At 39.4% G+C, this 72,089-nt stretch overlaps 1 long non-coding RNA gene and 1 pseudogene across 3 annotated transcripts; both read left to right on the top strand.

Moving 5' to 3' along the window:
- Nucleotides 1-22,822: 22,822 nt before the first annotated feature.
- Nucleotides 22,823-27,357, top strand: LOC143884402 (uncharacterized). Of its 3 annotated transcripts, none has more exons than XR_013252860.1 (8): nt 22,823-22,948; nt 23,031-23,072; nt 23,219-23,260; nt 24,589-24,788; nt 24,872-24,964; nt 25,380-25,473; nt 26,652-26,817; nt 27,007-27,357. It is a non-coding gene; the product is annotated as an uncharacterized LOC143884402 (long non-coding RNA). The 3 variants fall into 3 exon arrangements; XR_013252861.1 differs by having other exon boundaries at nt 23,219-23,274; XR_013252862.1 differs by lacking the exon at nt 23,219-23,260.
- Nucleotides 27,358-32,023: 4,666 nt separating this feature from the next.
- On the top strand, nt 32,024-69,948 carry LOC143891205 (PTI1-like tyrosine-protein kinase 3; annotated as a pseudogene).
- The last annotated feature ends 2,141 nt before the right edge of the window (nt 69,949-72,089 follow it).

Raw genomic sequence — 72,089 nt, 5'->3', positions numbered from 1 at the left:
TTATGAGATTTTAACTTAAGTTTTCATTTTTCAAGTGCACCAATGTCTGATGTGAAGGGTTTAAGATGATTACAAATTTTTATCACTTCACATACACAAATGAGTTTATTTTCACTTGTTTTTATATTTCAAAATCATCTTACTTTTTATCAAAACAAGTGATGTACATGTCATATATGAGTAATCAGATTGAGCATCATTGACATACTTAGTTTAATGAGAGAGTAAGATAACCCATGTGGGGATTTCTCATATTGAACTAAGTTCATAATCCCTTGAATGATCTAAAGTTTTGAGATAGAAGGGATTATGTCAAAAGCCAAGGATATTCAAGAGTGTCTCATGAATGAAAACAGCATAGGGCTTAACTTATGAATTTATCAAAATACTAACAATCGTTTTGGAAATTCACCAAGTTTTGTGTTTTGACCCAACCTTATTTGTTTAAAGAAATCTAAGGATTGATTTTCAATAATTTTGCTTAGACATCATATTTTGAAATTAATTTTCCTATTTTCTTTCTATTTCTCCTATGCTTGCTAGAATGACATGATTAAAACTTCTAGAATGATAGAACCTAGCAATAGCAAGACAATACTTAGGAATCTAGCTTGAGCTAAGCTAAGCTAATCCTATGGGCCAATGGGGGTACTAAGTGAATGAGCAAATTTCAAGTGTGACACAAAACACTTAGACCAAGGTACATGGTCATACCACAATAAGAGTGTGAAATCAATTGCGCATAATAACATGAGCTTTTAGATATAAATATAATATATCATGTTATCAATGGTATGAACACTTATATATAGATATACATATAAATAAAAGCAAGATAAGTATATTTGTATCTATAGAATATTTTCAAAAAGATGTAATCTGTTAAGCACAAACATTTAGACATGATTTTCAATCATTACAAAATGTCTAGAAAGAATTCAAATGATTTATCATTTTGGCACAAATCAACTAGATACAAGATTTTATATCTAAAATAGAGTGGAAGGTATCTAGAGATCAAACTGAAATAATCCACATTGAAACACAAGTATAAACTATATGCTAACATGAGTCATCTAGAGAACATTTTCCAATAGATATAACAAATGAGACACAAACAACTCAATCCAAAGAGATTTAATCGATCTTAGGAATATGGAATCTAGCATGCATGGTCATAAAAGATATAACTTTTAAGCACAATATGGATACAAGACAATAATCAAGAATGAGCACATGTATCCCATATCTCAATATTCAAATGATATTACAATTTAAGCACAACCCCTAAATCTACTAAGCATAGGAAATGCTTCAAGTAGGGGGTTTTGGAACCCAAACCATCTTGGGCCCAACTAAGTTATTGTAATATAATGAGTTTTTTCTAACCCACCCAAACTTAGAACTACTTACAAGTCTAAATTTGCATTTAGATTTGTAATGTCCAATTCTGCCACAATAATTACATGAAAATGAAGAGCAAGTAGATGGACTAAAAGAATATAAGATGAACTACAAGAGCATTTACAAACATGTTTAGTATTCTTATCTTGTAGTCTTTTATATTCCAGAGAGAGTTTTTTATTTTCTAATATCATCTCTTCTATTTTATTTCCAAGAATTTGATGAGATGAATTAATTCTTAGTTGTTCTTCATTTTCTTTCAAGAAATTAAATTTTTCAATAAGCTTAGTATTTTCATTTTTCAAGTCTTTACATTTTTGAACTAAGTCAACATTTTTATTTGTCAAGATTTTGTTCAATTGACCTAATTTTTCATTTTTGAAAATGGTTTCATCAACTTCCATTTTCAATTCGATTTTGCAAATTCGAAATTGACTTTTGAAACTATTATCATTTGCAAAAGAATTTTGAGAGACTTTGTTTTCTCCACAAATAATATTTTCATCATTAGATGCACTAGGACAAACATTTTTCTCATAGATGTTTTCAAGTGTAGTCCAAATTTCTTTTGCATTAACACATGAAGAGATTTTTTATAAAAATATCTTTTGAAATTTCACAACACAATGCAATCATAGCTTTAGAGTTCAAGGAAACCATTTTCAAAGCAAGCTTATTGCATTTTTTAGGTAAGGTGAATTCTTCTTCAATTATATTCTTTATTTCATAATCTAGGGATTTGAGAAAGAACAACATTTTGACTTTCCACACTCTATAGCTTATTCCATCAAAGAATGGAGGAGCAAGGAAGGATTGGCCTTTCTTAAAATCCATAGGGATTGCCATAGATCTTTTCTCTTGTAGAAATTTGAAAGCTCAAAGATCTATATAAGAGCATGTGCTTTGATACCAAATGAAATACAAGTGTGGCAACCCAAGAGGGGGTGAATTGGTTAATTAAAACTTTTGGCTTAATTAGATTTGGTATTAAAAATTAATTCATCAATTAAGCACTAATTAATCTAACCCTTGTTAACTAAGCAAGATAATGAAATTAGGGTTTAGACATTACCAATCATTTATATTTTCTAACCCTTGTTAATTAGATTAAAGATAAATGCAAGGGAAAGAAGTTACCAATCACCAAAGAAAAAAGGGAGAAGAAGAGGCACACCATAATGAGGACACCAAGATTTATATTGGTTCAGTCTATCAACAAGACCTACTCCACTCTTCCAAGTTTGGCTCCTTGGGTACTCCACTAATGTTGAGATTTTATACGCTTAATCTCCAAGCGTTACAAATGTCTTCTCCGCCTCCGAGGGGACAAACCTTCTTTGCTCCGGATTCACCTTTCTTAACAGGCCGAATCAGAGACCCTCTTACAAACAAGCTTCTCCTTCAAAGGCCGAAGCAAAAACCCCTCTTCACAATGTTGATTTACCTTTCTTATTGGGCCGAATCAGAGATCCTCAATACAATGAAGAACAAAAATGAAAACAACACTCTTCAATCACTTGATAGGCTTGATACAAAGATAATAGCTCTCAAAGCTCTCCAAAAGATAACACAAATGAAAGCCCTATGGAGATCTTCTCCAAAATGAAATATGCAAGTTCAAAGCTCTTTGAAGAAATTAATGGATTTGAAGGTTAAAGCTCAAATGAGACTTTCAATAAGTCCAAAAGTCTTTTAATCCATGATAGAACAACATATTTGTAGCCCACAATTATTCATGACTGTATGGGGTAGTTTGGGCAAGAAAAGACCAAAAACGGGTCAAAAAAGCAACTAGCCGTTATGCCCCAACAGCTAGTTTCTCGCGCCGTGGTGGTCGACCGGGGTAGGGCGGTCGACCTCCGAGGGTCATCTGGAATTAAAAAAAACAGAATTTAACTGCCCCAATTGACCGGAACTCAACGGTAGCCCACCACTGGTCTGCTGTTTCAGCACAGTGCATATTTTCAGCCCGGTTTGTAAAAATCATATCTCCCTCATTTCTCGTCGAATTTTAAAGTTCTTATACTCTACGGATATTAGAAAAATGAGAGCTATCTATTAAGAATATTTTAAAAAATATTTAAAATATTTTTAACCATTTAAATCAGTTTTAAAGTGTTGTTTTCACAATTCAAGTGCTAATGTCACTCTTCTTTATTTGTAAACTTTGGTTGGCACTTGGGCTATGGACTTTTGTTTTACTAATGCTTAGGACATTTGAAAATATTTTTCCATGAAATACAAATAGGTTTCAAGTTTGGTTTTGATGGATGTTTAAAAAACACTTTGAAATGTAAAACCACGTGAAGATGATCTCCAATACAATCTAGAAATGTAAAACTACTTAGCACCTTGATTGTATTGGCTTCAAAGGTTTTCCTTGGTCTTTTGGCTTGTAAGTGAACACTTGAGAATGCTTTGGTACATGTGACTTCTCTTCTTGAATGAATCTTCACTTTTGAGGCATGAGAAGGTCACCAACACTTAGTTCAACTTCAAGCTCCTCTTGGCATATGCTAGGCATGCTTGTGGGATCCTCAACTTGAGCTCTATGCTTGGAAATCTTCCAAAGATGATCTCTTCCATGTGTGTACAAGCTCTTTGGTCAATTGTGCATGTTGATTTGCAAGCCATGTGTTGTGTTGAGTTGTGTAATGGCGATATGACATGTCAAGTTCCTATCTAAGACACAACACTAGAAAACAACACATTAGTTCATGAAGACTAATCAATTTGGGTTTGCTAGCATCGAAATAAGAAGGAAAAGGTGAATGATTGAACCCATGAGAATCATTGGGCTTATAATAAGTACAAGAATGATATTTGGTAGATAAGGAACAAATAGAATCACAAGACTTTGAAATTAAACAAATATGTTTATCTTTTTCTTCTTGCAGTCTTTGATTCTTAATTGAGAGTTCTTCTTTTTCTAATTTTATCTCATTTAATTGATTTTCAAAATAGTCTATTTGATGAGATAATTTAGCTTTAAGTTGTTCTTTATTTTCACAAACATGTTTATATTTTTCATTTAATTCAATGTCTGTGTTTTCAAGGCTTTCTTTTTCTTTCTCAAGGGCACTGCATCTATAAATTAAGTCATCATTTTTATTTATCAAAATTTTACTCAATTGACTTAATTTTTCATTTCTTTTCAAACTTTCATTAACTTCCGATTTCAAATTTTCAATTTGCTTTTCCAAATCGAAGATTGAATGTTTGAAAGAATTTTCATATGCAAAAGATTTTTGTAAAGTCTCTTTTTGTCTAAGAACTTTATCATTTTAAGAGAGACAAATATCTTTCTCAAAAATATTTTCTAATGTGGTCCAAATATCTTTTGCATTGATGCAAGTAGAAATTTTCTTAAAAATGTTTGGAGATAAACCACAACATAATAAAATCATTGCCCCTGAGTTCAAGGAAAATAGTTTTAAATCATTTTTAGTACATTTCCTTGATAAAGAAAATCCCCTTTTAATGACATCTAAAATGTCATAGTCTTTGTATTTGAGATAGGCAAGCATTTTTTACTTTCCAAGCTCTACAATTCGTTCCATCAAAGAATAGAGGAATTAGAGCGGATCGGCCTAACTCAAAATCCATTTGTATTGTCACGGATCTTTTCTTTTGAAGATTTTGAAATTAAAAATCTCTTTAAGAGCCTTAGCTCTGATACCAAATGAAATACAAGTGGGGCAACCCAAGACGGGGGGTGAATTGGCTAATTAAAAATTTTGGGCTTAATTAAATGGAAGATTAAAAATGAATTCACTAATTAGGCACTAATTAATATTCTAACCCTTGTTCAAGTAAACATGAAGATAAAAGTTAGGGTTTAGATATTACTTTCTCATGTATTCACTAACCCTTGTTCAATTAAAACACAAACATAAGTTAGGGTTAGAGATTACCAATCACGAAAGAGAAGGAGAAGAGAGATAGAGTGAGGAAGAGACCATAGTAGGTACACAGTGATTTTATAGTGGTTCGGGACTAAGCCCGACGTCCACTCTTCAAGACCTCCTTGAAGCTTCACTGAGCGATCCTCCACTCTTAACGGGCTGGATCAATGAGCCCTCGGTTACAAACGCCTTCTCCACCTCCGAGGGGACAAACCCTATTCACTCTAGATTCACCTTTCTTATCGGGCCAAATCGAAGACCCTGAAATACAATCAAGCTTCTCTTTAAGGCTGAAGCGAAAACCCATCTTACAACTCCTAGGGCTGAATCGGAAACCCTCAATACAAAATGAAGAACAAATGAAAAACTCTGTTAGCCTCTTAATAGGCTTGATACAAAGATAATAGCTCACTACTCTCCAAGAGAATAAGCAAATGAAAGCCTTATGGAGGTCCTCTTATTGAATGTAGATTCAAAAATCAAAAGCATAGAAGAGGAAAACTAAAAATCTTTAGATTTGAATGTTTAGGCTTGATAGATTTGAAAATGAAGTGCCAAAAGGTTGTCTAGTTAGGTTTAGATAGGGTATAAATAGCCCATTTGAAAATATGACCGTTTGGGGGCAAAACCATAAAAAACGAAGTTGAAAAAGTCAAACTGCGCAAGCCCCAACGACTACTTTTCGATACCGGGGCGGTCGACCTAGGTATCGCGGTCGTCTGCCCTATCGGGCGCTCTCGTTTTATTTTTAAATTTCAAACCGGCGCGGTCGACCGAGTCATGGCGGTCGTCCGGCGAGAGCTACCTAAACCTTTTTAATTTTTGACCAGGTTCTTATCCACGGTCGTTCGGCCCTATGGCGGTCGACCGGCCCAACCATGCTGGATTGTTTTTGTTTAGACAGAAACATAATCGCGGTCGACCGAGATGCCTCTGTCGACCGGCCCACTAAAATCCGGTAGGTACTAAAATCCAGCCACCTTACCGCGGTTGCCCGGGGAACCCCGGTCGACCGTCCCTGTTTGAAATTCCATTTTAAAGTTAAAATCTAAGGGACTTTGGGCCATGTTCTTTGGGCTTTTGTCCAAGGTTTTCTAACATATTTTGGGGAGTGTTGATGGTTTTCAAAGATGTTAAATTTAATTATGAAAACCATTTGAAAACCTTTGAAAGTGTAAATACAAATAACAAGAGGACTCCAAATACAATCTAAAAATATGAAACCTTGAGTCTTCTTGGATTGCTTAGCTCCTCCGTACTTTCTTGGACAACTCCGACTTGCGAGTGAGCACTTCAACTTGCATCGGGACATGTGACTTCCTCCATCCTTTGAGTCATGTTAAATGGTACATGGGGATACCACCAATGCTAGTCAACTCCAAGCTTCACTGGCACTCTGCTAGGCAACTTGTGGGATCTTTGACTCCAGCTCTTTGACTTGAACATCTTCCGAGGATGATGTCTTCATTGTATGTGCAAGCTCTTTGGTTCATTTGTGCATGTTGATCCTCAAGCCATGTATTGTGTTGTGTTGTGTTGTGTTGTGTTGTGTTGTGTAATAGCGATATGACATATGACTTTCCTGTGTAAAGCACAACACTACAAAGCAACACATCAGTCCATAAAGACTAATCAATTGAGGTTTGCTAGCATCAAAACAAGAAGGTAAAGGTGAATGTATGAACCCTTGGGAAGCCTTGGGCTTACAATGATTCTAGAGATGCCTAAAAGATGGTTCGTGTGGCGTCTGATTTGGGAACTGTCTGAGGAGTTGGAGGGTTATAGCAGTGACCAAGTAGGGAAAGGTGTTAGGGACCATGTGGACCATTTTGATTGTGAGCAAGGTGTTGGGGTTCCCTTTTGAAGCCTTAGAGATGAAGGCTATGAAGTTGTTCATTTAGGTGAAACTTTGAGATTAACATTTGAAAGAGACGAGTCGGATAGAAGTGAGGGATCCATGAGGTGCGTATTCTAGCTAATATGAATTATGATGGTGGGTCCTAGGAGGTCTGGGAGCTCCAAGGACAGAACTGACGAGTGCAGGAATGAGAACAGAGACCTTCATCTTGTAGTTGTTCAAGTATTATTATGAGTTGGAATGTGCAGGGCCGGGGCTCCCCAGAGAAGTTAGCTCATGTGAATGAGATTATTCGGGCCAACAACCCTCAAATATTTAGCTTACAAGAAATGAAGATGTCGGACTTCTCCAGATCCTTGCCTAAATATATGGGGTGTAGGCCCAGCTTCCACTTCTCAGCCCTCGATTCGTTGGCGCCTTCTGGAGTGATTTTTGTGGCCCGGAATGGGTCTCATTTTGTTTTGGAGGAAGACTGTTGGAACCTTTGATGTGTCGGTCTTGCTTAGGGAAGTGATTGATAGATCCTTTGGGTCTTCTCTAGAGCAAGCCAGTTTCTTATCAGTCCTATTGGGACCTGGATGAATTCTTGTGTTAGCTGGGAGGTTTTTTACTGGGACTTGGGAGAGTCCCTTGTAGGAATGTAGGGAGCCGCTTCAACCACTTCTCCTTATGCACTCCTTTGGAAGCTACACTCGAGAAAGACACAAGCGACAAGTTTCAACGAATGTCCCATATAATGATAGTGTTGGGGAGATATGCTGGGGGTAAAAATCACGCTCATCAAATAATCATAACCTTTAATACTTCAATTCCATCTGGCCAGATTTGTGGTCGCCTGTTAATCGAACTGATCTGATTACATCCAAGGTGGGGAGCCGCTTCAACCACTTCTCCTTATGCACTCCTTTGGGAGCCACACTCGAGAAAGACACAAGCGACAAGTTTCAACGAATGTCCCATATAATGATAATGTTGTGGAGATATACTGGGGGTAAAAATCACAGTCATCAAACAATCATAACCTTTAATACTTCAATTCCATCTGGCCAGATTTGTGGTCGCCTGTTAATCGAACTGACCTGATCACATCCAAGTGACATGCGCACTCCCAGTATCATACATTGAGTCCCATTTTCCACTGATCTAAACCGTCCATTTCATAGGCTTTGCTCTGGATCCCCCTATGAGCCCCCAAAAAAGTCAGTCAGTTATGCAATTGTAACATCAAATAATCATACCTTTTTTTGTTGAACATTGACAGTTTGAAACTATATAGTATATGGTTCAAATTCAATGAATAAATGTATAGGTTGTTAGATGGTTGAATTGAAGGATCTGTTGAGCTAACATCAGAGAGGAGTAGAAGATGATTTTGAAGGGGGCTACGCTCAGCTGCTATGGGAGTTATTCCTTGGAGATATATCTTGGGTTGGATTTGTGATCTATATATAGATCACAAAGCCAACCACCATATTAAATCGCAGCATGTTGCTCCGCCCCTTCTTTATATGTCGCCCATACCACAACATAACTCACGGAAGGGATAAGGCCATGTGGCCACACACATCCCAACATCTCCCACTTGGCCACATTGGCCGAGTGTATTTCTTTTGTGTTTCATTTTCCTTTTTGGGATATGCTCCCAAACAATTTACCCTGGCTCATATATCCCTGAGTCCCATTAAGCTATGCGCTTAATGAATTCCCGCACGATCCAAGGACCAGCTAGCTATGTAACACAAAGGATTTCTGTCTAGGATATTCTCCCAAACAAGTTACCCTTGACTCAAATATTCCAGAGTCCCATCAAGCAATACACTTAATGAATTTCTGCACGAACTCCTTTTAACCAAGGATTGGCAATATTCCATCTGGGATATTCTCCCAAACAAATTTCCTTTGACTCAAATGTCTCTGAGTCCCATCAAGCTTAATACTTGATAAGAGTTTCCGATCGGTAATTATGCAGTTTGAGATATTCTTCCAAACAATCTTTTATTTGACTTAGACACTTCTAAGTTCCATCAAGCCTACATGCTTGATAAAGGTTTCCGCACGAATTCCTTCCGTCAAAGGATCGGCAATCATATCACAGGTAGGTATATAACTTACCTTCAATTCCTATTTTTCCACTATATCTCTAATATAGTGATATTCCACGCGTCTATGTTTTCCATTAGAGCTATTCGCTTCACTGTATATCAGGTTTATTGCAGCTTGATTGTCACAATACATTTCTATTAGTCCTTCAACCAGACCAAGGTCCAAATCGACCAAAAATCGTCTAATCCAGACGGCATGAGTAGTTGCCATGCTACAAGCTATGTACTTAGCTTCCTGTGTGTATCTTGCCACACAACCCTGTTTCTTACTTGACCAAGAAACAGCTGCACCTCCAAATAAAAAGACATGTCCAGAAATGGACTTTTCGTCATCTGTGTCACCTGCGAAATCCGCATCAGAGTAACCAAGAACCTCAAGCTCTTATGCCTGAAAACACAATTTAAGGTGCTTTGTACCTTTGATATATTTTAATATTTTTTTCATTGCTTCCCAATGAGCAGGACCGGGATTACTTTGATATCTACTTACTAGGCCCACCGGATAGACCAAATCCGGTCTAGTACACAACATGGCATACATCAGGCTGCCAACCGCTTGAGCATACAGAACATTGAGTCTTTCATGTCCTTCAGCTGGACATTGACTCAAAGATAATTTCTTACCTACCACTAGGGGCGTTTGCGCAGGATTACAATTCTGCATTCCAAAACTTGTAAGCACTGAATTTAAGTACATTTCCTGGCTTAAAGACAGCGTTTTGTTATTCCTGTCCCTAGTGATTTTAATCCCGAGCACATAGGATGCTTCTCCCATGTACTTCATCTCAAATCTTAACCTAAGTTCCGACTTAGTTCTTTCAATCATTTCTAAGTCATTTCCAGCTATGAGTATATCATCCACATACAGGGACAAGATAGTAAACTTGCTCCCATTCTTCTGGACATATACACAATAATCAAGCTTGTTAATTACATAGCCTAATTCGAGAATGAACTAATGAAACATCAAATACCATTGGCGTGAAGATTGTTTTAAACCGTTTAAAGATTTCTTCAATCTATATACTTTATCTCCCTGACCCGTCACCTAAAAACCTCAGGTTGGTTCATATAAATGGTTTCCCTTAATTCTCTGTTGAGAAAAGCAGTTTTTACATCCATGTGGAAGAGCTCTAAATCCAAACGAGCCACCAATGCCAATATTATCCTTATCGAAGCAAACTTGGCAATAGCTGAGTAAGTTTCTTGATAATCTATGCCCTTTCTTTGTGTAAACCCCTTGGCAACTAACCGGGCCTTGAACTTGTCAATGGTCCCATCCGATTTATATTTCTTCCTCAACACCCATTTACATCCTATGGCATTGCTGCCATCAGGTAAATCACATAGTTCCCATACTTGATTCTTTTCAATAGAATCAATTTCCTCTTTTATGGAATTAAGCCATTTTTTTTACTCTCATGATTTTATCGCATCATCAAAATTTAAGGGATCTATGATTTCATCTGTGTCTATGTCAGCCGAATAGGCGCATTCCATACACAGATTAAGATGATAATCGTCTAAATAGGATGGTGGTGCTCGAGGCCTCTTGTTGCTAGACATGATGGGATCTTGATCAGAAATTGCTAAGTCTGGATGCATATCAAGTGTATTGGGATTTTATGCATGTCCTTCAGACCTATAATTATCATCTCCCACTATTACCAGAGGTTGTTCACTCTCTTAGTGAGGTTGTTCCTTTTCTAGATCCTCTAAATATTCTGCATCCTGACTTTCAATCAACCCTCTTTCTTTATGAAAGAATCGATAACCCTTAGATTGTTCAGGGTATCCAATGAACTTACATTTCCAAGTCCGTAGATCTAATTTGTTTCTTTGTTCTGCCGGAATCATTACATGGGCTATACAACCCCACTTTTTCAAGTTTTTTAGATCCGGTTTTCTTCCAGTCCACAGTTCATAGGGGGTTGTTTCGACTGTTTTAGTCGGAATTCTATTTAATATGTAGATTGTTGTACTCCTCTCCCCAAAATATCTTAGGAAGACTGGAGTGGGATAACATACACCTCACCATGTTAAGTAACGTTCTATTTCTCCTTTTTCAGCTACACTGTTTTGTTGCGGCGTAAAAGGTATGGTGGTTTGTCTCTTAATTCCAAAATCTTGACAATATTCGTCAAATTCTCTGGAATTATACTCACCACCCCTATCAATCCTGAGAACCTTAATTTTTCCACCTAACTGATTTTCTACCTCAGTTTTGTAGATTTTAATGATCCCTAAGGCCTCGGATTTCTTACTTAACAGGTATACATTTCCATATTTGGAAAGGTCATCGGTAAATGTTATAAAGTACTCCTTTTGCCTGTGGGTCTTAATACTTAAGGGCCCACGAATATCAGAATGAACTACTTCAAGTAGTTCTCTTGCCCTCTCTCCCACTGGAAAAGGCTTTCTGGCCATTTTACCGGCCAAACAGTGTTCACACGTTTTATAGTTTACTTCTCAATTACTACCGCTCCGTGGGGCCTCTCCGACCTCGGTTTAGTCTGATTTCATGCGAACTGCTAATGCGGCTGTGGCTGGTTAAGTTACCACTCGTCTTAGCCTCTTTTCGCTCTAACGCACCACTTGTTGGTGTGGTATTGTGCAGATAAGGGCTACACTCCTGGTGTTCGCTTTACTAACTATGCGATACTAGTGGATGATGTTGTGATTGCTGATAAGGCAGTCGCGCATCAGTACCTCCATGTGCTAGGTCTCTTAGGGGTTAAAATATCTGAAGCTAAATCCTTAATATCTAGGACTGGCGCTGCCGAGTTCACTAGGAATTAGTTCCCTTTGAATTATTTCATTCATTTTCTTTTTACCAGGATGCCCTAACCTAGCATGCCACAGATAATCATCCACAATGTAAACACTATCAAAATAAACAGAACTGGAAGCTTCCTTATTTTCAGTCATTAAGACATTGTCTTCGACTACATTAAGTAAAAACAGACAATGTTCTGGGACAAAACGCCCCACAGCAAAAACAGACCATTTCTTTCCTACGGTAACCCGTCCGTTGTAGAAACGGACTTCCAACTGCTTCTTGAGTAGTGCTGGAACGGAAAGAAGGTTACACCTCATGTATGGTGCATACAACACATTATTTAGCACCATATCGGTTTCTCCAACGTTTAAGCGGTATGTTCCAATACCTCGCACATCGTTGTAGGTATTATTTCCCATGAAGATTTTCTGTTCTGCTGTCGGTAGCTCCTCCATTTTGATGAGCCCGCCCCTTCCTGGTCCAGGCTATGAGTTTGGTGGCTCCGGAATCCACCCACCAGCCTTCAAATTGCTCACCACTAAGGTTGCACTCAACGGACCCTGCAAACTGCCTTCTACAGCTCCCACTACTAGCCGGAGGATCACGGTCGTCACCTGATCCATGTTTTTTCGGGCAGTTGATCTTGAAGTGACCGAACTTCCCACAATTGAAAGGACGCTTAGCCTGTCCTTTCGGTTTGTCCTTGCTATGACTTGGCTCGCCTTGATATTTTGGAACACTTTGAGTCAAAAGTAGCCTATGACTCTTGTTAGGCTGCATGCATTCTTGTTCTAATGCGAGTGTCAAAGGCAAATCTTTCAAACTTTTCTGAGTTCCACTGCATCTGATTGAAGTCGTGACGGTGCTCCATGAAGGAGGCAAATTGTTTAGGATTTTTTATACTTGTAACTTCTCTGGAAGCTCACTTCCAACTGCTGCAAGATTTTTTCCATGACTATCATCTTGTTAACATGTTCAATTACATTCTCTCCTTATTCCATCTTAGAATCATTATACTTTTGGTGTCATATTTACTCTTTATAGCTTCTAGCATTTCCCTCGCAGTCTCGTGATGTTCAAAGACTCGGATTAAGTGATTATCCATGTACATGAGCAGAATGCTTCTTGCGATCTCATCATCTTCCAACCACTTGGCATATTCCCTTTTTTCTGCAGCCGTCGAATTCTCACGTAACTGAGGCTTCTCGCCTTTGGTTACATATGCTTTGCCCTCTTTAATAAGAGCATAATTCAATTTTCGACGCCACATGTCGTAGTTTATGCCATTTAGATGTTCGATCCTAGCTAACTCAGCCGAGATGAGTCTACTAGCTATTTGAAGTAAATCTGGTTTTGACGACAATCAACGAGGAAAAAGAAACCAGAACTTGGTGAGGTGCGGCGACGAAGGGCTGCTTACGAAAAATTGCACCAGATAAGTTTAGGTCTTCGTCCGATCAAATCGGGTAACCGGAAAGGTGCCCAAAAACGAGCGGTCAAATCTCTTTTGATCTAGAAAGTTGGCAGCGAGAAAAGAAATTGGTCACTGGGCTATGTGTTTGGCAAAGTTGATCGGATCAACGACGATAAAAATTGGACACTGGGCTATGTGTTCGGCAAAGTTGATCGGATCAACGACGATAACAGTAAGGTTGGATCTCGTTGTTCGCCGAAAATACTAAGGCCAAATCTATTGTGCTCTGATACCAATGAAGGATCTGTTGAATTAACATCAAAGAGGAGTAGAAGATGATTTTGAAGGGGGCTACGCTCAGCTGCTATGGGAGTTATTCCCTGGAGATATATCTTGGGTTGGATTTGTGATCTATATATAGATCACAAAGCCAACCACCATATTAAATCGCAGCATGTTGCTCCGCCCCTTCTTTATTTGTCGCCCATACCACCACATAACTCCCGGAAGGGATAAGGCCATGTGGCCACACACATCCCAACATGAATTGTTGAATTTCATGATTTTTGAGCCATATGTAGTCTGAAGAATATCAGATGGATGGTTCAGATACCTCAAAGATGGGACTCACTTGTCTTTTTTGGGCCTTGGTTGCCTCATTGACAATTCAATAACAAGTTTCCTCCAATTGAAGGGTTGGGATCATACAACAGATGACGAGACAATCGAGTGCAAAACACGGCTCATTGTTTCCTACGCAAATAAGGAATTGAAAAACTACTATAAACTCTTTCTCACTTTTAAAGCGGGCTAGAAATCGTCACTCTTAAACTGGAAGAAATCTCTTGAAAATAACGCAAACGATTTTGGGTTATCTTTTCCTATTCTTTCTATTTTATCTCATTGTTTGTTTGTTTTTTCTCTTTCATGTTTCCTGTCATTTTTGGATAGTTAAATGATTAGGTTGCTTTCCTTGTTCTTAGCTATTTGATTTCGTCTTCTTTACTGTAAAGCACGCCATGAAGGAAATCTAATATTTCTGTTTTTGTTTTCTGAATTCCAAAGAGAATGGAAGCTTTGAATGCAAAAAGGGTTGAGATGGTGCTTCTTTTCCATACGGAGGTGGCTACATTCCATATGTTGATTATTGAGTGTGGGAAAGAGTCATATGAAATCAGGAAGGAGAAGCAGGATTTGTTCATTTCTGAACTGATGGCATCACGGCATAGAGAGCAGGCGGAGTCTCAATTGGAGTCGAAGTGCAGCAGAATAAATGAATCATTGTCTGAAAAGCAGAAGGTTCTGCATGAAAGGAGGCGGCTTCTCACCGAACATGAGAATGCTCTGGACCGAAAGCAAACTCAGGTGCTCGAAAGGATATATTCTCTGATACAACAATGGGATCCTGTCTTAAGTCGCCTAAGAAGAAAGGAAAGTGCTAGTGCTGAAATAGAGTTGGAGACCGGAGAGGAAAGTGATTCTATTGAGAACAAGTTTGCGGACGGAATGAAAAGGTTACATGATATGCTAGTGCTACTGACCCTGTCCTAGCAAAACTCATGGCTCTTGCCAGAAAGGAAAGTGCTCGTGTTGTAACAGAGTTGGAGGCCGGAAAGGAAAGTGATCCTGTTATAACAGAGTTAGGTGATGATGCAGCTTGAGATTTAGATGGTGACAGCTTGTCCCATCACAAGTGGTTAGAATTCTGTTTGGATTGCAAGAAAAGCATTTCTGGTAGAATAAGGGCAGATTTACTTTCCATAATTTAGAGGGAAATGATGTGATTATGGTTAGTTTAGGGGGATATTTTCATAAATTCGAGGTCCTCCCGAGTAAAAATTGACAAGGGCTGGTTTTTTTTTTGTGTGTGTAAAAAGAGTAGGAACTTTTTGAAGTATTTTTCCTTTCCAAAATTTTTCATAACATTCCTGCAAGAGAGAGAGAGAGAGAGAGAGAGAGAGAGTTTCGATTAATCCCACCCAAGATTTTTTTTTGATCCCCTAAATCTAATTGGGATTCACGGTGGTGGACGGAATCGAATAGTAAAAAAGAGGGATTCTAGTTGTAGGATACCTGATGAAACTACTTCTCGGTAAAACAGATTCGAACTGTTTCAAAGACCCAACGTTCATTTTTCCACATTGGGCTACCCTACCCTCATTAGATGATTCTGGACCTTTGATCAAGTTTTATGAAAAAAGACATCCTAAAGATGTCTTCACGTGATGATTTTTTAAGTCCCAATTTTACGAATAAGATTTATTTTCTGAATCAAACCTGGCACGTTCGGATGGCCATCTAAGCAAATCTCTGACCAAGTTAGCACATATTGGACATGTGCATTAGATTATGGTAATTTCGTTCAATAAGGCGAGGTTTCCCTCCAAAAATGTTTTTCCTGCGATCCAAACAAATGAACAAGGCCTAAGATTATATGCCAAAAAAAGTAGGGGTGCAACTTGGGTCGGGTTGGATCGGGCTGAGGGCAACCCTAACCCAACCCTAGATAGCATTCCCTCAACCCCAACCCAAGCCTCGGGTTGTGATGCTCAACCCTAACCCAACCCGCCTCTAAATCTCTCAATCCTAACCCAACCCATCTAACCTGAAATCCGGTTGGTTTTCCGGGTTGAGTCGGATTCACCTTGGGCCACATAGAAAAAATACAATAACTCAGAGAAAATTTTCCCAACCCAACCCAAGGAAATGCCAGCCTAACCCGAACCCAACCCAAGTTGCACCCCTACAAAAAAGGAATAGACTACCAAAATAGTCCCTCTTAGATAATGACACGGCTAATTTGAAAAGTGCAGAATGAAAGCTATTTATGACTAGGGGTGCAACTTGGGTCGGGTCAACCCAATATTTTGGGCGGGTTGGGTTGAACTTTTCCAGGTCGGGTTCGGGTTTGGGTTGAACTTTTCCAGGTCGGGTTCAGGTTTGGGTTGGGAATTGTCAACCCGACCGAAAATCGGGTTGGGCTGGGTTGGGTACTGGGCAACCCGACCCAACCGGTAACCCGACTTAATGTGGTTCTTTCATGGTCATTCCCCATGTTTGAGAATTAATTTTGAGTTTAAAATAGATTGTTGAACTCAGAATTAAGGACCTGTTTGATTTGGTTTTGACTGGAAAACTGATTATTAGATTAGAATTAAATGCCAAATGTTTCCTAGGGAGATTTATATGAAAATGATTTTTTTGGAGTTCTTGAACACCATTTTATATGCCAGATGCTCCACCATTCCTGACTCTCATCACATGCATTGTAAAACACCAAAATAGTGGAGCCTGCCTCAGCGACCCAACCCGACCCGACTTAGGAAATCGGGTCGGGTTGGGTCAGGTTCGGGTTGGGGAAAAACAAATCCGGGTTGGGTCGGGTTAACCAAACCGGATTAAGAGGCGGGTTGGGTTGGGTTAGGGTTGGAGGTTGAGGTTTTCGTGATGGGTCAGATCGGCCTCAACCCGACCCGACCCGAGTTGCAGCCTAATAATTATGACAACAAGTGGGCGCACATGAAGGGTTAGTATTTGATTCTAGCAACAACGGATCATTCCCCTCCAAAAATATCCTAATCTCACATCCACGTGGCGGCAAATTTAGATTTTGAAATATCTTAATGCCTCGTCCAAACTTCAAAGGGTAGAACGGGAAAAACACGGAATTAGTTCGGGGGACCATCGAAATGGTGGACCCTAAAAAAGAACCCAATCGGATGATAATATTATGCCAATAATGACGAGGGTGCAACTCGGGTTGAGTTGAGGCCAATCCTAACCCCGAGTCGAGATGGCATTCCCTCAGTTCTAACCCAAGGGATGGTCAGCCCTAACTAAACTCAGCTCTAAATAATTCATACCTAACCCAACCTGTCTAACCTGTTTTTTCCAAAATCCGATCAGGTTGGGTTTGGCTCAGGTTAACCTAGGGCGAAGAAGAAAAATAAGAAAAAAAAACATAACCCTAAGAGAAATTACACTAAAATTAGAGGACGGAGGCTGGGTTTCGGTCACGTCAGATTACCTAAAGCCTCAACTCTAAACCAACCCAAAATTAAATCGGGTTCGCCTTTTTCAACCCTAACACAACCCAACCCGAGGAAATGCAGACCCAACCCCAGCCAAAATTGGGTTGAACTCATTGGATTCGGGTTGAACTCAAGCCAAGCTGCACCCCTAAATAATGAAGGGGTGCAACTCCGGTCGGGCTCAACCCTAGCCAAGTAGATTCAACACAATCAATTACAGTTTAGGTTGAGTTGGGATTGGAAAATCCAACCCTATTTATTTCCGGTTTAGGTTGGGGTTGAAGCCTTGGGCAACCCGAGCCGGCTGAGCCTAACCTTGTCCCTCATAATCTTATCCCCTAATCATATTGTAAATTTATTACAATTTTAAAATTTTAGGATTTTTTTTTTTTTTTTTGAAATTTGTTTCCATTTTTTGTCTCCGGACAACCCAAATTCAATCCAATCCAGCCCAACCCAAGTACCCAACATGACCCAATTTGAAAAATCAAGTTAAACAAATGAAGTTAAGGTTGAGGGATTTAACGGAAGTATGGGTTAGGGTTGACCATCCTTGGCCCGAGGCTCGGGTTGAGTTGGGTTAGGATTGAGGCCTTGGGCAACCCAACCTGGCCAAACCCGACATCGTCCCCCTAATTTTAATGTAATTTTATTGCGATTTCAAAATCTTAGGATTACGGGTTTTTTTTTTTTTTTTTTGCCCCCTGGGCCAACCCAACCAGGCTCAATCTGGCCCAATATGGAAAATTAGGTCAGACGAATGGGTCAAGGCTGAGTGATTTAAAGGCGGGTTTTGGGTCCTCTTATTGGTCTGGGGTTTGGCCTCAAGCGGACCCAACCCGGGCCAGAGTTAATGGACGTGAGAACCACCTTAATAGGTAAACCTTCGGACCAAAAGTATACCATTCGATAGTGAGATGGTAAATTCGCTCCCACTGTTAGATAATTCACACCCCTTATGACGTTAGTTGTGGCAGACTTTTAACGCCTTTTGACGCATCATGTGATGTATGTGTTGCCTTATGACCAATTGTTCTCTTTTCTAGGATTCGAATTATCTCGTTGAATTGTGGAATCATTTCCCTTTTTGCAAATTAGGGTTGCAAATGATCCCTTTTTTCCCCTTTTTATGTTTGTATCTGTTATATGCTTTCGGTGATTTCAAATTGAATTCATTTTCTTTTGAAACGTGCCTGATAGTTTTTCGGTAGCTATAGCTTCATGAATTTGGGGTTTTCTATATGCGAATGTATGAGAATTTGGTGTAGAAGATAATTTATGACAGATCATTTTGAATTATGATGTGGAAGTGATGATTAATTGTTTGTATTGAAAGATCGCTATTTATGCCACTTTTTTTTTTTTCATATTTGCGCTTTTGTCGGTGTGAGATTAGTAGAGAGATGAATATTGTTATAAATTGAAGTTCACTCAACTCAACTCAACTCAACTCAACTAAGCCTTTGTTCTAGTTGGGGTCGGCTAAAATGAATCCTTTAGAAAAAATTCATGAAGAAGGTAAAAGAAATCTACCCGACTCTAATCCTGGTTCTAGCTGGGTTCTTCTACGTTGATCATTTTCTTCCATTCTATCCTATCCAAGGTCATGTTCTCTGTTATGGTCCTAGCTATCAAGTATTTCCTCACTGTTTCTACCCAAGTTGTTTTCAGTTTGCCCTACCTCTTTTTACTCTATCAATTTGGCTTGAGTCGCCTCTTCTCATCGGAGAATCCAAAGGCCTACGTTGGATATGTCCAAACCATCTTAAGCGGTGCTCTCTCATCTTCTCCTCAATTGGTGTCACCCTCACCTTTTTACAACTATCTTCATTTTTAATTCTATCTAACAATGTGTGGCCACACATCCATCTAAGCATTCGCATCTCCGCTACACTCATCTTATGTACATGCTGCTTCTTGGTGGCCCAATATTATGAGCCGTACAGCATGGCTGGCCTCACAGCTGTCTTATAAAATTTTCCCTTCAACTTGGTAGGGATTTTACGATCGCACAGAACTCCTGAGGCAAGCTTCCACTTCAACCAACCTACTCTTATTCTATGGTTAACATCATCTTCAATCTCTCCTTCCTTATTTAGAATTGAACCAAGATAGTGAAAGATATCCCTCTTAGATACCTCCTGTCCCCTCATATTTACTACATCATCGTCCCGTCTCCTTACATTATTAAAGTTGCATTCCATATATTCTATCTCAGTCCTACTCAGTCTAAAACCTTTGGATTCCACAGTAGTTCTCCATAACTCTAATTTTGCATTTACTCATGCTTTGGTTTCGTCGATTAATACTATGTCATCTGAAAAATAACATACACTACGGTACCTCATCCTGGATACCTTCCGTAAACTCCGCCTGTGTTTTTCACAGCCTGTCCCAAGCCTAAACGGTTTAGGTCCAGAAACGCATGGCATAGGCTACACTCTCCTAGCTAAAGATCTACAGAATAATCTCGTTTCCTCACCTCCCTCACTCTAAATCTAACTAAGGACTCAAAGGAGGACCTGGACGCACAAATTATAGTAGTTATAGATGGCACTCAATGTCACAATTGTGTTGTCACATATTCAATTACCACTTATAAGAAAAATAATTGGTCATAGTAATTAAGGTTCAATCTTGGCATAAAGATATCTTCCTTTTGCCATTTAATCTGATTTTCATTTTCATTTTCATTTTCTATGCTTTGCTTTTTGTGATCGGCTATCATGTATGCCCAAGACATTCTAGGCGTTTCTGTAGGCCCATGTCAAATCACATGCCTATGGTATTAAGGATCAGATAAGTGAAATGAGTTTTCTTTTTCTTAATCTGTTCAGATTTCGTAAATTTATTCCCCATTGTGTTTATCATAATTTCTTTTTCTACTCACAGTCTGCAAAATTAACTATACCGCAAATGTTATGTGTACTAGTAATTGAGGAGCATCTTTAGGTATATGGATTTGATTTTTGTCCGGATGTCCCCCTTTTTAATTCAAGGCTCGATTCCAGTGCATAAATTTGTACTCTCAACTCAACTCAACTCAACAAAGCCTTTGTCCCAAACTATTTGTACGCATGAATAAATATTTGATGTTACTTTTATAAGTTATATGACCTATTTGGTTGTTTAGATAGGCACATGAAACTTCCCCCCATTTCTTTGCATGTCTGGGTAACCCTTGTACCAAAAAAAGAGTTGTAAACAAGAAGGAAAGGATGAGGCGTTGGCACTTGTCACGGGGAAGACCCTGACCAGTCAAATGACCATGAACTCCTGAAAAGCCAGAAGGATATTGCCGATGGTTGGTTATTTATCTTTTTTATTCACACATATGCAAGCACAAACCGGTCCATGAAAAATGACTGGGCCTGGTCACTCACTCAATATATATCTGAAGTGTTAGAAGTAGTCAAGACCTTTAAGAAAAGTTATTTCTTGTGCGTCTTGAGGCCTGCAGTTTATAGAATTCATTGATTTTATGCAGAATTTGTGATGATGGGGACTTAATTTGTGTAATTATCTGTCATGGATACTGGTTGACTTTACTCGGCACTGGATTTGTTCCATTTTCTATTTTGAGTGTGGTAGTTATATACTTATATCTGTATTTGATGATACTAAATTCAGACAAAGTGCTTCCTGATATGAGTGGTACTGGCAAATGGAAATAGGAGCACACGGAGTCGGCAGTGAAGGTTTGTTATAGATTATAGAATTGCTATGTTTTGCCTCTAAACATGATTAGAAAATTATCACAAATTCTGGGTCAATTTAAATTGTCTGTTTGTTTCTTCTATATCGATTGTAATATGCTCAGGTACTTCTCGGTCTCTATTTTTTGGAATGAATCCTATTTACCATTCAAAAAAATGTCTGTTTATAAATGCAGATAAAAAGTTGCCAAAGCTTTGCTTCCCAAGTATTTTTTTCGTTCTTAAATTAAGAAGCATCCTACTTGTCTCCCGGTAGGTGTGTTTATTGGTGTTTTTAAGAACAACCAAAATGACCACCACTCTGCATGGAGCAGCCGATGTGGAAGCTTATTCCTTATGTTTGAATGTGGAACATTTGGAATGAGAGAAACAAGAGGATTTTTGAATAAAAGGAGAAGAGATGGTATCAAAACTCTCTTGATATCAAGCTTGCTGAAAAAGCTTGGACAAGAGAGAAGTTTGACATATTTTAAGTGCAGGGGAAATTCTTACAAATTATTGGCACATGGTTATAATGGAGAGAGAAAATCATGCCCGAGTAGAAGGCCCCTCTTGGTGGGTTGGTTTAACCTAAATTTTGACGGAAGCTCTATCGGCACTCCGGGTTCGAGATGCTAACGGTGTTGTATTGATGTCCTTCTCAGGTCCGATGGTCTTTTCTGATGCTACTGAAGCCGAAATGAAGGCCCTCTTGTTTGTACTAAGATGGCATGTGAAACACAACTTGGGCCCTTTCATCACTAAAGGTTACTCATTGAATGTGTTAGCTTGGGCCTCTAACAAGTGTAGGGAACCATGGAAACTTGAAAATCTCACTGTTGAGATTCGGGATTTGATTCGTGATGCTTTGGCACTGCGATTGGGGTGGGAAAGATATAGAGCATGGGGACAACTATTATAGTTTCCTTAATTTGGTGGGCTCACTTTTTTCCACCCATGTACAAGAATGCTAGTATAAATAGAAATGGTATTACGACACCCTTGATTTAGAACTACTCATTGAATGCCATGGGTATTTCGGTCCTATTACAAGGTAATTTTTGTGTTTACTTAGCTGGTGAACTATCAATGTGACCCGAGTTGCACCGGTAGGTGTTCATTTAGATAAAGGAGTTCTTATATGATTGACGCTGAGGGGGAAATTTTGAGCCACAAAAGTAGAGGAGGAACCACTTTTTAGATGATCCAAACAGCTTGTCTATAAGCACTACAAGAAAGTTCACCTTCAGCGGCGTTCTTTTACCGACGTTCCAAACAAACATCCCTAAATGATATAATTACCGGCGTTTATTTGGTTAACTCCGGTGCATGTAAATTTCATGCGGTCCCGTTGGTAGGAATAATCACTGGCATTCACTAAACGTCCCTAAATGTTGCCAATCAGTGGCGTTTGCTATCAAAACGTCGCAAAACATGACTTTATCCCACGGCTCGGACCAAATTTTGTCTTTGTTTTCAATGACGTTTAACAAAACGTCGGTGAATCGTGGAATAATCACTTTCTGGATTTGTTTTCAGCTACGTTCAATGAAACGTCGGTAATTCTAATTACACCGACAGGTTTTATTGACCGTCGGTGAAGGTCTTAGTAAAAACCCAAAATTAAAAGAGATGGACCACGTACGCATATCCTTTTTCTCCCTCCCGCGCACTGTTTTCACCCTCCTCTGTGTGGACTATCTCTCCGGTAACCCTCGATTTCTCTCCATCAAGTATCTCTTTGGCATCTTCCTCAAAAGGTAGGTATTTGTGATTTTATTTCTAGGGTTTTGATTTGCTTTTAAGGGTTTTGATATTCATTTTCAATTGTCTTTTTTCTAGGGTTTTGGTTTATTTAAGAGAAGGGAAGGCGAAGGAGAACGGGTATGAATCTCATTTATTCACATTGCCCTAGGGTTTTGAATCTTGTTTTCTTTTTTTTCCCTTGGAAAATAAGGGTTTTGAATCTCATCTTCTCAGATTTATCTTAAATCTAGGGTTTTGATTTCAGTTTCAATTGTTTTTTCTAGGGTTTTGGTGTCAATAGAAGGGGCTTCCCTTCACAAAAGAAGGTGAATAAGAAAGAGTATGAATCTCGTTTATTTACAGTGCCCTAGGATTTTGAATCTCATTTTCTATTTTTTTTTTCTCTTGGAAATTTGGGTTTTGAATCTCCTTTTTAGAGATTTATCTTAAATCTCTAATCTCTTCTTTACTCTTTTGGAAAGAGTAAAGAGATGGAGCAAAGAGATGAATTTTATTTCGTACCAACCATTTCTACCCGCTGCATGTTTGTAGAAATGGCGCAAAGAGATGTTTCAATGCTCTTCTCCATATGTTTTTTGAAGCAGTGCCATGTTGTGCTTAAAGTTTGATTAGACTCTTTATATGATTACTTTGTGTTATAATTGTGATTTATTTGTGGGTTTTTTCCATTTTGAAATCCTGTTTTAAGGATTTCTTTAGTGTTACAAATGCGATTTGTTTGTGGGTTGTTGCATTTTTTAGTGTGGATTTGGGTGTGGGTTTTGGACTATCCCTTTTTTCAACACAAGTTCCTTCTGGCATTGTTTCCAGCACAAACACACGATTATCTCAGAATTTTGGCACCAACTAGCAGCCCATTTATCAAACTCGACAAACATTGTTATTACTTATGTTTGGTAAGCAATCAAGGAGCCATGTTTCAATATTTATTATGTGCTACCATTTTAACATGGATTGGTTGGTAATAAATGTCAAACAACCTAAATATAAAGCAATCCATGCTTAATTTTTTGCAAACTGACTATGCATTCAAAATACTTTATGAACCCAATAGAATTTCAGCAAATGGTCAATGGAAAACCATGATTTTCTAGAACTTCAATAAATCATTGTGCGAAAATGTTCCAACTCACATCTCTCACCTTCCCCATTTTTTTAGTGCATACTATAATTTTATCAAAATGTGATGGTGAGAATGTGTGTGTATAAAACTGCTTATTCTTGCATGTCAATTTTTCCATCTCGGATATAAAAAATTATCAGTAGCCTGAGCTCCCTGTCCAACACTAGATTTCGAGTTCTGTTACCATAGATTACGGGTTGGACAATGTTTTATAGACTAAAGAGATATGACCCTTGATGTCTTAATGTTTTGTGTTAAACAACCAGTTAATGAACTTGGGCAGCCCAACTGTCCAAAAGCTTGCAAATTGGCGAATTTCCTCGAGACTGTAGCCAGAATGGGCGATAAATTGCCGCTTACTATTCTTGACTGGAGGAAGATACCTAAGAAAAATAAAGATGATGCATGGGATATTGTTATAGTATACTGGAGACATTCGTCTTTGTTTCTTCATCATCAAATTGCCAATTATAACATACTCCGGTCTTATTTTTTTTACATGTAATGTAGGAAAATGGGCTTTTGGTGATAGCCATAAGGTTTGGGTTGTTGCAAACATCGGAAGGAAGTGGAGGGGAAGGAAGTGGAGGGAATGGAGGTGCACCTTGAATACAGTCTATTTTGACGAGGATCTTCCACCGCCACTAGATAGAGTTATTGAGTCGCAGTACCGAGTCCTGTGTGCCCACTGGAGTACACAGGCATCAAAGGTAAGATTCAATGTTAAATAAATTTTGGGTTCTTCTACTTTTAAAAGAATGAAATTGAATATTTTTTTGATGTCATGATTTAGGACCTTTGCGCTCAAAACAAAGCGAATGGCGCCTTACAAATGACAAAACACACCGGTGGGACAAAAAGCAACGCAGTATATTGGGAAGAGGAGGTAATTTCAATAATTACTTTAATTGATTACTTCTCTACTCTTCGATATTGACCAACAATGATATTTCTTACATTGTTTCATATGGCAAAAACCGTCCGAATTAAATAACATCTAATTTTATTTCTGTTTATTTGACTTGGTTGGGGTGGTGATGGTCGTGGGGGTGGGGGTTTACTAGTATGTTGTGTTGTGGGTGGGGGTTTAGTAGTATGTTGGCGTGGGGGTGGGCACTTGTAGTAGTATATTGGTGGTGGTGATGGAGGTGGGTAGTTGTACTAATATGAATGAAACATCTTGTTACTCAACCTCCGATTCTCCAAATATATGTAAGTTTATAACCCTTTGTTTGTACATAGTTTATTTAGTTATTCCTCCTTTATTTACAGTTTATTTATTTATTCTCCTTAATTTATAGGTTAGCAGTGGCTCTTCTTCCTCACTGTATTCTAGACGCAGCTTCAGTGGTAGTGGATACTTGGGCAGTGGGGCCTCTGGATAATATTATTGAGGTGCCTATTCTCTACTCTTGTGTTTATATCCTTTGTTGCATGTCAAAAAGAGTAACCTACTATGTAGTATTTGTGGGAAGAGTAACATGGTTTTCTAATTTGCAAAAAGAGTAATGACATTTGGCCAATTTTTGCAAATGGGGTAAACTTAACGGTCTATTGACGGAAATCAAACGTAAGATGATTTTAAATTTCAAAATGACAAAATTACCCTTTATTCAAAGAATATTAGGGGTTGCATTGTGATATTCCCACAACCCCCTAGATTTTTAGAGGTTTTATATGGTGTAAGCTTGCATAGTTCAGTTTTTTCCAAAAAAAAGTATTGTACGACACACCATAGGTTGACCCAAACTGTCCATTTGATGTCCCACAATGTAAATAGGTTGTGCCCCCAAAAATGCTTTCCTTAAGATGATCCTAGCCTTCTGATCTACAGGGGAACTGCATGTTGTGGAAATCTCGATAGATCTGAAGGCTAGGATCATCCTATGGAAATAAATTTTTTTGGGCACAACTTTCTATTGCAGTTTTGCTTAGCTAATTTGAGGTCTGTTATGTGTTTCATATACATGGGCAGTATTTTATTGACTATATATTGTATACGTCATTCTCTTTTGTACAACACCCGTTTACCAGCTTCTTTTTTCAAAAGTTTTCCCGTCTATCTTGTTGTTGGGGATTCCGCATCATGAGTAAATTAAGGTAGTCCACAGAAAAGTAATAAGAGCTCTAGGCTAAGGTAGTCCACTGAAAAGTAATAAGAGCTCTAGTAGTCCACTGAGAAGTAATAAGAGCAGGTATGTGAGACTTCTACTTGATTTTTAATCTGTGATTCATTTATCACTAGCTCCATAATATCAAGCGTACATAAATGGAAGATAAACCAACTCAAGATCTACCCTTTACTACACTAAATGAGTTATGCTAATGCTACCGTCAAAAGGCTCAGCTTGTTTTGATAAAGTCACTCCTTTGTTAATTTTTTTTTCTATTTTTCTGTTCTGTGGGAAGCGTATTTGCCTTTGAAGAGCTAATTAGGAAAGTGTAAAATAAAGAGTGGGGTTTCATTTAAAAAAAATGAGGAATTCAATATTTTCTTCTATGAATTTCCATTTTTCATATCATGGAAGTGATTTTATTTTTTATTTTTTTGGTGAAATTTTGGGATGATGCAGTGGAGAACATGAAGTCCTTTGTGTGAGAAGGAAACTATTGCTTCAAACCCTTGTAAGGGAGCTTCTACCTAGAACCATCAGGTTTGGCTCCAAGGTGGTTTCTATTGAGGAAACAGGGAACTTAAAACTGGTGCACTTAGCTGATGGATCTATCCTCAAAGCTATGGTAATGATATATGTAATGAACGTACTAAGGAAATGTATGAATCATCTTTGCATCAACCTGAAACTCTTTGGTGTATTTCTAATGCCACCATGTTGCTTATGAACTTTCTCCGTTATTGTTTGGATTATTTGGTTAATGCTTGTATCATTTCGCTCAATGGTTATACTTATCAACTTTTTGGTCTTGCAGGCACTTGGGGATAGAAAATCGATCAACTGATTTGGGGACTTTTCTTGTAGTTAAGGCCCTGTCCGTTTAAGATTGTGACAACCGATTGTGAGTGGTAAACCATTGGACTCAAATTCAAACATAATTTTGAGTAGCAAATAAATGAACAGCACCTTCAGGGCCACAAATTAAGGGGATAGAATCATCCAACGAGAGTATATTTTGTTGCATGGCCTTCGTAGCAAGACCTAAGGAACTGTTTGGGTACATGGATTTTATAATCCACGTTTGTAATAGCCTGGATTTTACAAAGTAAAACTTTGATTTTAGCTTGTAATTTTACAAGCTAAAACATGGATTTTATAATCCACATTTGTTATAGCCAGTCTTCCTTGGAAAAAAAAATCGAAATTTGAATTAAAAAAATCCATCGAGGAGTTGTTTGGAGGCAAGGAAAGGTGTTTTTAATAAGTAAGATATTATTTAGATGATGTTTTGGAAAAATCCACGTTTTATTGCACACCGAGTCACGGACCAATAGGTTCAAATCAAAAGAGAGAGAACCCACTATTTGAGCGACTTCTCTAGAAAGGGCAATTATGTAATTAAATACCTATTTCTCAATTTAACAAAGATTGTAAACAACTATGTTGTGCGGGTAGTTTTGGACTTTAGTTTTAGACACACATGAATCTTGGAAAAGTGGAGGAAAAACGACCTTGTTGCCCTTCTTGACACCATTAGAGCCCAGATAGCCTCCTCGGATTTTGTGGAAGATAGTACACCTCGGTCATTCTCTTTTATTGGGTTTAAGTTATTTAAAAGTTGGGATCAAATGAATAACCAGATGGGTCGACTAGTGAATGACGTTGCCATCCCTATATTGAAGACCAGGAAGGGATTGACTACCTTAATCAACAACGGATTGATCGGGAGTTAAAATGGGTCAACTAGAAAACATTGCCGGTTTTGGATCTAGGGTTTCGATTAATGGGTCCGTATGTAGGATCCAATGGACTACTGTATTCAATCCGGCTTAATTAGAAAAGATGTTGTCGGTATGTTAAATAGTGTTGTTGTTCTACTACTATTTCATTCAGAAGCAAAGCGGAAAATGTACTTTTTAATTATTTTAAGGAACGGGTCGACTACCTTAATCAACAACGGATCGATCACGAGTAATAACGGCTCAATTAGAAAATTTTGTCATTTTGGATCTAGCTAGGGTTTCCATTAATGGGCCTATTTGAAGGAACCGAATCACCTATTCAACCTGGGTCGCGATGCCGGTATTTTAAATAACATTGCCGCTCTTAAACTACTGGAATACTACGGAACCAATCGACTATCTTAAATAACACTGTCGTTTTCAAATAACATTGTCGTTCTTAAATAATGTTAACATCTATTTATAAACGACACCGTCATTTCATTTATTTTTTGGTTTAAAAGAAAAGCATTCAAAGGCAAGATTGATGTTTGCAGACAACAAGAGTCTCATGCATTTATGTGGGACGCGATATGTATTAAATGCAAGCGAAAAGAAATAATAAGAAATAGTAAAATTTTGGAAAGGGAGGCTCCAAAGAGAATGATTGTAGTGTACTCTGTGCAACAAATCCGAGGTTGCTACACAAGCTCTGATGTGTCAAAAGGGGAAAAGGGACTTTTTCCATGCACTTTTCCAAGTTTCTCGCGTGGAGTTTTTATATGGTGTAAGCCCTTATAGTTCCTTATTTTTCCAAAAGTATTGTACAGACCGTACTATAGGATGATCCTAGGTGTAACCAACCCGCTCTTAAGAATATGGCAGAAACAAATAATAGAAAAAGAGCTCCAGTACAAACCGTCCTGTGATGGGCCACAACGTAAATAGGTTGTGCCAAAAAATAACATTTCTATAGGATGATCCTAACCCTCCGATCTATGGAGGTTCTTAATGTGCAGCCCATCTATAGATTGGAGGGTTGGGATCATCCTATAGAAATTTGTTTTTACCTATTTATGTTGTGGCCCATCACATGGACGGTTTGGATCATCCTATATTATGGTCCATACAGTACTTTCCAAAAAAATCCATCAATCTTTATTCTCAACAGTCGGATCCTTTTCAGATTTCTGTCGTGATCAATTTTGAATCGGGACATCCATCAGAGTGTCCTAAGTCCCACTGAGGTTGTCACTTTGGTTGCGGTAGTTACCTCGTAGAGTAATAGTGTAAGTAGTCAACAGGGAGGAAATAAGCCCTATGGTTACCTGGTAGTTACTTAATAGAATAGTAGTAAGCAGTGGTGAGTAGTGTTTGGTTGTCAAGTAGAGCAATGGGAGGGGTCCTTTTTGGCATCTTCTCCAAAAGATTTTTCTAAAATCTTTGAAAATGGTTCCGTACTTACTAGTAAATAGAAATGATATTCCCAAATCCTTAAATGGGAACTTATCATTGAATGTCATGGTAATTTTTGGCAGTCCACGTATAAGAGGAATGGGCCATTAGCAAATTGTCAAATTGTCAGTCCAGGTACAAGGTAGGTAATTCAAACGTCATGACTCCAGCCATTACCAAATTGTCAATCTAGAAGATTCTTTTTCCAAATAAAGCAAAGTACAAGACTTCCTGGCAAACGCTCAATATTAAACCTCCACCCAATAAGAAGAAATCGTGAAAATGGAAAAAGGGGTGGAGATATCACTACCCTTAGGATTATTATAAAAGGACACCTCCTCTTCTCTTGTTCCACATTAGGGCTGAGAGAGAAGGAAAGAGAGTAAGAGATGAGGAAGAAAAAGAGATGGAGTCATCTTGGTGAGGATTTTCATTTTCTCTGGTAGATATTCAACTAAGTCTGCCCATTTACCGAGTGATAGATCTAGGGTTTTTCATATTCAAGTTTTTCATCTGTTTTTCTCTAGTCTGTCATCTGATTCTTTTGTTTTACTTTGTATTGGAACTTTCTTTTTCACGTGTTAATGATTAATTATTCATTTTGGAACTGGGCTTGTTAGAGTCTCTATAGACTTTTGGATTAAATTTTTTTAGAAAGTGCACAAACATATTGTTATGATAATGATGTAATCTGTTCAAAAAATTATTGGCACTGTTTAGATTGCAGGAATTTTTTGGAAATCTTTGAAAAAGAAATTTTTATTTTTCATTTGATTGATTAATACTGAAAAAGTTAACTTTAACCACAGCAGTTCAAGTTTTATTTAGAGGATCTTTTTATATCAGTTTCGATCGATCGATCGACGAGGCAAAAATAATTTTCTTAGTAAACTTTTTTCACCAGAAATATTTTCTGCAATCCAAATTCCAAACACGGCCTTTGTGAATCATCATTTGCATATTTAAGCATGCGGCAATACTTTTATCGGGTTAGACAACAAATAACTTACCTAATGAGATTGGGGAGGAAGTCAAGTTAGAAAAACAGATAACAACCAAGACTACCTTGCCTTCAGGGTAAAGTGTATTGCACTTGAGTTTGTAGTTCTTAGCCCTTCATGTTCAACCGAAAAAAAAATACATTTTTAGACATTGGAATTACGTGGATGACATAGTTTTTGAAACATAATTGTACCGGGCACATCACATCAAAACCAGCATTCCACACTTCGTTGGAATTTTCTGGAAAATTTTCGAAAAAGGAAAAATATTTCTAAATTTTCCTAATTTTTTACGAGGGATTTGCCCCGGACTTTTGTAGATATGCATTTCACGGCTGGCTGTTACATGAGAGAGCAGCCACACAGGCTGATTTTTTGGCAGATTTTGGCTTGTTCATTTAAATCTTCTGAGGTGGCTGCTCTCTCATGTAACAGCGTGACACTAAATGCATTTCTTTGAAAGTCCCTTGCAAATCCCTTTTTACGCACTTAAAAAGGTAATTTGATCGAACCTTGTTCCATTTTTATCTAAAAGGACCTTCAATTTACAATGGTAACAAACCTACTAAATTAATTATAATCATATTATTTCCCTTTAAATTATGAAAAGGAAACCCATCACTAATAGTTTCACATCACATCACGCTGTAGATTCAGACTTTAGCTTAAATTGTTTAACATCATACACCACACGGTTACCTTAATTCAGAATTAATTACATGCAGATATGCTTGAATGACCGTGCGTCCAATACTTTTCATTATAAGCAAGCTTACATGAGTGTAAATCCTATCTCCACCCTTCTTTTTTTCTCCATAACAGAGAGCATGAAAATGAAGAGGGTGGACATATCGAGAAATTATATGGTAAAGGCTCATGTAGATCGGTATTGGTGGTACAACAGAAGTATCGCTGTTGATATTTGTTCCTTCGGTGTTGGATCAAATATATAAGGTGGTACCGCCAGTACCGACTACATGCGCATCCACCATATAAAATCTCAAAAATATCACCTTCCTTCAATAATTAAAATATAAAGACAATTGCCTCCCATTTTTTTATCTTTCGGTGCTCTCTGAAAATTCTTTCATTCATTCTAACTGGTCAATTGAAGCTCTAACAAACGAGCTTGAGTAAAAGAGAAATGGTAGAAGTAACCAAAACAAGAGATGAAAATACCGTTGTCTTTTCTTTCTTCCTTGTGCTTATATGTATGTTTCAATGACAGGATTAACATGTTGAATGAAATGGGTGATATAGGAAAAAGAGGTACGAGTCTAAACTTCTTTACTATTTAGATGTGGATGGAGTATCGATTTCTTTGTTTTTTAATACTATCTGAATTATATGATATTATATGGTGATGGAGCGTAGGCGGTGCATAAAAATTTCCGCACTTGGTATTCGATCCAACAGCAGCCTCTTAAAGTCGGCTAAAAAAAGGAGAAAATTAGGAAGATGGATTTTAACCTAGAGTGAGCTCCTCCTACGTGGCAGAATCTGCTAAGCCACGCTGGCAATCTCTCTCCCTATGTATTCACAACCTTTTCTATGCTTGGCTCTCATTCCTTGGCTATTTTGTTCTCTCTATTTTCTTTCTAGTTCATGGAGGAAATGGGAGAGGAATGTCGTTGGAAGCGTCCGATGTCTGACCATGTCATCAGGGAGGCTGAAAAGGATGGCGAAGATTCATGTTGTATCGGATATTAACGTATGGGATTATCCGATTCATGAGATGATAAAGAGAAAAGAAGTCAAGAGGCCAGAGGAAGATATTAACGGTGGAGATCTTCTTCCAAATTTCGTTTCGGAGCCTTCATCAGCTTTAGTTTCCGTTAACGGAAACAATAAGAGCGGTGAGGCGTCCGAAGACTCTGCTTCAGCCGTGTCAGCTAAGGTCGATGTTGGTGGGGCCGATATTTCTTTCATGATGGGGCCCACCGCCACTGATACCACCGACCCATTGGCTCTAGTGAACCTTCCGTTGCATGTCGATCTCGACGAGGAACTACGCATGTTACTTCATGTTAGGAAAAAGAGGTACGAGTCTAAACTTCTTTGCTCTTTATATGTGGATGGGGTATCGATTTCTTCATTTTTTAATATTATCTGAATTATAAGAGATATTATATGGTGCTGGAGCGTAGGCGGTACATCAAAAGTTCCGCACTTAGTATTCGATCCAACAGCGGCCTCTTAAAAAAGTGGGCTGCCTTAGGATCAAATATCATGGGTGGTACCGCCTGCATGTTACTTCATGCTGGGGCACCGTATAAAAACTCAAGTAATAAAACTTTTAAACAAATGTACATTAATGCTGATGCTAAGAATATTAGGACCTCTTGGGATTCACTGTGCATTAGTATCTGTTTATTGATAAGATTATTTGAATTTAATTTTTTTTTGTAAATAATTACATTAATTAGGAGTTCATTAGGTCCTAATATTCTTAGCATTAGCATTAATGTACATTTGTTTAAAAGTTTTATTACTTGAGTTTTTATATGGTGCCCTAGCATGAAGCAGCATGCACGCGGTACCACCCTTGGTATTTGATCCTAACGCAGCCCACTTCTTTAAGAGGCTGCTGTTGGATCGAATACCAAGTGCGGAACTTTTGATGTACCACCTACGCTCCAGCATGCGATTTCTGAAAGAGGACTTCCCTGCAAAATCTACTTTTACTATCATCAATAAAAGGTACCTTAACTCATTATCTCACTTTGAAGCTGACCCATTCTGAACCTCACGTTTGGAAGGGTCAACCTTAACCCAACCTGCCTCTAAATCTCCCAACCCTAATCCATCCCATCTGACCTGATTTCTGGAATCGAGGCGGGTTGGTTTTGGATTCGCCTATGGCTTAAACTGAAAAATATAAACAAATAACTTTGAGAATTTAAAAATCTCAGTAAAAAAATTAGGTGGACGTAGTTGGATCGAGTTGCCCAAGACCTTAGTCATAATCCAATCGGGTTGTCTTTTCCCCACCCAATCAGATGGAACCTGTCAATTCGGGTTGAGCCTAACCCAAGTTGCGCTCCCCTAGTGACGCTTGAGCCACGGCTAATTCAAGACAGGGAATCCAAAACTAGACAGAACCAGAACAAGCTTCCATCTATCCGCAAACTGTTTTTTAAGCTACTCACATGGGCTATCGTTGTCAAATAACCAACTGTCATTAAGCTTTTAAAAATATTCACTGGATCTTAAGTAAGCATCTTTGGAATCCAGTTTCCTATTGGCAAATAAGCATACTTTAATCTAATCTTATTTGCAGATGGGATTTTGAGAATTCTTAGGAAGGCATTAACTATATCATTTCTAAAACTGTTATAAACATTATTTGCAAATAATCGTATTTAACTTCAGGGCCATTTCAATGCAAGATTATATACAAATAATTATTAGAGATATCCAAAGAGACCCATAAACATTTTCCGAATTTCAAATTCTGCTACAAATTCATAAGACCCATCTTATCCGATCATCGATCTTGATCACTCATCTTGTGTACCCTACCTTAGGTTGGAGGTGTTAGATCTTGATCCTATGATCATGATTTCCTAAGAGAACAATTCTTGGCTGTTGGGTAATCCAATACGGCCCACACTAGGTGATAGCCTATACAATATATCTCCTCACTTAAGTGAAAGAATTTGATTGGATATACTTGATTGGTCCTTTTCTTTTGTAGATTTCAATATTTGTTGGTCTTGGCTTAGATTTTCTTATTGCTCTGAATTTTGACTGTTGCAATTTGAGTTTGAGCGAAATGGATTTTTATTGTTTTCTTTGAATTGGTTGCGTTTGGAATCAGGAAATTCTGCCGTGTCTTCTTTTCTGAGGAATGGCTATTGCATTGAGAATGGTGCAGTTTGTTTAACGGCGTTAAAAGATGACAAAAATGGTTTATGAAACTACTTTGAGAATTGAATCAAACCGTTCCTACCAATGGGTTGTAGATGGTAACGAACTGGAGTCGGTGTCCAACGAGAGGCAGGCTGTTGAAACATCTAAGAGACCTAGTTTCGGAGTTTTTTGACGGGGACGATTCTTTGTGGGAAAATGGTTCGAGCTGGGGAACCATATTGCGCCTAGTTGATGAACAGTGACCGAGATCCGAGATGCTGAACAGTGTAAATCTTGGCTTCGATAATGTCAGTACAGAGAATTCGACAGAGGGGCATTGTGGAAGTGATTATTTTGCTCCCTCTCAATCTCTGCTGATAATAGAAGATTCCAACTTGTGTATTGTGGATGGCAGAAGTGAAATTAATTTCCAATTTAGTAATAATTTGGAATGGGGTAGCAGCATTTCCACAACAAAAGGCCTGGCAATGAATAATCTGGATGACAGTGGCCCCTCTAACGGTGTCTCATATAGTTTCAATAATCTAAATAATTTCTACTGGCATCTTAACAGTTTCAATAATTGTGTGAATTATACGTAGTAATCATACACTTTTCGTTAGTCTGGATCTTTGATCAATTTCGGTTTATATGAATGACAATAGCCTAAAAGTCACATGCATGTGATGATCTAGTCATCCAAGCAACTGCCTAGAAAACAACGACTAACCAGCATTCTTTTTTTTTTTTGAAATGGCAAATATTATAAAAGAAACAGAAGGGACACCCGAAAGGGAATACCAACATTCTAGTTTCAAGCCAATCCATATGGACACTAAAATACTCCATAGCGTTGAATCAATGCAGTGGGTCGATCCAAATAATGATTCTCTCTCTCTCTCTCTCTCTCTCTCTCTCTCTCTCTCTCTCTCTCTCTCTCTCTCTCTCTCTCTCTCTCTCTCTCTCTCTCTCTCTCTCTCTCTCTCTCTCTCTCTCTCTCTCTCTGAGTGTATAAATGAGAAAAGTGCATCTACTCGACCGGCCAAGCAATACAGTAATCCCATATATATAGTGTGTATGTGTGTGTCTATATATATATATATATATATATATTTGACAAAACATTTCCTACACACTTGTGTAGGTAAGTTACCTACGCACTACCTTAAAATATAGTGAGGGCCCACATTGTTTGGGTGATCCAAACCATTCATTTGAATGGTCCTCACATACATAGGGTGTCCACAAAAAATCAGATCCATAGGATCATCCTAACCATTCAAACTATGGAGGCAAAAAATGGACTAATTTGTGAAGGTTTATACACGTCCATTTTACCTCCACAAATCGTAGGGTTGGGATGATCCTATGGGTCTGATTTTTTGTGGACACCCTATCTATGTGAGGACCATTCAAATGAATTGTTTGGATCACCCAAACAATGTGGGCCCCCACTGTATCTTAAGGTAGTGTGTAGGTAACTTACCTACACAAGTGTGTAGGAAATGTTATATATATAGAGGGAAATGATTGTGAGCTTGAAGCTCATATAGCTTATATGAGCTTGAGGGCCCAAACACATGTGGGCCCAAATTGTTAGGATGATCCAAAGCATTCATTTGAAAGGCCCTTACATAAATAGGGTGTGTACAAAGAATCAGCTCCATAGGATTATCCTAACCCATCCAAAAGTGGAGGGCAAAATGGACAGATACCGTTTGCCACAAATCTGCCCATTTTTGTCCTCAGCTTTTGGAGGGGTTAGGATGATCCAATGGAGCTGATTTTTGGTACACACCCTATCTATGATGGGGCCTTGCAAATGAGTGGTTTGGATCACCACAAAAAATGTGGGACCCATGTGTTTGGGCCCTCAAGCTCATATAAGCTATATGAGCTTCAAGCTCACAATCATTTTCCACACACACACACACACACACACACACACACACACACACATATATATATATATATATATATATATAGAGAGAGAGAGAGAGAGAGAGAAAGAGAGAGAGAGAGAGAAAACGGTTCCTACACATATGTGTAGAGAGTTGTTCTCTACACACTAGCTTAAAATACAGTGGGGGCCCACATTGTTTGGGTGATCAAAGCCATCCATTATAAAGGCCCTCACATAGATAGGGTGTCTACAAAAAATCAGATCCATAGGATCATCCCAACCCTACGATTTGTGGAGGTAAAAATGGATGTCTTTAAACTTTCACCAATTAGTCAATTTTTTGCCTCCACAGTTCGAATGGTTAGGATGATCCTATGGATCTGATTTTTTGTGGACACCCTATCTATGTGAGGGCTTTAAAAATGAATGGTTTGGATCACCCAAATAATGTGGCCCCCACTGTATTTTAAGCTAGTGTGTAGATAATTTATCTACACATATGTGTAGGAACTGTTTTCTCATATATATATATATATATATATATATATATATATATATATATATATATATATATATAGAGAGAGAGAGAGAGAGAGAGAGAGAGAGAGAGAGAGGGGCAATAACTTAACTCTGAATACGATATCAATTTTATTCTTGAATATGTCATCCAAATTTGGTTCTTCTAGCTTGAGGAGGTTGAAAAGCACTGTTTTTTTTTTCCAATTTTAATTGAAAAGCGTTGTTGTTGATGAGAGTGTGCTAAATCTTGGTGCTTCGTCTTCGAGACAGGGTTTGAGCCTGAAGAACAAGTTAACTACCCTCATTGTGGATGAAAATAGGATTAATTGCAAGATCCACAGGATGCTCTCTAACCAGCCTTTGTGTGTGAATCGACAAGGTAGAGAAAGGCCAGGAGACTGTTAATTTTTGAGCGGTTGCAATGGTCTTTGATCATCCTCAGCGACATGGAGATGCCTATCATGGATGGGTGCAGGTAAAGCATTCTAGTTCTTGTAGGGATAAAATTGCCATTTCATTCTTGTTGGCGAAATTGTTGCGGCAAAATTGTCATTCCATCACATAAACTCAATGAGCGAGGGCGCTGATATTCTCTCCCCCCCCCCCCCCCCCTCTTGACGGCTGGCTAACGTTAAATGTTAGGATTCACCTATATGTCACTTTCCCACCATTTGACCGGTCTCTCTCTCTCTCTCTCCACACACACACAAAACAGGAATAGTTGGTGGGCCCAATAGAAACCATTGGTGTAATCGTGGGCCCATCTTTGAACAACGTAGGCCCCGCTCATACCACACCATAGATAATCCAAACCGTCCATTTGATGGGCCATAAACGTAAATAGGTTGCGTCGCAAAATATCATTTCCATAGGCTGATCCTACCCGTCCAATCTAAATAGAAACTACATCTCATGCAACCTCTATAGATTGTAGGGTTGTGATCATCCTATGGAAATGATTTTTGGGGCACAACCTATTTACATTGTGGCCCATCAAGGTTTGGATCATTCCATGGTGTTGGTCGTAACGTAACATTAAGGCCCGTCCACAACATAGGACGATCCAAGCCGTCCATGGTTTGGGTAATCCTATGGAGTTGGTCGTACAGTAACATTAAGGCCCAATCGTAGGCCCCACCAATATTTTTTCAAATTGAAGCGTACTGTCCACAACATAGGATGATCCAAGCCGTCCATGGTTTGGATCATCCTACGGTGTGGTTCGTACAGTAACATTAAGGCCCAATTTAGGCCCCACACATATTTTTGAAAATGAAGTGTACCGTCAAGACCATAGGATGATCCGAGCCGTCCATTAGGCTGATCCAAGCCGTCCATTTGATGGGCCATAACGTAAATGGGTCGTGCCCCCAAAAGGGTTGGCCCATCAAATGAATGGTTTGGATCATCCTGTGGTCGTACAGTAACATTAAGGCCCGTCCACAACATAGGATGATCCAAGCCGTCCATGGTTTGGATGATCCTATGGAGTTGGTCGTACACTAACATTAAGGCCCAATCGTAGGCCCCACCGATATTTTTCAAATTGAAGCGTACCGTCCACAACATAGGATGATCCAAGCCGTCCATGGTTTGGATCATCCTATGGTGTGGTTCGTACCAATTTAGGCCCCACCCATATTTTTGAAAATGAAGTGTACCGTCCAAACCATAGGATGATCCGAGCCGTCCATTTGATGGGCCACAATGTAAATAGGTTGTGCCCCAAAAATCATTTCCGTAGGATGATCAAAACCCTACAATCTATAGAGGTTGCATAAGATGTAGTTTCTATTTAGATCGGAGGGCTAGGATCAGCCTATGGAAATAATATTTTGGGACGCAACCTATTTACGTTTATGGCCCATCAAATGGACGGTTTGGATTATCCTATGATGTGGTGTGGGTGGGGCCTACATTGCTCAAAGATGGGCCACCATTCCACCAACGGTTTGTTGGGCCCACCAACTGTTCGTGTTGTGTGTGTGGAGAGAGAGAGAGAGAGAGAGAGAGAGAGAGAGAGTGAGAGAGAGAGACCGGTCAAATGCTGGGAAAACGTTAACCAGCCGTCAAGGGGGGTGGGAAATAGCCTACAGGGGGGGCGTAAAATGACTAGAAACTTTACCCCATAGCGGCATCTAATTTTGAGTCCAAGAGATTTGTTCTCAAAATCAATTATCAAAGGAAATGATATCAGGACAACCAGGTTTTGATAATATGAATGTACTCACCTTGTCCTATATGCTTAACCAGTTTTACAATTCCTAAAAAGCTTTCAACCGCCTTTAACAACTGGTTATAGCATATGCGACAATATGAGTTCATGCCTATATCATTTAGCTTCTCAAACTAGTGCCTAAATGAACAATATACCCTTAATTTTCGTGAAAATGTTCATGTTTATGATTTGATTTATTTTAATAACAGAAATGCAAAGAACATACACGTGTGACACAAATTTCCATCTCTATTCTGTCTTCTTTTCAAAGATTGAACATGCCTACTTAGCCTGTAAAATCGACACAACTAATAGTCAATGAATCCATAGAAGAACAAAAAGGAAATGCTAAAGAGTGGGTTCCGTAAAACACCAAGGTCCGAAGGTGTTAGAGAATTTCAAAATAATATTGGAAAATTAAATGATCAGCAAGTGAGATTTGGACTCCACTTGAAACCAAGTACATGGCGGAAGATGCAAGTAGCAAGAAGTTTACTGTAAGTCGTTTCTTAAATTACCACATGTTAGATGATAGGTCGGTCATTGATCAGTTGCATGAAATTCAACATATAGTAAGTCAAATATATTTGCAAGACATTCTTCTTGATGATTCTTTCATTGTTCCTTCAATAATTGACAAACTTCCACCAACTTGGAAAGACTTTAGAAAAAGTCTCAAGTACAAGAAAGATGAAATATCTCTTGCAGACTTGGCTCAATGCCTCAGGATTGGTGAATAGTCAAGTAAACGAGACAACAAAGAAGAGCATGAACCTCTATCCTCTAAAATTCATTTGGTGGAAAATGTCAAGGACTCAAACCAACAAGGGAAAGGCAGTAGGAAGAGAAATAAGAATCGTGAAAAGAAGTTCAACAAGAACAAGAAAATACAAGGGGCTTGTTTCAATTGTGACAAATCTGGCCATTACAAGAGTGAGTGTCGACTTCTTAAGGATAAGATGTCAGGCGCACCAACAGACCAAGAAAAGTTTGTGGCCATGATTTCTGAGGCAAATGTCCTTTAAGACGGCAATGGTTGGTGGATTGACTCGGGTGCGACGAGACATGTCTACAAAGACAAGAACCTATTTTCATCTTATAAAATAGTTGAAGATGGAAGTGTGCTCTACATGGGCAATTCGTCAACAGCAGAAGTTAACGGAAAAGGAAAGGTGGAACTTGAATTCACATATGGAAAATGTCTCACTCTAACCGATGTCTATCATGTACAAGAAGTTAGAAAGAATTTAGTGTCTGGAAGCATTCTTAACAAAAATAGTTTCAAATTTGTGTTTGAATCCGACAAATTTATTCTTTCCTTTAACCTTTTTAAAATTGTCTCTTCCGTAAGAATGAAAGTGTTGGATTATTTCCAGAATAACGGAACCAGCATTTTCCTTTATTGTTTTTTTTCCCATTAAAAAATATCAAAAGTTAAAATCTCATCTCTTTTAACCCCCGAGTGAGCAAGCCGATCAGCATCTCTCTGTGATCAGCTTTGTGGTGTACCTATTTGACTTTTGAGACCTCGGTCTTGGTCTTCCTTTTGAGGTTAGTTTTTTTATGTATAGCATTATTTCAAGGGCAATGATATTTTCACTCCCCCGGGAGTACGCATTCGCTCCCCTTTTAACGTGATTTGAAGTCAAAAAGAGTTAAAGTTGCCCATTGTTCACGTTATAAGGGGCGCGAATGCCTACTCTAGGGGGAGTGAAAATATCAGTGCCCTTATTTCAAACCTTGTATTGTTGTGGCCTCTCTTGAAAAACTTGACTTGTCAGACAGACATTCTAGTTGCAGCGGTGCATGCACCTTTAGGCAAAGAGGGAGTTCTGATTTGGAGGTCCTTAAATATGAATTTCCTTGCATTATTTTGTTTGTGGTGTCTATCAGGTGAAATGCTTTTACTTCTGCACTCAACTTTCAAACTGTAGAATACATTTTATTTTTCTAGGTGACAAGGTTCTGGAAAAAGACTATGCTTTATAGTTGTCTCAAAATTGGTTCATTTAATTATTTAAGCGGCTTCATACTCCTTTTCATTCATTTTAGAGATATGCATCCCATCTTAGTACCCTTTGTTTGGTCTCCTTTATGTCCTTTTTGGAGACTTGGATCTTATCATATACCATCATCCTTAACAACGGTTTGCTTGTGAGATCACATGACCTTATAATGCTTACCATAAGTCTCATAGGAACCATATAAGGCTCATTTTGTTTTTTGAGACAAGTCTATTTTGAGTGTGGTTATAGACACATGATTTGGCTTCCTTATATCCTTTTCTATATTTTGAACATTTACCGACTCAAATACTACAATATCTAACCGAGTTTGATACTGAAAAGATGTTATTCAGTTTTGTTCAGCAAAGCATGCATTTGTGGGTCTTTATGGTTACATTTCAGGGAACTAAAGAGGCTCAAAGCTGTCTGCTCTAGCCAAGAGTGAACCACAAAAAGCACCCACTTCGATCGAAGTTCCTGCATTATCTCTAGATGAACTGAAAGAAAAGACCAACAATTTTGGGTCGAAGTCTTTGATTGGGGAGGGATCCTATGGAAGAGTATATTATGTGAGCTTAAACATAGGAAAAGCTGTGGCAATTAAAAAGCTTGATATTTCATCCGTGGCTGAGTCCGACGTTGAGTTTTTGACCCAGATTCGTGCAAATTTTTTGTTCTGTAATCTTAGTTGTCAATCACTCTGTTTTTTTAGTTGTCAATCTGTCATTGCTAACAAGTGAAATTTGGACAAGAAAGACAATTTGGTATGTGAATATTTGTGCTCTCTTTCCGTTTAGCTTTTCTCTTTTCAAATATTACCATATTCATCTTCGTGACTTCAGCTTTCAGTGGTTTCAAGAATGAAGCATGACAATTTTGTGGAGTTTAGCCTATGCAAATTACAACCACACTGTCAAAGGCTGTATTTGGATCTTATGGAACCCAAAGCTTGTCTCTGTCTCTATCATAAATGAATCCATCCAACACATTCACTTTGAAGCCCTCTTCCACCCCTCAAACACACACATCTCTCTGACAGCCATTTATGCCCTGAACTCAGGTATTGGTAGAAGACCTCTCTGGGAAAGCCTCAAACAAATTTCATCTTCTAATACCCTCCCTTGGGCGGCATTTGGAGACTTTAATGTCACACGATTCCCTTGTGAAAGGTATGGAGGGGCAAATCCTGTCCTTGAAGATCTCTCTGAGTTTAATTCCTGCATTTATGACTGCTACCTCAGTGATCTCAAATTTATTGGCCAACCTTTGTCCTGGTCAAATAAATCAGCTCACAATCTAAAACTGAGGAAGTTAGACAGAGTTCTTGTCAATGAGGAATGGTTATGCGATTTCCCTTACTCTGCAGCCCACTACAAGAACCTGGCTTATCAGATCATGCTCCAATCACCATCCACAACCCCACCCCATTGCCCCAACCTCTCAAAAGACCATTCAGATTCTTCAATATCTGGTTAGATGAAATGTCATTATGTGAGGTAGTTGAAAGAGCTTGGTCGATTAAAGTAGAGGGTAACCCCATGTTCATTGTTACTCAGAAGCTTAAAGAAACAAAAAGGTACATAAAGATCTAGAACAAAGATATCTTCGGCCGGGTGGATATCATACTTCCCATCATCAAAAGTCAGCTTGATAACATCCATACAAAAATAGCCATATCCCCCACAGATACCAACCTCAGAAAAGAAGAACTCAAGATTAGGGAGGAATACTTTAGAATTGCAATTAAAGAGGAATCAATGGCGAGGCAAAAATCTCGGATCCAATGGCTCAATTGTGGTGATCAAAATTCCTCTTTTTTTCCATTCAGCAATGAAATCTCGAAAACACCATAATTCCATAACCATGTTAACTGATGAAGCAGGGGATCCTATTTCAGAGCCCACTAAGATTGAAAGTACCATGGTCAACTTCTTTCAAAAAACCCTCAACAACAACAACTCTGTTCCTGACCCCTGGATTCCCAAACCTGGAACAAAATTAACCTGTGAAGAAGCCGAATCTCTTTCAAAGCAAGTCACTGCTGAAAAGATAGAACAAGTCATAAAAGAATCATATAGGAACAAAGCCCCTGGCCCCGATGGTTTCAACAAAAATTTCTTCAAAGCATTCTGGTACCTTATTGGGAAGGATGTAACTAAAGCTATCTCCCAATTCTTCAAATCAAGTAAGATGCTCACCCAGCTAAATTCCACTTTCATCTCTTTAAGCCCAAAGTCTATTGATGCATTGTCCCCCGAGATGTTCAGACCCATATCCCTCTATAATTTTCTCTATAAAGTCATCACCAAAGTCATGGCAAACCGTCTAAGACCTCTTATGGATAAAATCATTAGCCCAAACCAATCAGCCTTCATAAAACACCGGATAATCCAAGATAATATTCTCCTTGCTCCTGATGTCATCCACAATTTCCATAGTGTTAGAAATGAGATTAGGGTTAGAAGAGAGGAAGAAGAAGAGGAATGAAGGGTGGAGAGTCTGAGACTCTCCACCCTTCATTCCTCTTCTTCTTCCTCTCTTCTAACCCTAATCTCATTTCTAACATGGGCTGATCCTTCAAGAAGGAAAGAAGAAGAGTATCTCCCTCCATGCCATCATCCCTTTCTCTCGTATCTCTCTCGTATCTCGTTTTCCTCTCTTTATCTCTCTATAGTTTCTCCCTCAACTCGTGTCCTTACCTTCTGCTCCTCCTCCTTCCACTGCCCCTCTTCCCTTTCCCCTAACCCCTCCATTCTCTGCTACAGTAACCCGCTACAGTACCGCTACAGTAAATTGCTACAGTAACCCGCTACAATACCCAAATAATAAAAAAAAAACCATTTCTATACCCTAGAAATCTCACTCTTTCTCTTTCATTTCATCAAACCCATTTCGTTTTTAACCCATTTTTTCTCTATCATATATCTCAAAACAAAACAAAAATCATGTTTGTATTACTTGTGTAAACCCATTTTGGGTTCTCCACTCCAAAGCTCTCTTTATTTTCTCTTCTCTATAGCTTTTTTGGTCTATGGCCTTTGTCTTTCTCTTCTCATCTTCAAGGTGCACCCCAAGTGTTTGATCAAATGTCTCAAAGGGATTTTGTGCTTTGAAAGTGTTCTTTTTTTTTCAAGTTGACAGCCTTTGGCCTCAACTTGAGGGGAAGTGTTGTCTTGTATTGTTTCTTGTTGTTCTCTTGTGCTTGTCTTGTTGTCGTCTTCTTTTCATCTCTTTCTTTCTATTACCTTCTATGTCTTTTATGTAGTTCTTCAAGACGCGCACCAAGTATTTGATAAAATGTCTAAGAGAGGTGTGGTACCTTGTTTGTCATCTTTCCTTTGTCTTCTTCTCTACAACGAACACCAAGTGTTTGATCAAATGTCCGAAAGCGGTGTAGTGCCTTATTTGTGTTCTTTTTATTGCAAGTTGAAGGTATTTGACCTTCAACTTGAGGGGGAGTGTTTTCATGTAGTTCTTTGTGTCTTTTCTTAGGAGTGTTGTCCACTTTGTTGTTTTTTCTTGAGGGGGAGTGTTGTTAGTGTTGTCTTTGTCTTCTTGAGGGAGTGTTGTCTTGTTTTCATGTCTATTCATGTTGTTCGGCTTTTTGCCTTATCCCTTCATGTTATCTTCTTCCTCCTTTTCCGGGCGATGGCTTCCATATCCATCATTGGTCGGCTCTCTTACAGGCGACTGTCTTTTTCCGTCGACCTCTCCTTTCCGGGCGATGGTTTCTCCATCGTTGGAATGCTCTTTTCAGGCGACGATGTTCACGCCGTCGACCTTGTCTCCAGGCGATGATGTCCCCATCGTTGGTTGGTTATCTTCCTCTTCTTATCTTCAGGCGACGATGTTCATCCCGTTGACGTTGTCACCAGACGATGGTTTCCCCATCGCTGGTTGGTTATCCTCTTCCTATCTTCTTATCTTTTCAGATGACGATGTTCATACCGTCGACCTAGTCTCCAGATGATGGTTTCCCCATCGTTGGTTGGTTATCCTCTGTAGACACCCCATTTTGACCGAACCCTAATAAGCGTCGGTAGGATGAAAACCCTACCAAACTAGTGCTTTAGAGTCCCAAATCTGTTCCCAAGCTAGGTTAGGGTCCCACTAGAATCCCCATAAAATTTCATCAAAATCCATCGTGGTTTGCCTAGCAAACGGACGACATTTGTGGAGTAGGGTAGTGTAGGAATAAGGGTGGCGATTCAGCCAGAAGCGGGGGTGTGCAGGAATCTAGAAAACCAGCTCAAATTTTCTGTAATGGGTTGTCCAGGCAGAAGCAGGGGTATGCGGATTAGTGTACAGCTTAATTGAGGGGTGCATTATCCAGAAGTTGGGCAATTCTGTAATTAAGAAAGATTCTTTTCTTTCTTTTCAAGTAATGTTTAGGGCTTAATCTAGCTTAAGGGGGGGTTAAGGACTAGAATTAGCCAGAGAAGGAATCCTAGGTAATTAGGCTTCCTTTGATCCTAGCCCTTAAACAAAAGTGGATTTGAAGGGCTAGGATCAAAAGGAGGGAGATATTTTCCATAAAATTTTCCCCCTCCGCCATTGCCCGAGACCCCCCCTCTGTAGGTTAGGAAATGTACAAAATGCATTGATTGGAGGCTGTCCAAAGGAGAGGAAGGGGGGGCAGAATATATCATCTTTTTATGGACCATTTCTTTCCTGGGCCCCCCCTGTTGAGAAAGGAGTAGTCATAAATATGTATAGAGGAGGGTTGTCCTGGGGGAAAAAGGGTCGAATTTATTATCACCCTATATAATCACCTAATGAATTAGGGTTGAAGGGGGATTTTCTCTTTTTTCGTTCGAAGCAGAGGAAAATAAACAGAGAAAAAAAAAAACCCAGAGAGAAAAAAAAGAGAGGAAGAAGAAGAAGGAGAAGGAGGCAACCACCTCCATACTCACCTCCCCTAATATCCAAAACCACCTCCGGCAACCCCATCGGAGCTCCGACCAAATCAACACCATCATCCCCTTCTTCTTCTACATTTTTCTCCTCTTCTCTAAAACTCAATCCCCATCACCCATTTTCTCCGGCCGACCCATTCCCGCCGGCAGCTCTCGTCTCCCACCTCGACCTCCATTAAATCCACCATCTTCCTTCACCAGCCATCTCTATTGCCCCCATCTTCATTGTTTCCACCATCAATAGAACCCAAACCCATTTTCAAGACCACCTCCATCTTCTCCGGTGTGTCACCAGAACTCCGGATTCCCAAGCTCCATTTCCGCCTGTGGGACCCGATCCCGCGAGAGGGGTGGTGGCGCGAGCCGCCACGCACTATCTCTTGGTCTCTCGTACCCACGCGATTGGCGTGTGCCTTTTATTATTAATTTTAATTCATCTTTTATGTGAACTTGGGATCACTAAGGCAATCCGAATTCCACACAAAAGAGACTGACAGAGTCGCCACCTAGATGTGGGATCTAGGACCCATAATTAACCAGAAATCTAGACTCGCTACCTGGTTACAAGAATGGAAGGTATGGGGATTTATCCACCACATGCACCATTCCTGCCCGATAATCGGTCTTCAATTCCAAAAGTTAACTCTTTTAAATTCATTTTTAATGGCTCATTCAACTCTCTGTTAATGTGCTATCTATGTGACATGCATCCTATGATCTAATTTCAATGTGAATCCTAAATGTGTATCTTGATTTCTTAATTGGTTTGGATTCAATCTAAGTGAAAGTTCTCCTAAAATTCTAATTTCATGGAAAATCCTAAGTGATTTGATTGTTTCAACAGTTTTAAAAGTGATTAGCCCGAGTCCTCAGATGATCTGGTATTCATCCAAAGAAGCCTACGTATCCCCGCCTCCACGAGAATCAAGGCAACGTAGTTCTTCGCGCCTATTCTAAGCTAGGATGCCTAAGACACCTAGACTTCTATCCTAGACTCGATCTAAAAGACCGAACCGGTTATTAAAGTTTCTTGTACGATTATTTAAATTTCAGTGAATTGTGGATTTTATGACACCCTATATGCCCTAACTAAATGCAGATTAGCCCTAAGCTAATGCAGGTGGTTCTTACAACCTATGTGTGACTAGGCTGTATTTCCTAAGGAAAACCAAGGGTGGACTAGCGTATCCTACTCTAGTCATCACTTGGCGATATGGATCGCCGACTGACCGGACGGAGGCGCTCCTATAACTCTAGGACAGACCTCTAACTCTAAAACAAGCACACAGCAAACAATCAATCAAACAACCTATCAAAAGAAAAACCCTAACTCTAAAATTCTCTATCGAGGAGAAACTCCTAACTCTAGAGGAAGGTCTTTTGAAAACAATATTTTAAAGGTTTTTGAAGAAGGTTTAAAACGTTTATTTACAAAAAAAGTTTGGCTGGACTTGGGATGTAAATCCCAAGCTGCACTACGTACCTCGGAAGAGGATCAAGCCAACGTAGTTCGAAAATCGAACTCGCCTAATACGCTTCTAAAAGAAACACTCAACACTTTAGATTTTTTTTAAGGTTTTTGATGTTTTCAAATGTTTTTTGAGTTTTAAATTTCTAATGTTTTTGGATTTTAAAGCTTTTCCAATGCTCAGGACCTTAAAATATTTTTAATCTTAAAGGGAACACGCAAGTAATACCACAAACTAGGGCAAAGCCCTAAAGCAAAAAGGGGAAACCCCGAATAAGCAATTAGCGTCTCAAAGAGACAAACCACAACAAGAAAGATAGCGTCCCAAGAAGAGAGAAAACGATCCAAGATCCCAAGCAAGCAAAGCTCTAATAAGACTGAGTTAGCCTCTAATCAAAAGCGAAGTAATCAACAACTCTAAAGGAGAAACTCCGAACTAACAACATTAAAGAGGGGAACAAATGAGTCAGAGACTCTCTAATACTACAACTTAGAGGAGGAATGAGTCAAAGACTCCCAAATAACGCCAACAGAAGAACCAATGAGTCAAAGACTTCCTAGTAATACAACAAAAGAACGAATGAGTCAAAGACTCTCTAAAAGAAATGGAAACATGAGTCAAAGACTCCAATAACACCAACTAAAGGATAGATGAGTCAAAGACTCTCTAAAAGAAAAGGAAACACGAATTTGCACATTTGGCAGAGGTAAAACACCAAGCCGGGCCGGACAGCTACCTAGCCCTAGGGTGCAACAAATGTGCAACCCAATACCCATAAGGGTAGGGGTATGAAGCCAAGCCGAGTAGGGTGTTCTCCCAAAACCAAACGGCGCACAAAGAGGACTAACGAGAGAATGAGACCGGGCGGGTCTCCCAAACACACAAAGATGAAGGTGCTTTAGAGATTTTAAGATGATTTTCACTTAATTTTTATTTTTTTAATGGATTTTACCAATTTTTAACCATATGAGTGATTTTACAAGTGAAGCTGTTGCAAACGAACTCGAAATGAGTTGAAAATTCTCCAGCAACAGGATATGATGAGATGTAATTTACTGGAAGATTTTTACAGATTTTTACATTAAACTCATATTTAATATGGATTTAAAAATTAATTAACCAGATTGCAAAAATAACACATAAACTACTAGAAATAGATATCTAAATTCCATGAAATTTCTACAGTAGTAAGAGATAAGTGAAAATAGCATGCTGTGAGATTTCCATGAATTTAGAAAACTATTTACTATCAGTTTCGGATTTTTCAAATTTCAAACCAGATTATGAATTAACACTACAGCTCATATGAAACAAGATCCAAATCACTTGAAAATTTTACAGAAGCAAGAAGTATAGAATTTAGGACTACTGTAAAAATTTGGAGAATTGTATCTGTGATTTGACATCAGTAACAATTCTCCCAAAATCTGATAATTTTCAAAGAATGCGTAAAATAATATACCAAACAAAATCCAAAAATGCTCACAAATTCATGGTAGAATGTATCATTATCATATTATTTTCCCACGAAATTTCATTATTTTTGGAATCTGTTTAGTATATCTTTTAGTTTTCTTCGTTAAAAATCATACAAAAATCCGAAAATATACCAAATAATTCTAAACAATTCCGAGAACGGTGTACCTACCTGTGATCGAAATCCTCGCCGAATCCGAGAGCCGAAAAACTCAAAAATTCCGCCTCCGTGCGATCGCTTCCGCTTTCTTTCTCTTTTTGCTTCTTTTTTGTTTCTTTTTCTTCTTTTCTTGTTTCTTTTCTTTTTTTTTCTTTTCAACCCCTCATAGCAACTTTGTTAGAACACATGATAGAAGAGAAATGAGTTCTCCCTCCCTCTTACTCACCCTCATTGAACCATTTATAGCAAAGGAATGGGAGGGTGGTGGCCACCATTGTGGACTTATTCCATGGTAGGTGGCCACCATTGTGGACATATTCCATGGTAGGTGGCCACCATTGTGGACATTGAATTTTGACATGTGTGTGGCCCCATGCATGTTTTTTAAAGTTCTTTTGAGTAGGTAAAAGATAACCCAAATGGGTCCCATATGTGACCAAATTCCCAATTGTGCATAAAATCATATGCCCCACTCCAAAGTATGATCGGAACCGTTCATTTGATGGGCGACAATGTGATTTAATTTGTGCTCCGCTAATCAATCCTATGGGCTGATCCAAGCCATCCAATAGATCAAAATGTGAATATGTTACCCCATTTTTAAATCACTCCTATTTGATGATCCGAACCGTCCATTTGATGGGCGACAATTGATGATCTTGACCGTTCAAATAGTGGGCTGCGATGTGATTTAATTTGTGCTCCACTAATCAATCCTATGGGCTGATCCAAACCATCCAATAGATCAAAATGTGAATATGTTACCCCATTTTTAAATCACTCCCATTTGATGATCCGAACCGTCCATTTGATGGGCGACAATTGATGATCTTGACCGTTCAAATGGTGGGTCGCAATGTAAATTGGTTGTGCCCCCTTAAATCATTCCTCTATGACGATCCAGACCATCCAATTGATGGGTCCCCTACCTAAGTAGGTTGTGTCCTCCTAAATCATTTCAATGGGCTGATCCGAGTAACTCAACCTGATGATCGTAACAAAATTGGTTGTTAAAACGACTTCTCTGAGATCTTGACCGTTCTCTTGATGATCATCTTTAGGTGTTGGATCGAAGTAGGTTCAAAACTCATTTTTCACTAAAACAATGCGCGGGCCACCCTGTTTGATCCAAATCTAAACAAATGCTCAAGACGGGCCCATCAATCGGATCCAAATTCTCTCTTGCTCGAACTCTTGGGAATAATCTCTCTCAACACTTAACGGAAAAGTGCGAAACATGGCGGAAATGATTGGATGGGGTTTCGCCCAAGCATAGCGAACTTCGGTCCGATCAAAATGGGGTGTCTACAGATGCCCCTCTTTGGCAGAGCGTGTGTAACACGCGAATGGCAAAGCTGAACAGACGACACATTTTGACTGACCCAAAAGCAAAGCAAATTTTTGGGTTCTCGGTTTCTAAGGGTGGTATTCACAAGGGCACACAACAAAGTAACATTAAGAGACTCATAAACAACAAGCAAATGGGAGATAACCTCTCACCGACCCGTAACTCGGCAATCACGACATCTCAATGAGATGGCTTCTCTCTAATACTCACAACTCAACTATTTAAATCAATACGCAAAGACTCTTTTAAAGCAAACACAAACATACTCTGTTAAAATAAAGCTTTTAAGAAAACGAACCCAATGAAATTACCTCAAAGAAAGCAGACCACTATCGATGCAGACGTAAATCAACCCTTCAAACAATATCAAATCAAATTACTCAAAGAGTATGTAACACTCATAGAGTCTCAAATCAAACACTCAGAGAGCTTCAAACACATAGAAATCTTTATACTCAAAGAGCCTCAACTACCCGAAGAGTCTGTAACACTCAAAGGGTCTCAACTGCTCAAAGAGTCTCAAACGCACACGAAAAACCTTTATACTCGAAAGAGTCTCAACTACATAGAGAAACCTTTATACTCAAAGAGCCTCAACTACCCGAAGAGTCTGTAACACTCAAAGGGTCTCAACTACTCAAAGAGTCTCAAACACATCAAAGAAACTTTTATACTCAAAGAGCCTCAACTACCCGAAGAGTCTGTAACACTCAAATGGTCTCAACTACTCAAAGAGCCTCAAATACATCAAAAACTATTTATACTCAAAGAGTCTCAACTACCCGAAGAGTCTGTAACACTCAAAGGGTCTCAACTACTCAAAGAGTCTCAAATACATCAAAAACTATTTATACTCAAAGAGTCTCAACTACCCGAAGAGTCTGTAACACTCAAAGGGTCCCAACTACTCAAAGAGTCTCAAACCAACACAAAACATTTATACTCAAGGAGTCTCAACTACCCGAAGAGTCTGTAACACTCAAAGGGTCTCAACTACTCAAAGAGTCTGAAATCAACAAAAACATTTATACTCAAAGAGCCTCAACTACCCGAAGAGTCTGTAACACTCGAAGGGTCTCAACTACTCAAAGAGTCTCAAATCAACACAAAACATTTATACTCAAAGAGTCTCAACTACCCGAAGAGTCTGTAACACTCGAAGGGTCTCAACTACTCAAAGAGTCTCAAATCAACACAAAACATTTATACTCAAAGAGTCTCAACTACCCGAAGAGTCTGTAACACTCGAAGGGTCTCAACTACTCAAAGAGTCTCAAATCAACACAAAACATTTATACTCAAAGAGTCTCAACTACCCGAAGAGTCTGTAACACTCAAAGGGTCTCAACTACTCAAAGAGTCTCAAATCAACACAAAACATTTATACTCAAAGAGTCTCAACTACCCGAAGAGTCTGTAACACTCAAAGGGTCTCAACTACTCAAAGAGTCTCAAATCAACACAAAACATTTATACTCAAAGAGTCTCAACTACCCGAAGAGTCTGTAACACTCAAAGGGTCTCAACTACTCAAAGAGTCTCAAAACAAATCAAAACATTTATACTCAGAGAGTCTCAACTACCCGAAGAGTCTGTAACACTCAAAGGGCCTTAACTACTCAAAGAGTCTCAAATCAACACAAAAATATTTATCGATCTTATATCGAGTTCATTGATAGCATAGCGATCTCCTGCCGAGAATAAATGGGAGTGCATGATCTTTGCTGAAAGCAAAACTCAAGTAGATTGATGAGATTTTTAGGTGCTGACTCTCTTTAACAGATGAAAAGCATTCTAATGAGGTTTGAAGGATGCAGGAGTAGATTATATACCCCGCTGGGAATTGAAGTTTATGAAACTTTGACTCCAAAAGAAACAACTTGATCAAGGGAATTCAACTCAAAGAGTATGTTCAAGCTTCTCTGGTTTCTATTTGCTAAGAATAGATATCCCAGTTATCATTGTGTAATATCTTTTATGACGCAAGTCATAAAAGATGCCCCTAGTATGATGTGCTTCCATGACAAGGTTTTAAGAAAGCAGAACCAAGGTAAGTAGGAAAAATTTGAGTTTGCATGGGTTCTTTCTTTGGTATAATGGTAAGACCACCTTCACAAAGGCTGAACGTAAGAGTTCTTCATTTTGCTCAGTGCTTGAGGCTTTGATGTTTCAGGCAGGTCTGAATAACAAATCTCTTGCCCTTCTTTGATTCTTAAACCAGGATCTACTCTAGATTTTTCTTTACATTTCGGAAGGTGTACACCCATTCTCTCCAGTGCCAAACACTTTTGATTCTAAAAGAAAACAATGAGAAACAAGGAACAAACTCCTGAGGACTCTTTCAAAGAAGACTTACAATATTCATGGGACTTGACTAAATTTTGATTCACTCTTAAATCAAATGTGTTATTTTTAAATGGTAAGGTCAGCCACTCTTAGAGTAGTCTCAAAAACCATGCCAAAAGGCTCTAGTTTCCTCCATCAGGACATCCGTCATGGTTATACCCCTTCGGATTGCTCGGTTTTAATGCCCCTAGTTTAAAAAGGTGTCAAAGTAAGCCTTGCTGACACTATTCGGATTCCAGGATCCTGCCCTATAGAGGTTGCTTCTCAGTCTCCTTGATTTGTCTTTTCGGAAGAAGTCAAAATTAATGTCTTCCAAGTTTTCAGTCTAAAAGACCACTTATCTCAACTTTTGCTTTCCAAGCTTTCAGTCTAAAAGACTACTTATCTCAATTTTTGCTTGTACTCAAACTTAGGAATTCTACGTAACTGAGGAACTCCTTCTGCTTCTATTCAACTCAACTTTTCATGGGAAGTATTTGCCTCTGACTAGATTGTCTCTTCAAGTTTTCAATCCAGCATACCACTACCCTTACCTTCTGATAAGTCAATCATTTTGCTTGTTGACTTAGCAAGAAAAACGACTTTCACCTTTCTCTAGGCCGCCCTTTCGGGTTTTCAACCTAGCGGGTCTTCAGACTCTCATTCTTTTCTTTCTGTTTTTCTTTTCATTCGCCTCGAACCTTTACTTGTTTCACCAGAAGGACTTTCTAGGTGGGCTTGGGTTCAAAAGGGTTGAATACCTAAGGTTCTAAGGATTTGGACCGAATCTGGTCTAGCCAGACTACCTACGTACCCCAAAAATGGAGGATCAGGTCCGCGTAGTTCGCTTAAGGATTTTTCAAAGAATGGTTTAGCATTTAGCTTCAAAATTTTGAAAAGGGATTTTATCCCAAGGTTTGACCGAACCTGAATTAATCAAGTTGCCTACGTACCCCTGAAGAAATGGGGATCAGGTCCGACGTAGTTCGGGTGCATAAATGCCCCGGGTTTATAATGTGTTTGAAAAGAAACATTGGCTTTAAATTGTTGGCCCAAAGGGTTCTCAAAAGGATTTTAAAACGTTGGATTTTGGCTATTAAGGCTCAAACGTCCAATGATGGCCTCCTGATGTATTTGATGTACAAGCTCTTTTGTTTAAGGTTCAAAGCCTTTGAAAATTTTTATTCGAGGAGTCTGGCTGTTTTCTGGCAAAACTTCAACCATTGTGCTTCACTCCCATCTTGCCTTGAAATCATAATGAAAATACACAGCCCAATTTTTCTTTTAGGGCTCAAATCTATGACTTCATTTCGAGAAAGTCTTCTCTCACTTCTTCATCAGCTCCACAGGATATCTGATACTTATCTCTTTAAAATTGTACTCTTCAACTGGATGCCTAAAGCAGATGAAGTCTTGCTTTGCTCAACGACAGGGCATTCCCCTGGTTTATCCTTATAGGATCAAGCAAGACTACCTCAAACCCCTCTAAACAGGTTTATCAATTCTTTGCGCTCCTTAGGAGATAAAGTTTTTCCAATCCATTTCTCCCGAGTTTCGAATTTCGATACCACTATCAATGGCTTCGATTTCTTCTTCAAGTGGCTATGCTCGACGCTCTTCCTCTCGTTTGACCATCTTTCAAATCTCGAGGGGAATTTCGTCTGCATTCTCATCCGAGAAGGGGGTCTTGTAGTTGTTTTAAACATTTAATCCAAGAGTGAATCATAAAAAAATTGAAGATACAGACTCAAATGCTTTATTGAATTGAAATACTTTGAAGTACATAGATGACTTTGAACGCGCCTCAGTAGGCTCTACATTGAATTTAATCAAAAAGCTAAACACCGACTCTGAACGAGAAAGACTGATTGACATGACACATTTTCTTTTCTTTTTTTAACATCAACATAACTGAACTTTTCCAACTTCGAGAGAAGAAAGTTGATGTACACTCAATGAAAGACAAATCTAAAGACACAGGACACTTCTTCAAAGGTAGTGAACCGGCACTGAAAGTTTATAGGTGATACACCTTTCTTCATGATAATGATAATTACAAAGTTCGATCCCGAAGTAGGAATCCCAGAAAAGGCAACTCCACAAGGTCTAGGTTAAATGGGGCAACAAAAGGCTTATGCTGACAATGTGGGTAAAGCAATAGACTGATGTATCGAATGAATTCAGAAATGGTCAGTCTTTTGGAAGAAGGGCTTTTTGTTGAACACAGACTTTTGACTTAGAAGCAATCACACTATCTCAATAGTCATGGGATAAAAATTCTAAACAAATAGAGAAAAGAGTAATCTTGAAATACATCAACGGGTATGTTAATTTGGAAAGAATCCTCAATCTATTCCTTAAGATGTTCTTTGGGTATAACCGTTCTTCTTTTGGGAATGAAAGAGTCAGGAACGATAAACATCCCTAATCAGAATAAGTTTCGATCTCAGCAACGATCATGCACTCAAAGAATACAGGTAAGATCAAACTTTTCCATCAATGATTTCGATATGATCCAAAGGTAAAAGATATATGATAGGTAAACATTGATCAATGAAAAATCAATGGCTCAGATAATAGACCATGGCCATAAGAATGACAAAAGTAGAGTCCAGGGCCAGATCTAAAATCTGAATGATGGATATCAACAACTGTAGATCAATATGATTAGATCAAGATGAGATGAGATAGCATAAGATTGCTTTCAACGGATGGATCATGAATGACTAATCCTATGAGATCTTTGGAAATGAATGGGATTTACATCCTAACCCCAAAGGAAAAGTTTTTTAATCTTCGCACATTTTATCAGTGTTACCTGAAGGCATCAACCCTAACCCTAATCTAGCGGAGTGGAGAGAGGATCTCGACTCATGACTTTGTTTGTGTACCTAGGACCGATCGTAGCCATTGAAAGATTGACTACGGCCTAATCTAGACACAAATGGGTAAGATATCCTAAACTAGGCTCACACACGTGATGCACATGTGTTCGTATACTACATGCATGTGTGGGTTAATCTAGGGGTAAGGCCAAGAGTTCCCTTAGCGCGAATCCATGTTCGATATACTGTACCAGTGTCCGGCGTATCAGTACGTGAACAAGAGATCCGTTTACGTACCATAAAGGTACTAGGCTAAGGGTGGAATGCTTCTCTAGCACAGAGGCACCAGGTGATGAAATCCCAGTCAACCATGCTAGATAACACTCCGGGTTCCTAAAATAGGACGTGTGTGCATGTGAGATGCAGGGGTTTAGATGAAAGTGATGTAAGTGTGTGCAATAAGTTCGCGCAATCTATGATGCCTTCAGGTTTTGTTAGATTAAGTTTGAGTAAATGTGATGAGAAAATAAAGCATACAAACTAATCTAACAAGCATAAAAGAGATAGAGTTTTCATGAGCCAGTTGAAATAGATTCAAATGAGTAATCCTTTGGAATTGTAATGAAGTTAGGTTATCCCCAGCAGAGTCGCCAGTCTGTGGGACCCGATCCCGCGAGAGGGGTGGTGGCGCGAGCCGCCACGCACTATCTCTTGGTCTCTCGTACCCACGCGATTGGCGTGTGCCTTTTATTATTAATTTTAATTCATCTTTTATGTGAACTTGGGATCACTAAGGCAATCCGAATTCCACACAAAAGAGACTGACAGAGTCGCCACCTAGATGTGGGATCTAGGACCCATAATTAACCAGAAATCTAGACTCGCTACCTGGTTACAAGAATGGAAGGTATGGGGATTTATCCACCACATGCACCATTCCTGCCCGATAATCGGTCTTCAATTCCAAAAGTTAACTCTTTTAAATTCATTTTTAATGGCTCATTCAACTCTCTGTTAATGTGCTATCTATGTGACATGCATCCTATGATCTAATTTCAATGTGAATCCTAAATGTGTATCTTGATTTCTTAATTGGTTTGGATTCAATCTAAGTGAAAGTTCTCCTAAAATTCTAATTTCATGGAAAATCCTAAGTGATTTGATTGTTTCAACAGTTTTAAAAGTGATTAGCCCGAGTCCTCAGATGATCTGGTATTCATCCAAAGAAGCCTACGTATCCCCGCCTCCACGAGAATCAAGGCAACGTAGTTCTTCGCGCCTATTCTAAGCTAGGATGCCTAAGACACCTAGACTTCTATCCTATACTCGATCTAAAAGACCGAACCGGTTATTAAAGTTTCTTGTACGATTATTTAAATTTCAGTGAATTGTGGATTTTATGACACCCTATATGCCCTAACTAAATGCAGATTAGCCCTAAGCTAATGCAGGTGGTTCTTACAACCTATGTGTGACTAGGCTGTATTTCCTAAGGAAAACCAAGGGTGGACTAGCGTATCCTACTCTAGTCATCACTTGGCGATATGGATCGCCGACTGACCGGACGGAGGCGCTCCTATAACTCTAGGACAGACCTCTAACTCTAAAACAAGCACACAGCAAACAATCAATCAAACAACCTATCAAAAGAAAAACCCTAACTCTAAAATTCTCTATCGAGGAGAAACTCCTAACTCTAGAGGAAGGTCTTTTGAAAACAATATTTTAAAGGTTTTTGAAGAAGGTTTAAAACGTTTATTTACAAAAAAAGTTTGGCTGGACTTGGGATGTAAATCCCAAGCTGCACTACGTACCTCGGAAGAGGATCAAGCCAACGTAGTTCGAAAATCGAACTCGCCTAATACGCTTCTAAAAGAAACACTCAACACTTTAGATTTTTTTTAAGGTTTTTGATGTTTTCAAATGTTTTTTGAGTTTTAAATTTCTAATGTTTTTGGATTTTAAAGCTTTTCCAATGCTCAGGACCTTAAAATATTTTTAATCTTAAAGGGAACACGCAAGTAATACCACAAACTAGGGCAAAGCCCTAAAGCAAAAAGGGGAAACCCCGAATAAGCAATTAGCGTCTCAAAGAGACAAACCACAACAAGAAAGATAGCGTCCCAAGAAGAGAGAAAACGATCCAAGATCCCAAGCAAGCAAAGCTCTAATAAGACTGAGTTAGCCTCTAATCAAAAGCGAAGTAATCAACAACTCTAAAGGAGAAACTCCGAACTAACAACATTAAAGAGGGGAACAAATGAGTCAGAGACTCTCTAATACTACAACTTAGAGGAGGAATGAGTCAAAGACTCCCAAATAACGCCAACAGAAGAACCAATGAGTCAAAGACTTCCTAGTAATACAACAAAAGAACGAATGAGTCAAAGACTCTCTAAAAGAAATGGAAACATGAGTCAAAGACTCCAATAACACCAACTAAAGGATAGATGAGTCAAAGACTCTCTAAAAGAAAAGGAAACACGAATTTGCACATTTGGCAGAGGTAAAACACCAAGCCGGGCCGGACAGCTACCTAGCCCTAGGGTGCAACAAATGTGCAACCCAATACCCATAAGGGTAGGGGTATGAAGCCAAGCCGAGTAGGGTGTTCTCCCAAAACCAAACGGCGCACAAAGAGGACTAACGAGAGAATGAGACCGGGCGGGTCTCCCAAACACACAAAGATGAAGGTGCTTTAGAGATTCTAAAAGAAACACTCAACACTTTAGATTTTTTTTAAGGTTTTTGATGTTTTCAAATGTTTTTTGAGTTTTAAATTTCTAATGTTTTTGGATTTTAAAGCTTTTCCAATGCTCAGGACCTTAAAATATTTTTAATCTTAAAGGGAACACGCAAGTAATACCACAAACTAGGGCAAAGCCCTAAAGCAAAAAGGGGAAACCCCGAATAAGCAATTAGCGTCTCAAAGAGACAAACCACAACAAGAAAGATAGCGTCCCAAGAAGAGAGAAAACGATCCAAGATCCCAAGCAAGCAAAGCTCTAATAAGACTGAGTTAGCCTCTAATCAAAAGCGAAGTAATCAACAACTCTAAAGGAGAAACTCCGAACTAACAACATTAAAGAGGGGAACAAATGAGTCAGAGACTCTCTAATACTACAACTTAGAGGAGGAATGAGTCAAAGACTCCCAAATAACGCCAACAGAAGAACCAATGAGTCAAAGACTTCCTAGTAATACAACAAAAGAACGAATGAGTCAAAGACTCTCTAAAAGAAATGGAAACATGAGTCAAAGACTCCAATAACACCAACTAAAGGATAGATGAGTCAAAGACTCTCTAAAAGAAAAGGAAACACGAATTTGCACATTTGGCAGAGGTAAAACACCAAGCCGGGCCGGACAGCTACCTAGCCCTAGGGTGCAACAAATGTGCAACCCAATACCCATAAGGGTAGGGGTATGAAGCCAAGCCGAGTAGGGTGTTCTCCCAAAACCAAACGGCGCACAAAGAGGACTAACGAGAGAATGAGACCGGGCGGGTCTCCCAAACACACAAAGATGAAGGTGCTTTAGAGATTTTAAGATGATTTTCACTTAATTTTTATTTTTTTAATGGATTTTACCAATTTTTAACCATATGAGTGATTTTACAAGTGAAGCTGTTGCAAACGAACTCGAAATGAGTTGAAAATTCTCCAGCAACAGGATATGATGAGATGTAATTTACTGGAAGATTTTTACAGATTTTTACATTAAACTCATATTTAATATGGATTTAAAAATTAATTAACCAGATTGCAAAAATAACACATAAACTACTAGAAATAGATATCTAAATTCCATGAAATTTCTACAGTAGTAAGAGATAAGTGAAAATAGCATGCTGTGAGATTTCCATGAATTTAGAAAACTATTTACTATCAGTTTCGGATTTTTCAAATTTCAAACCAGATTATGAATTAACACTACAGCTCATATGAAACAAGATCCAAATCACTTGAAAATTTTACAGAAGCAAGAAGTATAGAATTTAGGACTACTGTAAAAATTTGGAGAATTGTATCTGTGATTTGACATCAGTAACAATTCTCCCAAAATCTGATAATTTTCAAAGAATGCGTAAAATAATATACCAAACAAAATCCAAAAATGCTCACAAATTCATGGTAGAATGTATCATTATCATATTATTTTCCCACGAAATTTCATTATTTTTGGAATCTGTTTAGTATATCTTTTAGTTTTCTTCGTTAAAAATCATACAAAAATCCGAAAATATACCAAATAATTCTAAACAATTCCGAGAACGGTGTACCTACCTGTGATCGAAATCCTCGCCGAATCCGAGAGCCGAAAAACTCAAAAATTCCGCCTCCGTGCGATCGCTTCCGCTTTCTTTCTCTTTTTGCTTCTTTTTTGTTTCTTTTTCTTCTTTTCTTGTTTCTTTTCTTTTTTTTCTTTTCAACCCCTCATAGCAACTTTGTTAGAACACATGATAGAAGAGAAATGAGTTCTCCCTCCCTCTTACTCACCCTCATTGAACCATTTATAGCAAAGGAATGGGAGGGTGGTGGCCACCATTGTGGACTTATTCCATGGTAGGTGGCCACCATTGTGGACATATTCCATGGTAGGTGGCCACCATTGTGGACATTGAATTTTGACATGTGTGTGGCCCCATGCATGTTTTTTAAAGTTCTTTTGAGTAGGTAAAAGATAACCCAAATGGGTCCCATATGTGACCAAATTCCCAATTGTGCATAAAATCATATGCCCCACTCCAAAGTATGATCGGAACCGTTCATTTGATGGGCGACAATGTGATTTAATTTGTGCTCCGCTAATCAATCCTATGGGCTGATCCAAGCCATCCAATAGATCAAAATGTGAATATGTTACCCCATTTTTAAATCACTCCTATTTGATGATCCGAACCGTCCATTTGATGGGCGACAATTGATGATCTTGACCGTTCAAATAGTGGGCTGCGATGTGATTTAATTTGTGCTCCACTAATCAATCCTATGGGCTGATCCAAACCATCCAATAGATCAAAATGTGAATATGTTACCCCATTTTTAAATCACTCCCATTTGATGATCCGAACCGTCCATTTGATGGGCGACAATTGATGATCTTGACCGTTCAAATGGTGGGTCGCAATGTAAATTGGTTGTGCCCCCTTAAATCATTCCTCTATGACGATCCAGACCATCCAATTGATGGGTCCCCTACCTAAGTAGGTTGTGTCCTCCTAAATCATTTCAATGGGCTGATCCGAGTAACTCAACCTGATGATCGTAACAAAATTGGTTGTTAAAACGACTTCTCTGAGATCTTGACCGTTCTCTTGATGATCATCTTTAGGTGTTGGATCGAAGTAGGTTCAAAACTCATTTTTCACTAAAACAATGCGCGGGCCACCCTGTTTGATCCAAATCTAAACAAATGCTCAAGACGGGCCCATCAATCGGATCCAAATTCTCTCTTGCTCGAACTCTTGGGAATAATCTCTCTCAACACTTAACGGAAAAGTGCGAAACATGGCGGAAATGATTGGATGGGGTTTCGCCCAAGCATAGCGAACTTCGGTCCGATCAAAATGGGGTGTCTACACCGCCCATTTCATTTACCCCAAACCCATTTCACTTTCCCTCACTAGCAACCACCGCCATCTTCTTGAGCCACCTCTCCACCGTCTCAGCCGCAACATCAACCCCTCTAACCTTCCTCCTCCGGCAAGATCTCATTAAATCCGGCAAACCCACCTCTACCTCTCATTTAGGCAAAACCCATTTCCATCAGAAACAGAGAGTGAGAGAGCAAAAGGAAGAAGAAGAAGAAGAAGAAGAAGAAAATCCTCTTCTCCAGCTTGATTTCCCACCAGAAATCTGTACCAGAAATCCATCAAACCCCTCCATTCGCTATCTTCTTCTCACCACAACTTCGTCTTCTCCGGTGGTTCCTACCGGATTCCGACGAACCTCCATCCGCCATTCAGCCAAGCCACCACAACCATCATCTCTGCAATTTCAAACCCAAAACCCACAAACCCTCTACCATTATTACTGTTTGCTTCCCAAAACTCCACCATCACCTGAGATTGGCCCCAATCCGATCCTCATTCCTTTAATCAGCTACCTTCATTTTCGCATTCCCTTGTTCTCACACACCCTTAACCCATTTTCATTTCTAACCCTTACTATCCGAGCCCAATTTCCGGCAAAACCCATCCCAATCCCTTCATAGCCATTGCCACCATTTTCCGCCACCATTACCCCTGGGACGGAAGAGATAGAGGAGCAGCTTTGCTTCGCAAGTTGAACGAGCGGTCGTAGCTAGGAATTCAAGTTGGATTTTGCAAGCCTTCGACCACCTTCCCTGTGAGTATTTTTTTTATTCATTTCTTTCTACTTTGGTGTGCAATTCTGATCCTAGATTTGTGCTCTTAGCTCCCTCCCTCTGATTTAAGGATTTCTACATTATTTGGTTTTGGATGATCATATTTGATGTGCCTGATTTTTTCTTTTATCTAGAAATGAGCAGACCTCGTTTATCTTTATTTTAACCGTTTTGGAGAGTAGGTCCAACGTTTATAATGGTGTTCTGATCTTGTTTTGACCCCTGTTAGCTCAAGTTTGTGACATTTGATTGTTAATGCTGAACCTGTTATTGGACCCAAATCTAAGTGTAGTTTTGGGTCTGATAATAGGCCATTTATTCACAATTGGCTATCATTATCTAAGATGAGCAGACTCATATTGACAAGTTAAGAAAGTGTGACCTTCTTGATATTAGTAGCTCCAAATTTCTTTTGATTTTGAGGCTAAAAATCCAACCAGATAAATGAGAAACAATGAAGGTATAGAGCAGGCCTGCAGTTGCACTCTTATTTTGGTCATTTGTTTATTTTAAGCATGAATGTGATAGCGTGGGAATATGAAAGATAGTATTTGGGTCAAGTTTTCTCTTCCTGTTTTATGACTGTCTGCTTGGTACCCAAAAACTCAGGTTATCATCTTGAAAGAAGAACCCATAAATTTAGTTGGTAGCTTTCTTTTATCCAAGACAGTTGTCCTTAAAAGTAAGAAAGCGCAGGTTTTCCACATCCTTCATATTTTTCTCTGGTATTCGGGATACATGTAGGGTTTTGGGATCCTCATTTACACTTGTGTTCTCCATTGGCCTTTTGGGATTTCCTTCCTTTCGTGATCTATTTCTATTCTTCGGGATTACTCTCTATGCACTTTCGGGATCCTTGTCGAGTTTAGGGATTCCATCGATTTTGGGGAACGTTCCGTAGGGTCTAAGCGATGAAGGAATGTTTCTTGAGCCATCCCTTCACCCTTCATGTCTCAGTGCTTATCCTTTCGTTCCCATCTCTGACACCTCACCCAGGGACGGGGCGATGAAGGCGATAGCCCAAGCCCATCTTTAGGGGACTCGCTCAACCCAAGTAGCGCTCCCCTCTTTTGTTTAGTAGGCCTACTCCACCTTTTGGTTTTCTTTTAACCATTTTTTTTTTAAAAGAACCCTTCTCTGGGCAATGATAAGGTTACTTGGAGCCCGTCTTTGTGTTTTGTGGCTCACCGTTCTTTTTGCACTTGAATCGGCACGAGTTGATGCCCCCTGTTATGCACCAAAATTATAAAAATCAGAAATATCATTGCATACATTTGTATAATTTGTTGAGAATTTAAGATTCTTCTTTTATGTTAAGTTTTGAGTTAGGTTCTGAAGATGAATGGACTGTTCAGGTGAGACTATCTTGAAAGCTTATTATACTCATTCCTTTTCATTTAAATAAATTGTTTAATAGGAAGAAGGAGATCAGATGACTACTCTATTCGATATTATCGACATGAGTACTGTCTGATTTCAAGGCGGGATATAGAAATATTATCATGTGTATTTGATATCAGATGATTACTTTGGCATCATCTGATTTCATTGGAGTCCCCGTATTAGGGTTTGTGGTTGGCATAGAAGTGTTTGATATTGTTTTCTTTTACTTTATTAGGCTATCCAGCGGCTGGTCTGGACTAATAAATGTTGTTTATCATTTTATGATTGCTATAGATTGTGTATTTTTTTTTATTATTGAAAATTCTTCTTTGCTTAGCACTTGATTTATTTTTAGAAGAATAGAATGAAATTTGCGATCATCTGGTAGCCTTTTCTTCTCTCTTTGATAGACTAACACAGTCTTATAGATTTCTGTTAAATTTCTTTAGATACTAGAATCCCCTCTCATTGCGAGGGCGATGAAGGCGCTAGCCCAAGCCCATCCTTAGGGGACTTGCTCAGTCCGAGTAGCATACCCCTCCTATGTATATAGGAGACTTGCCCAGTCTCATTCTCTTGCTAAACCTCCTCTTTGTGCGTCGTTTGGTTTTGGGAGAACACCTTACTCGGCTTGGCAGCATACCCCTACCCTTATGGGTATTGGGTTGCACATTTGTTGCACCCTAGGGCTAGGTAGCTGTCCGGCCCGGCTGGGTGTTTCACCTTTGTCAACTATGCACAGGGTCTTCTATTCCTTTTTACTTGTGAGCGTCTCCTTATTCGATAGTCCATTCGCATAGGAGTCAGCCCTGATTAGAGAGTCTTTGACTCATTCATCCTTTGTAGTGTTATTAGAGTCTCTGACTCATTTGTACTTCCTCCCTAGTGTTATTAGTTAGGAGTTTTTCCATTAGAGACTAACTCAGTCATATAGAGCCTTCCCTGCTTAGGATCTTAGATTGTTTTCTCTGTTCTTGGGGCACTATCTTTCTTGTTGTGGTTTGTCTCTTTGAGACGCCGGTTTCTTGTTGTGGTTCGTCTCTTTGAGACCTTTGTTGCTTGTTTGGGGTTTCCCCTTTTGGATTTAGGGCTTTGCCCTAGTTTGTGTTTGTTCTTGCGTGTCCCCTTTAAGATTGCAAACATTTAAAGGTTTAGAGCATTGGAAAAGCTTTAAAATCCAAAAACATTAGAAATTTAAAACTCAAAAACATTTGAAAACTTTAAAAATATCAAAAATATTTGAAAATATAAAAAACCTTAAAAAATCTGAAGTGTGAGTGTTTCTTTTAGAAGCGTAGTTTGAGAGTTCGTTTCGAACTACGTTGGCTTGATCCTCTTCCGAGGTACGTAGTGCAGCTTGGGATTTATATCCCAAGTCCAGCCAAACTTTGTAAATAAATGCTTTAACCTTTTTTTCTTCAAAACCTTGTTTTCAACAAGATCTTCCTCTAGAGTTAGGAGTTTGTCCTAGATAGAGAGTTTTAGAGTTAAGAGTTTGTCTTTTATTTGTTGTGTGCTTGTTTGTGTTGTTTTAGAGTTAGGAGTTTGTCTTTCGTTTTGTGCTTGTTGTGTGTTTGTGTTAGAGTTAGGAGTTTGTCCTAGCTAGGAGCGCCTCCGTCCGGTCAGTTGGCGATTCACATCGCCGACTGATGACTAGGTCTTGGATACGTTAGCAATCCTATTGTTTTCCTTAGGGCACAGCCTAGTTACACATAGGTTGTAGGAACCACCTGCATTAGCTTAGGGCTAACTAGCATTTAGTTAGGGCATATAGGGAGTCCTAAAATCTACAATTCACTGGAATTTAAATAATCGTTCAAGAAGCTTTAATAACTAGTCCGGTCTTTTAGATCGAGTCTAAGATAGAGGTCTAGGTGTCTTAGGCATCCTAGCTTAGAATAGGCGCGAAGAACTACGTTGCCTTGATTCTCGTGGAGGCGGGGATACGTAGGCTTCTTTGGATGAACATCAGACCATCCGAAGACTCGGGCTAAATCGTTTAGAGTCTTAGGATTTGTTGTGTTGTGTTATATTATATATTTTGTTGTATTTTCTTACTTTCTTGTGCAGACCTATACCTTTAGCTGTAGCATGCATGTGTTCGTCCACCAGAACTTAGACACCCTTTAGGCATGTCACTCATAACCTAGCTATGCTTGGGCAACACATCTTTCATTTTATTTTATGGGTGTTTATTATCTTTGTCCTCAGGAAATGCATGCTTAGGTAGACGACTCCTGAGGATTGTTCCCATTTCACATGATTTTTGCCCAAAACTCTTCGAGGTTAATAATAAATGGCATAAGAGACCAAGTGTTCGCACTCGGGCGAATTGGAGGCGCTCTTCGGACCTTCTCCATTCGTCATCAGGCACGGACCTTCTGTATCTCTGGTTATCCATTGCAAACAGAGCATTTGTTTTGGTTCCATGGCGTGTCCATGGATGGCGACTCTGAGTTATTTTTAGGTACATCTCGGTTTCGAGCCCTGGCTCCTGATCAGGATGTATCCCATTCGTTTTGTATCGCCACTCATGCTATGCTGTGAGGGTGGCACCTGTTTCGAGAGTTCCTTGGTAGAGCTCTCCTTCACGTTGTGGAGATCTTAGAGGATTGCAAGAGGGATCTCGCGTCCCTCGCCGCACTCGTCCTCGGATCGGGGTCCACATCCTCTTTCTCTCTATCCCTTCTCTCCAGGCAACAGTTTCTCCGTCGACCTTGTCTTTGATGGTTTCCCCATCAGTTGCTATCCTCTTCACTTGGCGTTGTGCTGCTTCGCCAATGGTCTTTGTGCGCACCTTTGGTGTGCCCCCTTTGCTTGCTGAATTGTAGCTACTCTTGCCATGGCGCCTCCATTGCCCTCGATATGTGGATATGTTCGTCGTGCTCTCATTCAGGGAGAGGCCCTATTTGATCACTCTCGTTGTTGTACTACTTCAGGGGAGCTACTCTTTTGATGGACATTGATCTCGATGCTGTTCATGGTGGCCTTTGTTTTTTTGTTTATGTTTTTCATTATGTATGTACCACACCAGCTTGAGGATGAGTGTTATACCAAGCTGGATGTGTATGAGCTTCTTGTACTTTTTTAGTTGTTGACGTAGTTCTTTGTAGCAAGCTGGAGCTTCATAGTATATACACTCCAACTTGAAGGGGAGTGTTGAATAACGTATTAGGTTAGTTTAGACATTACTTGTATTAGTTAGGGGTATTGTAGTCATTGTATGTTGTTGCCCTAGTTTGGGCCTATATATACATCATATTCATGAGGAGCTCCCAATTGGAGACTCTCCATCCTTCACTCCTCTTCTTCTTCCTCTCTTCTAGCCCTAATCTCATTTCTAACACATAGGAAAAACTCTCCCCTGCCATTTGCCTCAAAATCGATCTAAAGAAAGACTTTGATAATGTTTCTCATAACTCCCTCATTTCCTTCATGAAAAAGATGGGATTCAATGAAACAAGGTGTAATTGGGTTAAACAATGTATCCAAACTGCCTCTTTCTCGGTGATGGTTAATGGTTGTCCTTGTGGATTCTTCAAATCCACCAATGGGGTAAGACAGGGGGATCCCTTATCCCCTCTGCTTTTCTGCATCTGCATGGAGATGTTCTCCACCATCCTCAATGATGCCACCTCCTCTGGGCTCATAGTTTCCCCTTACTCTTGCAGAAAATTCCAACTCTCCCACCTTCTCTTTGCTGATGACATTCTTATATTTGCAATTCCCAATCCTGTTGCTAGAAATATCACAGATTACATCAAAAAGTTTAATCAATGCTCTGGCCTACATATGAATGTTCAGAAAATTGAGATCTTCTATTCTGAAAGCTCCATGCATCTCAAAAGTCTCATTGCTCCAATTCTTAGCTTCCCCGAGGGCCATCTGCCAATAAAATACTTGGGCCTTCCACTCACCTCCAACAGCTTAACCTCAGTTGATTGTAATCCCTTGATTGGAAAGATTGAAAAACGATTGGCAAGCTAGTCGAGCAAACTCCTCACTAGAGCTGGGAGGGTTGAGCTCACTAGAACAGTTCTCAATTCTTTCCAACTCTACTGGTCCTCTTCTTTCAATTTGCCTATCGGAGTCCTTAATAGAATTGATAAGATAACACGAAATTTCATATGGGCTGGGAGTACTGTAAAAAAGAATTACCACCCGATAGCATGGCACAATATCTGTACTCTGAAACTGGAAAGAGGGCTTGGGCCCCGAAAAACCAAAGAAGTCAACACTGCCTACCAGCTGAAGCTTCTCTGCAACATCATAAACAGCTCAAGATCCCTTTGGAAAGCTTGGTTTCACTCCAAATACCTAAAAAACAAATCCATCTGGCAAGCTCCAATCCCTTGGAATCCCTCATGGGGTACCAGAAGCATTTTCCGTGCAAGAGATCTTGCAAAACCTCACATAGCTATCAAATAGGTAAGGGGAAAGGAATAAATTTTTGGAAAGACCCTTGGCACCCAAATGGCCCCATCATATCTTAGTACCCAGATGGTAGACCTCTCATTGCCATCTCTCAAACCTCCTCAATTGATCAAATCTACTCTAATGGAGAATGGCTCCCTTCATGTCTAGCTTCACTCCCAAACATCAACTCCATTCTCAATGCAGCAATTCTGATTCCTGGTTTTGAAGACTCCCCAATTTGGAAACCAAACCCATATGGGAGGTTCTCCAATAAGAGTGCCTGGAACATCACTCGAATCTCTCATCCAAAAATTCCTTGGGCCTCCACTGTTTGGTTCAAAGGCTCAATCCCAAAGCAGAGTTTTACCTCCTAGCAAGTTCTCCTATACAAACTCAGCACTAGGGACAGATTACTTTTTCTTGGATCTTCCAGAGAAACAAGATGCCCTCTGTGCCTGAATGACAAAGAAACTCATGATCACTTATTCTTCAGATGTTCTTTCTCCTCATGGATATGGAGATCGATACTATGGCGCTTCTCCGCCCGAAGGAAACCTCTCAAATCATCGAAGAGGAGGAGGAATGGATCAGAAAAGAATTCCCAGGTAGGAACAGAATTGATACCGCAATGAGAATAGCATTCAACTCTGCTATTCATCACATTTGGCTCGAAAGAAACAACAGAATCTTCGAAGGAAAGAAAAACCATAAGCAAATCATCCTAAGGGAGATCCTAACTAATATTAGAGTTCAAACCATTCACTTGGGATTGACAGATTCCCCCAACCCCAGAAGCCTCCTGTTTGCAAAGTCTTTCAATCTCAATGCCGGCCCTTCAGACATTCCTGAGAAATTCTCTAAATGGATCCCTCCAACTAAAGGCAGATCCAAACTGAATACTGATGCCTCTCTCGAAGAAAATAGAGCATCTATTGGAGGCATCATCCGAAATGAAAAAGGTATGGCCTCCATTGCATTCTCTATTAACATCTCAGAAAAAAGCATCCAACAGCTTGAAATGGAAGCAATTCATAAAGGAATCCATCTGGCCTCCGATGAAGGAATTGAAAAACTCTGGATTGAATCGGACTCCCTCACTTCAGTTCTAAACATCTTGGGCACAATCAGATGTCACTGGAAGCAGAGACCACTCCTTCATTCAATTCACTCCAAGCTGATTAGTTTCAAATCCTGGGAAATCACTCATGTCTGGAGAGAATCTAATGGTGCTGCTGATTACCTCTCAAAGGTTGAGTGCCCCATCAAAGGAGATAGACTTCTACCCTCTTCATTCACGGCGGATCTTCTCCAAACCATATCCAGTGACGCTCAAGGAACTCTCTACAAACGGCCGAAATGACTCCTATCCTCATCATGTTGTGGCTACCAACAGAAAGAGACCTATTCTCTTGTTGCTTTAGATGCCTCCATTGCCCCCTCTGTCTTGCTCAATCCTTGCCTGAAGTCATGGGAGTTTCTTCTCAGTTGATTATTCCTATTTCTTATAGCTTTCTTTTACTTCTTTTTGATATATCATTTCTAGCTTGGCTCCAATTTAGGCCCCCGTGTATCTCTCTTTTATATTTATTTTAATGAATCTCTGGTCGGGGTCCGCCTAACCCCAGCTTACCGATCAAACAAAAAATTGTGGAGTTGCTTGGTTACTGTGTCGAAGGAAATCTCTGTGCATTAGCATATGAGTTTGCAACCATGGGCTCTTTACATGACATTTTGCATGGTATGGTGTGAATTGTGAATTGACTACGTAGTACCGCATGTTGATCATTATTGATTTTTATGAGATGGTACATGTGAAACGACCATTTACTCCAGAAGCTTAAGCTGTTAGAGATGGTGTTATTTAATATTTTATGCTTTAACACTCCCCCTCACGTGTGGCCCACTTTTTAGGGTTGGCCTATACGTGGCACATGTGCCCTTCTTTTGGGTTGGCCATTACATGTGGATTTCTAATGCCAAGGAGTTTTGAATCCAAGGCAATTTCTCTTATACCATGTGAAATGACCATTTACTCCAAAAGCTAAGCTGTTAGAGATGGCGTTTTTTCATCTTTTGTACTTTAACAGTACTGATTTAGACTTCTCTCTGCAATTCCAGGTAGAAAAGAAGTCCAAGGTGCACAACCCAGCCCCACTCTTGACTGGATGCAGAGAGTGAGGATGGCAGTGGATGCGGCAAAGGGGCTGGAGTATCTGCACGAGAAAGTTCAACCTCCCACTATACATGGGATATAAGATCAAGCAACATTCTCTTGTTTGGAGACTTCAAAGCCAAAATTGCCGATTTTAACCTTTCAAATCAGGCTCTTGACATGGCTGCTCATCTTCATTCTCTCGGGTGTTGGGAAACTTCGGATATCATGCACTAGAGTAATTCCACGGAAACTTGGATAATAATCATGGTTATATTTTGCTATAATTATTTGACAAAGATAATTAATGTTTTTCATAGTTATTAGAAATGAGATTAGGGTCAGAAAGAGAGGAAGAAGAAGAGGAGTGAAGGATGGAGAGTCTCCACTAGGGAGCTCCCATGTAAAATGATGTATATATAAGGCCCAACTATGGCAACCAAGTACAATGACTACAATACCCTCTCTCTAAAAATAATGACTAAATTACCCTCAATACATGTTATTCAACACTCCCCCTCAAGCTGGAGTCTATATACTATGAAGCTCCAGCTTGCTACAAAGAACTATATCAACAACTAAAAAAGTACAATAAGGTCATGCACATCCAGCTTGGTATAACACTCATCCTCAAGCCGGTGTGGTACGTACATAATGAAAAGCATAAACAAAAGACAAAGGCCACCATTAACAACATCGAGATCTACGGCCATAAAAAAGAGCAGCTCCCTCTGAGGTAGCACAACAACGAGAGCAGTCACAACCGGGCCTCCCCCTGAATGAGAACTCAACAATAAGTCTGAAATCATGAAGATTCGAACTAAGGCACCTCAGATGGGGAATATCAACGATCCACCAAACAAAAAAGGGGGCACACCAAAGGTGCGCACAGCGAACATTGGCAAAGCATAACAACACTAAGTGAAGAGGATAACAACCGATGGGGAAACTATCGGAGACAAGGTCGACAGAAACATTGTCGCCTGGAGATAGGGCTGGCAATTTCACCCGAAAAAGCGGGGATCCGCCCCGCCCCGCCCCGTTTGGGGAGGGGATTCCCCGATTTGAAAGGGGAAGGGGATTATAAAAATTCCCCGGTGCGGGGAGGGGAAGGGGAAGGGGATGGAGTTGTCCCCGCCCCGCCCCGCCCCACCCCGCCCCGCCCCGCTACGCCCCGCTAATCAATGCCATTTTTTTGTAAATTTTTAAGTGTTTTTTTTAAGGAAAACTACTATAAACTCTGTGGATCGGCTACAAGATTCCCCCAAACATAAACTTAGTTTGTCTTTTCCTTTTAATTAGCTTCTGAGAGCATTTTGGGAACTATAATAACCTTTTCACAGATGTTGAAATAATAAAGACAAGCTGAGAGCCTGAGACGCTGAGTGTATGCAATTATCAAAAAATCGTAGTGCCAACAAAATTTTAGGGTTGGATTGCAGGTTTTAATTTTCAACAAGAAAAATTTAGCTACTAGAAATTTGTTTCATGCCAGCACTAGACTGAATTGCAGTTAAAGAAATAAGTCATTTGTTGATTTTGTTCTCTTCTCCATTCTCATTTCTCATGCTCATCTGGGGGTTAACATGCTATACAGAATGAACTAATGAACATTATTTTGCGTGTGTGAGCGCCCACTTATGGACTTTTAAAGTTCATTGTGACTACTGAAATAGTTACTTTTTGCACATTGGCTGTCTGTTAATGAAGGTAATCCTGGTGCTCATTTCCTATTTATCATTCCATAATTTATGCAGAAAATTGCTGAAAGATGAGGTCCTGTTGTTATTTATGTTTGTTGTCTCATCCATGCATTTCTGATTTTGTCCATCTGTTTGTTGATCACATGAATAGAATCATAGCATTCATCACAATATTGTCTGTAATGGACGTAGAAGAAAGAAGCTCTGTTTGCTGGTTTGATTGGGTTCCAAAGAGGGGGCGGGGCAGGGATTTTGTCCCCGAAGGATGCGGGGAGGGGAAGGGGAAGGGGATTAGATATTCCCCGCGGGGAGGGGAGGGGGATTCCCCACCATCCCCGCAGAGGGGAAGGGGAAGGGGAGGGGGAAAATTCCCCGCAGAGGGGAAGGGGAAGGGGACCCCAACATCCGGCCCCGACCCGCCCCGTTGCCACCCCTACCTGGAGAGAAGGGAAGAGAGAGAGAGAGAGAGAGAGAGAGAGAAACAAGGATAACCAACCAATGATGGGAAAATTGTCTGGACACTAGATCGACGGCATGAACATCGTCGCCTGAAAAAAAAAGAATAAAAAGGGAAGAAGATGACCAACCAACGATGGGAAAATCATCGTCTGGTGACAAGGTCGACGGCATAAACATCGTCGCCTGAAGATAGGAAGAAAGGGAAGGAAAAGATAAATCAA

Source organism: Tasmannia lanceolata, unplaced genomic scaffold, assembly GCF_043159265.1.
Source record: "Tasmannia lanceolata isolate RefF3 unplaced genomic scaffold, GAP_Taslan_0.1 ptg000002l, whole genome shotgun sequence".
Classification (NCBI taxonomy): domain Eukaryota; kingdom Viridiplantae; phylum Streptophyta; class Magnoliopsida; order Canellales; family Winteraceae; genus Tasmannia; species Tasmannia lanceolata.
The sequence above is the reverse complement of the archived record's forward strand: the minus strand, read 5'-3'. Positions and strand labels throughout refer to the sequence as shown.